The 69,477-nt window shown below is 38.0% G+C and overlaps 2 protein-coding genes across 2 annotated transcripts in view; one reads left to right on the plus strand and one right to left on the minus strand.

Annotated features, from left to right (window-relative positions):
* The first annotated feature begins 12,669 nt into the window (after nucleotides 1–12,669).
* CSRNP3 (cysteine-serine-rich nuclear protein 3) lies at nucleotides 12,670–38,852 on the plus strand. The gene is made up of 4 exons (XM_010136675.1): nucleotides 12,670–12,817; nucleotides 28,849–29,108; nucleotides 36,035–36,331; nucleotides 37,818–38,852. Exons 1-4 carry the CDS (start codon nucleotides 12,670–12,672, stop codon nucleotides 38,850–38,852), a joined length of 1,740 nt encoding a protein of 579 aa, XP_010134977.1.
* Nucleotides 38,853–58,332: 19,480 nt separating this feature from the next.
* Nucleotides 58,333–69,477, minus strand: part of GALNT3 (polypeptide N-acetylgalactosaminyltransferase 3) — a 12,322-nt gene continuing 1,177 nt past the window's right edge. Inside the window, exons 2-10 of the mRNA XM_010136676.1 lie at nucleotides 68,284–68,456; nucleotides 66,941–67,090; nucleotides 66,470–66,704; nucleotides 65,600–65,717; nucleotides 64,535–64,735; nucleotides 63,305–63,436; nucleotides 61,726–61,827; nucleotides 59,159–59,311; nucleotides 58,333–58,672 (exon numbers count right to left, since the gene is read on the minus strand). Of these exons, the coding sequence (XP_010134978.1) occupies nucleotides 58,550–58,672; nucleotides 59,159–59,311; nucleotides 61,726–61,827; nucleotides 63,305–63,436; nucleotides 64,535–64,735; nucleotides 65,600–65,717; nucleotides 66,470–66,704; nucleotides 66,941–67,090; nucleotides 68,284–68,456 (1,387 nt within the window). The 3' untranslated portion in view covers nucleotides 58,333–58,549. The remainder of the gene's footprint in view (nucleotides 58,673–59,158; nucleotides 59,312–61,725; nucleotides 61,828–63,304; nucleotides 63,437–64,534; nucleotides 64,736–65,599; nucleotides 65,718–66,469; nucleotides 66,705–66,940; nucleotides 67,091–68,283; nucleotides 68,457–69,477) is intronic.

Raw genomic sequence — 69,477 nt, forward strand, 5'->3', positions numbered from 1 at the left:
CTGTGGCAGGGGGCTGTTTGGCCCGCGGTCTTTTAGATTCAGAAATGTGGTATCTCTTTGGTGTGTCTAAATGCAAAATGTTCCAGTTATAAATACTACTGAAATGTAAGCAGGATGCTTTGCAATCCCTGTATTAGAGCACTTCTCTGATAACAATTATGTCCCTATAAAAACGAACCACAGCTTGGCATCTCTGGAAACAGGCTTGTTCGTGTTTTGGACAATGGATCTGAAAGGACGTGTTAAAGTGTTTGTTCCATCGTAATTCTTACATTCAACTAGCAGTTTGTTTAATGGAGAACGCTGGTAAAATTGTAGTAACACCTGCAATATTTACATGAGATAGGATGAGATACACTGGATGTGTCACTGTGCTGATTTAAATGGAGAAAATAAAGCAGCATGTAGTGATACAATTATCATACAATCACCGTGTTTGTCAAAAATGAGTACAGTGGATTTTAAGTTTAGATTTATGAGGCGGTTACTTACAGTAAGTAACAGATAAAATTAACAGTGTGCATTAAAATAATAAAGGAGCATCCCAACATGCAGTATTCCTACTGTTACAGCGGAATCACAACTTTGAAATACACCTGCCTTTTCCATATAGGCACACAGGATAAAAAAAAAAACATTTTCCCCTGTGGATCAGACGCTTCATGTTCTAAAGCGCTCTCAGTGTTAAGCTATTTAAAGAACTTGAAAGGAAAAGATCCAAAGAATTCCTGAAGCAAACAGGTGTTCTGTGTTGCTGCCACGTTATGGTAATTATGAAATACACTTCTTTCCCCCCCATCTATTGAAACCATTGTTAATACAAACATTTTGTGCTGGAGGTTGAATACTGGGTGTTGAGCTCCTTTAAGCAGAATAAATAGAAGCAAATCTCTCTGCATGCATCAGACATTTTGGAGACAGAGACATGATTCTGATCTCCTGTGTTACTGAAGTTCAGTGTTGATTCTACTAAGTCTTAATTTACTCCTAGATCTGAAAAGCTCCTAGATCTGAAAAGTGATGTTATGGTTTGAGCATGCACAATGTTTATTGTATATCTTAGATTTTTGGTCTCATTTGTTTATTGGAGAGAGGAGTTTGCTTTTATTGAGAAAGACATTGATTCTGATAGATGTCGTAGTTGAATACTAAAGTTTAAGTTTAATATTAATTGGAGACATGTAAGTCATGGTATAGAGCACATAATGGCAAATGTTTGGAAATTTATTCCAAAACTTAAATATTTTCCCTGAAATAAGAATAGAGGTTTATTCTATCTTAAACTTCTACTTGCTCTTAAAAGCTACTAACTGAACGTTGAAGTTCAGGGTTTTTTTTCCCCCTGAACAAGCAGAGGAAAGGTCACAGTGAAGCGAGGCAGGTATAATCTATTGCAAGATTGGTAAAGCTGTCTGAAAGATGAATTTACATGTAGACTGTCAGTATCTGTCTTTGTCCTTGCTCTGAACCAGTTACGATGCTGAGAAAAAATGGATTACAAATGTGCCGTTCCCTCAGTAAAACATAACCAAACACCATCACATCTTTAAAATGTCGATGATATTTGAAGTCCTACCAGTGAGTTTTGGTCATTGTTGCTTCATTGCTCTTTTGTAGTAATGTTTGATCCTGAAAAAGGGATTAAATGTGGGTAAAAGATATGACTCGTCTGCAAATGCACACAAGCCAAAAATACTCGCTAGGTTAAAAAAACCAACTCTGGTGTAAATAGCATGGGTTTAGTATCTCCATCTTTACACAAATGTAGACACAGTTTTCTAATGAAACATATTAAATGAGAGCTGTAAATAATTGCTAACGAAAGGAATCTGTAATACTGTGGGCTTTCTCCTCTTGCAGATTTACATATAATTCTCACCAACAACTCTCTTTCCACTAGTCTTATCCCCCACCCTCAAATAGTCTGCTTCAGTTCTCCATCACTGTATATCTTCCCATGAAATAGGGAAAATGGGAAAAGGAACATAAATGTGTATCAACATAAAAATTTGGTGGAAAATCTGCTTAATATGTAAGTTGTCTAAAAGTGGGGGCAAAATTAGGAGGAGCTGGATGAGTTTTTCAGGTTTTTTGTATGTTTAAATGCAAAAATGTAAGCAAGGTTACTTCTTAAAACCTAACAACTAAATACATTGGGCCACTTGCATTTAGGCTTTCTGATTCAGAGAGAGATAGCTTTTGGTTGCTATTTCATAAATCATTTCATTAAATATTTAATTCAATGTCCTGATTCAGTTTGGGGCTGATTAGTATCCTCTTTCATAAGCATTAGCAATTTTCATATTTATTCCATTGTCTAGTGTGAAGTAGGAAATATGGGCTACATGATATGGAGCCTGACCCTCATCAGTCTTTCTGGGGGATGTGGGCAGGAACTAGAACATCATCTACCGATTGTAGCTTCACCATCCTATGTAGTCCTTGTATTTTGATGAGGAAATGCAATCGAGATACTGCTATGTAGAGTGAGGCTGCAGGCTGAGTTGGTGGTAATTGTAGCTTTCATTAGCATGCTGCCCCTTCGAGAGTAGTGAGAGGAATTTGGGGTCGTGTTACGTTTAGTTATTTCATACTGATAAATAATTTCTGTGCATGCCTATTAATAAGTCATGTTTTTCATCTGTGCTGCAAATCAGGCTAAACTGGTCTGTGTTCTGGTGTCCGTACCTCAGCTAGCTGGTCCAAGGCTGGCCTGAGGACTTGTAGCACCCTGCAATAAAAGTGTTGTCTGCTTAGAGTGGCAGGAACTGCTGTGGTGCCTCTGCAACTGCTGTCAGCCGACCACGCAGACTGTGGAAGGAGAGGCTAGCACCCTGGCTTACGTATCCCTGCTGGGGAACAGGGTTGCTTTTTCAAAATGGTCTTCCTGGGCTGCCTGTGAATGGGGGCCAGGGCTCCTCCCACGCCCGTGGGCATCTCCCATCAGAGGAGCTGCTGGCTGGTAGTCCTGGGAGGATGAGATAGTCTGACATGGCAGTGGCTTCCGGAGGAGGTTGGGGTTTTTTGATTAGGGATCTGAATTTGATAATAAAGTTCTCAATGATTTAAAAATCTGTTCTTTATTATGAAAGTAAAAGTCTCCTTTTAGTGTAGCTTCAATATGTTAAAAAAGTAAGCTGAATTGAGATATTTTCAGTTCCTTCCTAAGCGATAGCCATCTCTAGTAAATGCCCTTTGTGTGGAGGTGAAAGGGTAAACAACAAAAATGGTGAAAGCCACAAAATGTGTTTATTAATTGTTTTTGGTGTGAACAACAAATGCTTACTTCCAACCTGTATTGTGTCTGCTGAGCAGGCTCTTTCTCAAGGCAAAAATTTTTTTCTTCAAGTATTTTGTTATGGGGCTGCAGGGAAGGAAACCCCATGATTCTAGGGCGACTTGGAGTGCTTGCAGAGCTGCCATTGTTTTGCTCTCTTGTAATGCCAGGGTCCTTATTGAACTGTTCACTTTCAGAGTAGCTCAAGATTTAATGTGGTAGTTTTCAATTAAGGTGCTTGGTTTACCATTATGCCCTCCTCACCCACTCTTATTTCTAAACAAACATCTTGTAAAATGGAAAAGTTGCAGAGTGTTAACCTTCTCATCTTAGCTCCCCTGGAAAAGACAGAATAATTTGATGAAACCGCATATAAAATATATCAAATGATAAAAAAAAGTACCTTGGGTTGAAAGTGTAAGCCACATACCTTCATAGGAGTGCTTTTCAGGAGAGCGTAGGGCAGATAATTAATTTTGTCCCAGCAGAGTGTTCTGGATGAGGTATCGTTGAATGGTCATAAGGTGCTTACAAGTCAGGCAATGCTATGGGAGTGGGCTGGCAGCTTAATTTCTATTCATCACTGTCAGGAGTGCGGTGGGAATTGCATGGGTACATACTGCTAGACCTGCAGCTCTTCTGTCAGCCTTCTGGAAAAGTTTTCAGCTTTGAATTATAAAGTGAACTGAAAGGGATTTTTAGACACATTTATTATGATGCCAAATCACTACAGCCATGAACTCCAGATTTACTTTAGTATTATGTAGAATTGAAGAGAGTGAACATACAACTTTACACAATTTTAGATCGGTCTTGCTGTGGTCTATAGCTTTACACATTCATGTTGTGATAACACCATACACCCTTTCTTCATGTAGAGTATAGAGAGGTAAGGACCTATGTGTAATTTTTGCTGGCCAAAACTATGAAGTTACTATCGAAAAGATCGGCTGTGACTGAATATGCATTTTAAAAATTGTACCTTTTTGAAGTTGTCAGCTGTTGAAATTACTGAGAAGACTGACCGACAGAGAAATATTTTAGGTTTTATGATGGCTTATGTTTTGTCTCTCTGTAAAAATCAATGATCTCATTCTATAATACCTAGATTCTATGATTCTATTATGTGGTCACTAAATTTGTGAATTTGAAATCTTAAGTATAGCTGATCTTTTTGACTAATTTCTTAAGGAAATTAGGCTTATACAGTTATGCTTTCTCTCTACCTATCACATTCTTTGATAGTTCTATTATATTTCCGCGCATGCTGTGCCTCACCTAAAAAATCCACCACGCGGGCCTGAAGGGTGCACTCATCGCTTGCAGTGAGCATGGGAAAAACCCTTCCCAAATTTTCGTTCGCAAAGCCATGCCATGATGATGATGATGATGATGATTTTCCCTACTAGTTGTTTTTAACCCATTACCTCATTTCAGTTGAACTTGAAGTGGAAGTAATGGATCTTCTTCAAGTATTGTGCAAGTGAGTGGTTTGAGGGAAATGAGAGAGGCTGTTAGACCACACCAGTGAAAAATAATTTGCACTATAACTGTATCCCTGATTATCAAAGTAGTCACATAGAGGAATGCTTAAACACCGCAAACCTGGGAAAGAACACCAGTGAACCAAACCCTCTACTGTGCCTCGGGTAATCCATCCAGAAGAGGCAAATCCATAATGAATCAAGTTGCATTGGTTACTCAGAATATTTTTTTCTCACAATCTTGAAGTTAAATTCTGCTTGTATTTTGTAGCTGATAACTGAGCAGCTTATTTTTACCTTGTGCTCTTCTTAGAAAGTGAATTGTCAACACTCTACATATATGTCAGTGGCTGGAGGAATCTTATCAATTGTTGCATAAATGCACTATTTCTTGCATTCAGTGATTTGTTGTGCATGTTACAGGGTTTTGGGGTTTTTTTTTTTGTGAATTTCTCCCATCAGTGTGTGGGGTTTTTTTTTTAAATAATATTACTAAAAATCTCCAGGGTTTTTAAATTAACGTGTTGATTTTCCTGGTTGAATAGATACATCATGTATGGTGAAAAGTCAAGAAGCAAATAATAGAAACAAATATTAAGTTTTTGTTTTTGAAGCGTCGGGGGTTTTTTTGGCGTCTGAATGCCTACTTAGGACTGTCATGGGTTTGTGTTAAACCTGCAGATTGTAACGTTATATCCTAGTTGTGCGCTGTCCTTGATTTAGATAGAAAGCTTGAATTATTATAGCCATAAAGCTATTTTTGAAGGCAGTAGTTTCCATACATCACAGCCTTCCAGTAGATATTAATAATTTATGTTTTCCAGTACGAATAGTTTTATTGACTCTGTTCTCCAGGGAGAAAAATACACTTAAACATCTTTTTACTAATTTTGGCTTCACTTGAGGCCAAGCTTTGAATGAAGTAATCATTTTACTCTCATGTCATGGACCTGTATTCATTTTATTGGTGTCTGTTGAAAGTTGGCTCCTGCTGACCAAAATTCTTCAGTTTGTAGGGGCCTGTTTCATACTCTTCTCCTGAAATATTTCTGCTAAACAAAATAATAGATTTTCTGGTATTTTTGCAGTTTAGTTTCTACCATTTTTTCAGCTTCCCAGTAGAAAAAAGCCACAGGGTATCTTCTTCAAGAAGTGTTTTGGGCTACCGGAGGTGCCAGTCTATGACCAAGTTGGTACTAATAGCTGTGCCTAGTATTTATTTGGTGTCTTTAAAATGAGCACAGCCCTGTGAGGATATTAGAAAATTTGGTTAATGATGTTATTTCTAATTTTAACATTTATTACAAAGACAAAACCAAGCTGTTATGGGAGTTTTTTATGCTTTTGTTGTTAAAAAAAAAAAGGAAAAAGGAAAAAAAAAAGCCCATCAACCCAAAATGTTTTTATTAGTGGCTTCTAAGTTGTCAGATGCAAAGAACCAAGCTCATACCATAAGTTTTAAATGAACTGTTTTTGAAGTTGAAGGAACGTGATCTGACTATTGTAGTATTGTGGCGTCTACATCAACTTCTGTGTTCTCCCTTACTGAAACCTGGAGGCTCCTGACCTCCCAGGTCTGCGTCAGCACTTGCACAGGCATAGGAGAAGGTATTCCTTTCGCTGTGCCTTTTGTTGGATGGATGTGAGAAGACAAAGGCATTGGATTGGACAAAAGCGTCTGCCAAGCTGGAATTTGAATGCTGAATTAGGGAGAAAGTTGAAACAGTCTCCATTAGGAACGTGCTGAGCATGCCTATTGTATAACGCTGCAGCAGTACTAAAACGCAAATGGCTGCTGGCTGTGCACAGTCAGGATTTGGTGCATAATAAGCTAAGACCATTTTTCATGCTACCTGTGTGATGAATTCTTATTAAAAATAATTGTTTAAGGTGTATAAAACATCTACATTGAATGTGTATACATAATTAAATTTTACCAGTCTATGACAAAGGAAAAGCTATGTTAGAAGAGCAACAAAATTTGCAGAGCTAAGCCCTGCATAATTGGCAAATAACTTAATTTTGCCATCATATGACCCTTTACTGTGTATTTATTTTGATATTCAAAGCAATGTACATTTACACTTCAGAGATGCCTGTTGAAGCTAACCATATATTTCACAAGGGTACTGCAAATGGTCTAACCCTATTACAGCAGCGTTCTGCTTCACAAATTAGTTCTGCTGAGAAGCTGGGTGTGTTAGTACAACCGATCTGCTTCTGCTGATTGTGCTGGCTTGGTCAAAGCGAGCTGAGCTCATGCAAATCCTTAGCTATGCGTTCAGATAGATACATAGCAGAGGCGAATACCTGCTGCATGCTAACACTCAAATTCGAGGACATCTGTATTTTTTCATCTCTGCTTTGTTTACCTTCTCCTTTATAACTGCACTCCAGTGATCATGACAGTGCATGGCTTTGCTGTTTTATTTATATTCCTCCTAAAGTGAAGGAAACTTGAAACTCAGTGGTTTTGGCTCAGAGTCCAGCTTCTGTTGGAAAAATATGTTTTTGTAATCTTTTACTTCGGTCCATTCTCATCTTTTTTTTCTCTCTCCAGTTTTACGTCTTCCATTGTGCTGTTATTCAGTCTGTATTGTCATTCTGAAAAACTGACTGATTTAGGCAAATTTTTATGTATAGGCACTTCTTTGATATTTGAGAGATGTCTCCACTAAAAATTTCAAGCCTTTCCCTTAAAGTTCTTGGGAGTGAGAGTGTATTTCAACCACTGTAGTTGTAAGATTTTATTTTTGATTACTGTTTTTTGACACAGATAAAAGTTTGCCTCTTTTCACTTTTTAAATATTTTTGCCAATTTTAAACATATGTGAAGATATGTATGAAACTTGCAAAGGAAACAAGAGAAAATGGGCAAACAGTGAGAGAATAAGAGCAAGCACTTCATGTTCCCCTTTCTGGAAGAATATATTTAGAGGTCAGGATACCCAGCGTAATTGATTCCTGCCAGAGGCGGTATGAATTTGTATCTTTACTCTTGACTTGACTTTTAGCCTGTATTTATTTACCCATTTAATTTGTTGTAGCTATTTCTTTTGACCATCCCCTTGGCAGTATCACTGTTGACACTTTCACTTCACTTCCTCCACATTTGAAGTCATAATGGCTGGAAATATTTTTGAAAGAAAGTGTGTCACTCTAATTCCAAATGTTGCTGCATTCCCAGTTAAAGCAAGCATTGTGTAGTGTATTTCCTCATAGGGAAGTTGTGACCAAATATTTAAATTGTAATCGTGATATTATGTTAGCTGTGATATGCAAACTTAATGGTTTAAAGATGTAATTAAGGGAGATAAGAGAGCTGAGCTGATTTTAAGGTGGCCAGAAGATAAATTATCCAATTGCCTTTTATTGAAAAGATGAGGGATTAATGTTCAGAAGAATTTTGAAAACAAAGAGGCTGAGCTATCATTCACCCAGAGATCCTATTATTTAATATGTTGGCTTTGTTTCTCAAAAGTTTTCCTTTTAAAGTGTTTTAGAATTGATCAGAATCCCATTGTATTTGAAGTTAGGGCAAAATCACCGTGCTAGCACAGCTCATTTGCTGATGCAGAGGTCCAGCAGTATAGTGTAGGGAGGAGCATTTGTTTCCTAGTAGTGTTGAGATGGCTGTAAAATACCCTGTCTGTTCAGTGACTCTCTTTGAGCAGAAATACATTTTTTTTCTTATAGTAAGGATAGTGGTCATTGAGGACTACAGGTCTTTTGCTTCTGAGTAAAGTTTCAGGATTAGTCCCTAGTTGTGTCCCGTTAATGAAATAAGAGGAAATAAGGCAATTAGAGGTTAGATGCTTGGGAGTAACCACGAGCATCTGGGTGGTCACCCTTCAGCATGGACCCACAGCTCACCTGTTTTACCATCTAAGTTCCCTATGCTCCACATAGTGCTTGCTCCTGAAGGCGATCACATAACCTTCCCTTTCAAGAACAGAGCATAGGTCACTCTTCTTCCTTTTTTGTGAGGATCTACTGCTGAATGGGTTTCCTGTAGTTTACACACCAGTTAACAGCTAAGGAACTCACCAGACTGCTGGAGAGCTGAATCTGTTCAGCAGTTGCTGCTTCTAAGCTGTAGCTTAGCGGAGAGACCCTAGTCCTTTGCTTAAGTAGAGACCATTTCACTGTACAGAAAATAATGCCAAGATTCTTAGTCCAAAGAGAGTGAGCGCAGGTAGCATGCCAAGTGCTGTACTGTATTTACCAGTCTTCAGGTACATAAACTATCACTCATAGGTTTGGGCCTGGCCCAACCTTTCCATCCCTTTTTCTTCTCAACGTGCTCTGCACTCACACTTAATTTCCCTTTGTTCTGAGACACCTTTCTTGGAAAAACACCAAGTTTCAGCCTCCTAGGGAGACCTGGACATGAAGTCATTCAGGAATCTGAAACCTCTGTAACTTCTGGGTACATGCAGAAGTGACCTTTATGCTAGGGGAACTTCAAAGTGAAGTTTGAAGACAGTTTGGTGACAGATCGGCAGAGCCTTCTAGGAAAGGGTCTTTGATCTGAAGACTGGTCAAAGACAAGGGCATTGGATCATTTAGAAGTTAGTGGTTTGTCACTTTAAAGCAGCTGTTTCTCAGTCACAGGCAGTAATCAACCATTTGTATGTCCCGGTGCCCTTGCAGGGGGTAAACTGAGCAGGTGTAACTGTGATATGGCAATGTGCACCTTGTCAAGATTGCACAGCACTCCCCTTGCTTTTGTTTTGTGACCCTAGGGAATCTGGCACCAGTTCCCAGAGGAGACTCAGGATGGCTGTATCAGGGACCAGTGGTCCCCGTATGTTCCTCTCAAGAGTTTGATACCTTCTGATGTCGTCTTCTAAGAATTATTAACTCAGAATTGGGAACAATCTGAATAGTAACTGAGTACACAGGTGGTTTCAGACCTGCTGTTTTTTGCTTACCTTCTCTGCCTTGTTCTGTCTGATGAACACTTTAGTTACCATATTAACGGTGGGATAGTGTCGGCAAGAGGCTATGCCACCTTGCAGAGCTTCCCAGAGACAGGCAGTTGAAGGTTGCACAGCTGTGAGGTTGAGAGCATAGATAGTAGCATGCTGCCAAATGCTTTCTGGCAATCAGCAATCAGAGATTCAACTTCGGGATGAGTAACTTGATGCTGCAGTTCCATTTGCGTCTCCATCGCTATCCCCTCTATGCACAACCCTCTAACTATAAAGGCATTTCCTAATTCTGTACAGGATCAGCGGACGCACTGCACCTCCCTTGTAATATCAAGGCTATTGGTGATTGAAACAGAAATATAACTATAAAACAGCAAGAAGACTTTTCTTCAGCTATTTCCACTTTGTGGAGAGTACCTGTATGTGTGGAGTTCTGTCTAGTATAGAATGCTGCTAGACACTGGCATGTTTCTTCTGCTGTTTACTGTCCAGAATATTGTAAAGACTGAAACTGCTGCGATTTCAAAGGGTCTGTGGCTACAGTTCCGGGAGATGTGTTTTGTTGTGGGTTTTTTCCCCCCAATAAACTTAATATGAAACTTGTTGCCTCAGGAGAGCAAGTCAAATGAATTTATGAGAGGCTGTGCACTGTCATACAGCAACATTTCAGCCTTATGCTTAGGGGAAATTGACTGCAAGGATGAGGAAGCAGAGCCATGTATCTGCAGTGGTTGTGGCTGTATTTCTCATCCTGTTGCTTTCCACTGAAGCGTTAAATACTGACTGCTGCTGGAGACAGGATATTAAACTTGGTGCAGTCATGTATGTGCTTCTCAGAGTTTTTTTGATTCCTAAGAGGTGAATGATCTCCTTTTAAAACGTCTGTTCTAGTCTTTGTAATTAAATAGTATCATTAAAATGCTGTATAATGTATCTGCAATTCCTAGATTTGCCTTATGAAGGCAAGTTTAAGCCTGCCCGTAACTCTCTACTGCTGTGCGTAGGAGCTGGCAGACAATGCAAAATGCTTTGTCAACAAAGCAAAACAAGTATTTAGAACTAACTTTCTGTTGCACTGGGATGGAACTGTGATATTCTTGCCATCTCAGTCCCAAGATTTCCAGACTTCAGTGTTTGCTGCATTTTGATTTTGAATTATGCCTACGGACTCTCTAACCTGGTGAGCCTATCAGTGTTTAAATTTTTTTTTTCTATAGCTCTCAGCTTCGTATACCCACTCTTATCCTGTTCTAGCTTCATATCAGGCCAAAAGTTGGTTGCAAACCTCTTCACATTGTCACTTTGTTTTTTCTGGTAAGGAAGCTGGTGTTAGGGATTGAAGGGAGCTATAGATAGGATGCATAGGAGACATTGAAACTACTCAGTACTAGACCAAGTGTGAGCAAAGATACCAGAGGATCTACTGAAGAAGTGCTGTGCTTACAGGGTCAGAACATAGCAGCTACAACAGTATAGCTGTAATACCTCTGTATTAATTAAAAGCATAAAGAAGATGCAGGCTAAGGACAGTGTTCTCTGGCTTCTGCTGCCAAGTGGCAGGGTATGGTTCTTGTCCACAGCGACTAAGCTGTAGTCCTCTGCCAAAACCCAGGAGCCCTCATCCAGCCTGCCTGCTGGGAATGGTTCTGACACCTGCTTCATCCTGCATTGTCCAGGAGAGTGTGAGTTGGCCTGGGCCAAAACTCTGAAATGTGCTAATTGTTAAACAGTATGGCCAGTACTGGAGTCTCTGCCCTAACCTTGTTTTCCTTACTAGTAGTCATTTAGCCCAGCATATGTTAGCTTCCTGACAGATTTATTGGATTTTTAAACACGTAACCGTAGAAATGTTGGTCAGAAGGGGGCTCTGGAGGTTATCTAGGTGTTTCCTGGATGGAGCAGGATAGCTCAGAATTAATGAGTCTGAAGGTAGTTGCATGGATTAGAAAAGTTCTGTTTCATTGACGAATGTACATTTCTGGGTTTCTTTCCTGTTTTCAGTGGGATTTGGCAGAACCCTGTAGTAGGTCTGTAGCGCTAGGCTGTGGTTCCGCTTCAGCAAGTCTGGCTTGTCATTGGTCCTAAACAAACCTTTTGCCTGGATCAGCACTGCTTGCCTCTGCAGTGCTACAGGCAGCACGATGGCAGCTGCGTGTCCTGTGAGCAAGCTGCAGCTGTTTTTGACCTCTCCTCAGTTAAGGGTACACTTTCTTCTTAATTACATGGAATTCATGTTATATTTCTACCTCTGCTGCTAAATTTCTGCTTGAATACTCTAGCTTTATAATCTTCTTTTTCAACCTCAGGAATATATTAAGCATCTCCTTTCTTGATGTGGGAAGGAGAGAGTTTGGGAGGCAGGTGGTGTCTCTGACTGAATTTCTGGATACCAGGCATTTATTGAGCACTGAATTGGAATATAGTCTTTGTGACTTTGCTGTCTTTTTATCTGTCCATACTATTGGAACTATGAGACAGATTTCTAGTAGGGGTGATGTGAACAGTGATTAGATTGCATGTATTTGGCAATGGGAACTTCGTATTTAATTTCATCCCCGTTCATGAACATTCTTTCCTCCTGTGGCAGTCAAGGGAAGAACCAATTGAGGGTGTTTGACGAGAAATTCCCAGTTTCTCCTTGTTTCATAATACAGATATCAGGGATGCTATTTACAACAAAATGGGAAAAATACTCTCTGAAAGCAGTCTGTTACACATTATTCTAGCAACATAATTGCCTTCATACATGTCAAGCTAGAGTATTTTTTTTCCTTTCCTGAAAATGTCTTCACCATTTTCTAATTAATTATATCTAATTTCATACTAAATGGTTATTCAAGACTAGAACTGGCAACTTACTGTATTTCTCCATAAAAGTTACTTTGGAGGTTATGACTGCGTATTCCACAGTCACAATCTTCAGTGCCTCATTGCCCCTGTTTCTGTTACAGGTGCATGTGACAGCATTGCAGCAATGAGTGGAATTTTAAAGAGGAAGTTTGAAGAAGTTGATGGCTCGTCACCTTGTTCCTCTGTGAGGGAATCAGATGATGACATTTCTAGCAGTGAAAGTGCTGACAGTGGTGATAGCGTCAATCCATCTACTTCTAATCATTTTACTCGTAAGTACTAAAGTGGTGTATCTTCCTGTTGCTCAAAATAAAATAAATTTTATGGTTAGATAAACAAGATGATTTTAAATTGAACAGATGACTTTCTGTGGAGGTCAGTTTGTGACTTGCTCTGAATGACTTGGCAAACTTGCACCCTTTTGCCTTCTTCTTAACTGTGTAAAACTATTTGTCATTGTAGAAGTTTGAAGTCACTTGAATGCCTCTGCCTGTTTGCTGTTTTATTTATGTAGGTGTTTGTAGTTAATGTTGGTAGTTGTGCATAAAGTATTTCAAATGGGTACTGTAGTGATGGTGCTGTAGGTAATCTGTTATTTTCCTTATATAACTGTAGTGCAGCTGTCAGCCTCTGTTAGAGTTCCTCTCCAAATAAAATAATAAGCTTTCTTTTATTTGGAATTGAGGAACATTGTGTATGGGACACATTTTTGCAGTAGTTTCTATTCTTCATGTGTGGAGAGTACTAGGCAATGGTTTTGCATACAGATAAGGATTTGGTTTTAAGTTAGCAGAGCCAAGTGTGCAGCATACGTATGTAGGAATAATGAATTTACACTTTCCATTTGTAGTTTATGATATATGTTTTAGGGGGTTATACTGCTATACTAGTGAACGGCTTGTCTTAAGAAGCAAAGGTTTGCCTCCCTCAACTCTGTTGCCTATAGATCTCCCCATTGAAGCTAGCAGCTATAAAGCTGGTTTTTTAGACTGTGGGCCAAGGAGTAGGTGAGGCTTCTCATCACTGCCCACACACAGTGTGATCCTTTTAACTGCGTGGTTTCCATTGTGCCTAAAATCGTGTCTGTGCCATGTGATATGAATGTTCTTATAACTGATTGGTCTACCAAATGCTGCTGTGCAGTTTGAGCTAGGGTTTAGATGTGAGGGTCCAAATTTTCTTTGCTCTTGTATGGAACGCTCCTGTGTTAAGGGTTGCACAGGGTTATACAGGCAAAACTTTTAAAATGTGTTTACATGCCACAGTCTTGATGTGGTATGTTATATTTAAGATGCAGTACTAGGAGGGGGACCTGTCATTCTCAAATGCCACGAAGGAGTAAGTGATCCAGTAAATCTCTTTGGTAGTATTAATAAATATCTGGTGACAATATTATCTGCATGCTGATCTTTTAATTTTTGCATCTGTTTAAGGTCTTACATGATTATTCATCATAGACTGAAAGCAGTCCTTTTTACATCAAACTTTGTGGGTGGCAAAGTCATTGCCACCCATTTAGGATACAGCAATTTTCTTGTTAATACACAGATAATACAGAGAAGACTCATACTTCAGGGAAGAAAATTGGAAGTTGTAATGCATGCATGTAACAGTAAGCTTTGATTGTAGTTGATAAAATAAATAATTTAGGTTTTGAATAAAATCTGCAAGGGAAACTAGCACTTCACTGTTGTGATTAATGATCCATATAACTGAGACATTTGCAGCCAGAGTGATAAATATTTATTACCACACATATATATAGAAATTGTGCATACTACATTTTTAAAATACATATAGATATATCAGTTGGCAATACCGAAATATAAAGAGTCAATTGTTTGCTTGTGCATTGATGCTACTTTTTAAAAAGTGTTGTCTTTAATATGGATGCAGCAGCCTAAATTGCAAGAAATTAATACAGAATAATCCCAGTGTTATGCAAGGCTGGTCTGGGAAAAGAAGAATGAAACAGGTGGCCTTGGTGCTGCATTGGAGTAGGCAAATCTCAGAGTCCTCAAGGAAAAGACTTTTGGAGACTGGTTTCTGTGCCACTGGAAGGAGGCGTCCTTCAGTGTCTAACATTCTACTTTGCTCTTACTGTAGTGCAGGGTCCTTGCACGAGCTTGATAAAAGTGATAATTTCTTATTGGTAAGAAAATACGAGATGTTACTGCTCAGATGAAGTATAGAATGGAAAGGTGGCTTTATCCTGACCTAATTACTTGCATCTTGCATCTAGACACTCTTCTAGTGTGCATCACTATTTTGTAACTTTACCAAGGACTCCATGTTGCATCTGACGGGGACATCGGATTTTGTTAATTTATTGTTAAAATGCTGCAAGTGAGATTTTGCACCTTCTTTCTTAATATTAAAGCGTCTCAGTTACTTACATGTTTACACAACCAACATCTACCAATTGAGCAGTGTTAGAAAATTCACTTAGCTGGTCTTAGGCACACCTGCTGCTCTGTGTAAGAGCAACTCCACACTAAAAAGGTGAGTCTTAGTGATGATGTGTGATAGTGACAGTTAATACGTGTTTGCAATAAAAATTAATCTTCTTTATATTTTTTAAAAAAGGAGTAAAAATACTTCACAAATGCTGAAAGATGTTTTTAACTTGATAACTGACTACCTCTAGAAAAAAAAAGGGTTTTAACTGAGATTGGATTTCTATTTTGTTTTATTCCTCTCACATTTTCTTGAGTCTTCATGTGCTTTGATTCTGGAAAAAATGTTTTAATAGGACTATTGCTGAAGTTTCTATGTGCGGGATTTGTTTTCATTTTGGTGTGTATCCGTTGGTTGACATCAGTTGTGTGTGGGGGGTTGGATGCTCTTACGGACTTAAAGGGCTTTTTTTTTAACTTTCAGATTTTTTCAAACAGTATTATTTGAAAAAGCACATTTTGAGTTCTAGGAAGTAATAAATAATGAACTGATTCTACTGAAGTATTTGGCCTTGTCTTGTCTATGTGGAAATTGTCAATATCTCAGGTGTCTTTCGGAGCTACTAAGTTCGCTTGAAAACTACATGCGGATGAGTTGTACAGTAACAAAACTGTTAACAGTGTACATTGGAAGATGTTTTGGTCATTCTTTAAACACGTTAATCTTCCAAATTACAAGATAAAGAGCTTTCCTGTGTTGAATATTTGAAACTGTACTTTTAAGGGCTTATGGAAAGGAAGAGTTCTGTGAGACTTTTTCAGTAAACAAAGTGAAAAGAGCCAGTGCAGAAGAATGGCTGGCCAGACTCCTTGCCTATGATACATGCCCAAGTACCTCATTGATGGATGTTATCTTTCTGAGCCACTTCCTGACACATTGTACAATTTTCTTTTCTCTTATGTGAGACGATGCCGGATCCTGTGTAGTGTCTCCCTTCTGATTCATTTTCATATAAGTAAATACGAATTTCAGTATGTAAACTGTCTTTTACTGGCTGGAAATGTGGGGGTCGTGTGTGACCTGTAGTCAATACCAAGACCTATATGTTAATTCTTTAACCGAGCTTTTAAAAAAAAGCCAAATGTGGCCCTCTAAATCTTGTTTTTCCTTTCAAATTCACCTGACAAAGAGATTTTTTAATCACTTGTACCTACAGCTCTTTCGGCGCTTCAGCAAGCATGCAGTTTGTGTATAAATCAATCAAGAATAGCTGATGCATCTCAATATTTACACAACCCTTGAAACAATATGTACTGGGGCAGGTAAAGAAGAATGTTTCAGCTATCCTGCTCCATTAGCCTTAAGGTCAGTTTAACCTGCCAGCTGAGCAAGGCTGTGGATCATTCAGGTGGGGCAGAACTGCCAGAAGATCCCTTTGATCTCAGCAGTTAACCCTATAGTGTAATGGCAAAAAATACATGACTGAGATGTCCCTGAGTGCTCTTCAATGTGACTACTACACAGGGGTAAATACAGAGTTTCTTTAACAACAGATCCATTTAAACAAATCAAGACAGCAGCAACATAAATAAATAAGTCCCTAGCCTAAGTTACAGGCGTCTTTTTCTTACTTGGGAAATGAAATTACAGTCCATAAGGCATAGACAACTGTTTCATAACCAAAACCTGATTAGTGTAGTATTTTCTTGGTCAGGTAGGTGTATATACATTTGCATATTTTTATCTCACTTATCAAATGGTGTTGGAGTGCCTTCATTACTAGTGGGAGATATAATCCCTGCTGTCTTCTTTACTTACTTTTCTCAGACTCTTGAGGTCATTGCAATTTGGTTCAGAAGGCCATTAGTGACACCACAGACTTGATGTAGTGGATGCCAAAACATATTACTCACCAGTCCACATACCTGTCCCATTTCATGGACCCTCTTCCATATCCAGGGGGATGTTCATCTTCAAGTAGTAGTCTAAACATGCATGTACAGTATTAGTCAGGACTGAGAGTATGTGTTCCCTTTTTCCTTAGAGATACATGGAACAGAGAGTGGAAGCACACCCAATTCCATTTCAGCTCCTTCAAATTGCCCTGTTGAGCTAGGGCACCCCACTGCTGTGTTTCATCAGCTCCTCAGCAGGTTGTCTTTGGAATTGCTGTCCAGGATGTCAATACGGTGCCCTCACAGTTCCTGCACTTGTGTGTCCTTACAAGTGCTGTGTTCTGTGTGCCAACTTTGGTATGGGGAATTCATCACATCTTGCGAAAGTACTGGCTTCTAAATGCTTGATCTGTTTTTGCGCTAATCCAAATTTAAGTTGCAGAATGGCATGCAATTGAAAGACCTGGGAAGACCTCATCAAGTCCTGTCTTTTGCACTTTTATGCTGGTAAACACTCCCCGTGCAACATTACTCACAGATGCATCTTTTAGGAAACTTCCTTTGAGGAGCTGCTTCTTTCCTCTGCCATTTCAACTTCAGTGTGGCTGAAACTTTCAGAGTAATGCAGAGGCTTCTCTTCTCCACCTGCAGAGGCAAGTGAAATCTGCAGCATGAGCTCATCTGATAAGGTCATCTTCACCAACAAGCAGTAGAACCCTTCCACAGTCCAACTGATATCCTCCATCAGTTAAATGTACCTTGCCATTAGCATTAGCAAGATTATTCTGCAGCCGGCAACAATCATAGATCTTGTCATTCTGCTACTTAGGGTACTGTCTTTAAGAGTGTGGTATGCGTTAGGTTTGTTATGAATGTGGCTGGTCAGTAGGGATTCTGAGAAAACCCTTCAATTCTCTAAATGCTCTCGCCATCTTTTGATTTTATCATCAAAGATGAGGAATTTGAAAATATAAATAGATCCCCATTGCACTTCTTTCAGTGTGCCCTTAAAAGTACTGTTTGAGTATTCTAGAGTTGCTAACATATTGAGATAGCCTCGTATATGTGTGGTCATGCAGAACTTGGAAGAAGGTATTAAGTCCTTTGAAATCCTCAGGAAGGTCTGGTGTAGCTTCTCTTAAATTATCTTTATATGAAGGCTAAAGTTTTATTTGGTGTGAGGTCAATAACACGAGGCACTACCTGAGCTTTGAGCTCAAGCTGTGTGTTTAATTGGTGGTTAATGATAGAAATCTAAATGAGGTAGAAGTGGTGATGCTGGTTTAAAATGGGAAAACACTCAGAAGGTGTCGCTAAATGCAGGCATTCTTTTTTCATGCCATCTTGAAATTATTTATATTGCCTGAAACCAAGTTCACAATTTCCATGTTAATGAGGAATATATTCCTGTCATTATTTTTTAACTTGCATTATGAGATGCAAACAGAGATTCTTGCTTTTGATTTTAAAATAAGTTAGTTCATCTGGGCAGTGAGAACCAAGAAATGCAAAGAAATTCAGTAAAATGTAGTGCAGTGTCTTCTCTCAAATACTCATACAGAATGACAGGGCAGAGAATGCCATGACAGGATCTTGCCTGCTGTCTTTCATCTGGAATAACAACTGTTGTAGAGGGAGTATTTGAAAAATGTGCAGAGGGGTTAGGAGGCAGGCTCCCCCTGTTTTTTAGAAGGACTTGTGCAACTAATTCTATCTATATATTTTTGAAAAGTTCTTTCCTGTAAGTTAGTGCATTTCATATACTATACAAATAGAGGGGCTGTTCCTTGCCTTACACGATGTTTTTGTTTGCTCTAGATAGCATAAAACCAAAACTTATTGTTGAAGATGTTCATGGCAGATAGGCAAAATGTTTGCAAATGCTGTGTTAGATAGCTGAATGGGAAGTTGTATCTGTATCAAATGGCTCTTCACAGAAGTCACTCATAAGATGGGACAATGGATTGCCTCTAGTGAATTAGGAGAGTTCCGCAAATACCGTTACTATGGCTACAGTTACATGGGTGTTCCTGCAAGGATCCGTGGTAGCGACTTGCCTCCTCACACTGTTTGAAGCTGGGGCCAGGGTCAGAAATCATCATCATCGTGGCTTGGCTTCGCGGACGAAGATTTGGGAAGGGCTTTGCCCACGCTTACTGCAAGCGTGCTGATGGCTGAAGAGGCCAATGCGGGATAGGCAAGGCCGGTTGCAAAGAGCACAGCGGAAGGTCTCCTTGGGTGGTATAGTCGAGGCACGGTTCTTTCTGCGCTGTCTTTTCTCCTCGAGACTGATTCTACGCGTGCTCTCAAAGGAGGCAGCAGCGTTATGTATGGTGTATCTCCAAATCTCCCAATTGGAGGCCAGGGTGGACCACTGATGGTGGTCAGTATGGCCAAGGCTGAGGTATTGTTTCAGGGAGTCCTTCCTTCTCCTCTTTGGAGCTCTTCTCTTGTGGCAGCCGGTGGTGAGTTCACCGTAGAACACAATCTTAGGGAGGCGGTGATCCTCCATCCTCGAGACATGCCCTGCCCAGCGCAGCTGCGTTTTCAGCAACATGGCCTCGATACTGGTGACCTCGGTCTGTTCAAGGACAGCAACATTAGTCACGTAGTCAGTCCAGTGGATGTTGAGGAGTGTATGAAGGCAGCGCTGATGGAAGCGTTCGAGGAGTCGCAGGTGGTGGCGGTAGATGACCCGTGATTCACTATTTGAAGCTGGGACCAGGGTCAGAAATAATCGTCTATGAAACAGCAGCTGGCATTTAGAGTAGACAGTGAGGCAGAGAGCAGTTAACTGTCTCCGCTTCTCCCCACAGGCTGATTATATATATTTGCAGAATGGAGAAACTGGGCTAGTATGATGAATGTCACGGAAAAGCATTCTGGGACTAGAGGGTGCTGAGGAAGTAATTCTAAAGCTCACTGAAATTTTAACAGTAAAATTCCAGCATGCATCCCAGTATTTTAACATTTCTGTGAGATTTGAGACAAAACCGATGGTGAGGTAAAATTTTTAACTAAAGTACAAATAAAAAAACCGTCTAGTGTTCATGCCAAACATGTCTGTGAGCTAGTGTTTTTCAAAAACCTTTTCAAACCTGGTATAAATAAATCCTAGGATTAGGCACGCATTCCCACTGAGACCCTCCCGTGAGGTGAATCTAGCTTTGGCTTTACCCAGGAGGAAGGTCCCAGAAGGATGGAGCAGTGAACTACTGCATTCCAGAGCGTTGTCCCTGACCTGTCCTGTCCAATTTCCACTACGCAATTTGCGCCTTTCTGAGTATGCAGTTCCCTTCAAGTTCCCTTTCAGTTGAAATTTATTTTAGAAAATACCTCCCTGCTTTCAAGCCCGTGTTTCTTTGGGAGAGTATATTGTATGTCACAGCACTACTTCTTAATGTGGATCTAGTATGCAGGAAAAGTGTTTCATCATTAAGGGTTTAAAATTTATAATTTTTGTGTATGGAGACTCCTAGAAAAATATCTTTTGAGATAGGCAGAAGGAGAGGTAGGAGACAGAGGTAGAAGCAATTTCTGGAATATGGCCTTTTCCTAAGTTTTTGTTTTCTATGAAGATTGCAAAATGAGCTGGCTTTCGTAAGTGATGTTCTATCCTGGATTACTGCGATGAGTTAAGCCTTGCTGTTCTGTGGTGTTAGACATGATGAAACACTGCATGGCAAAGTCATGGAGCAGGTGGAGAACGGTGTTAATCCTTCTTGCCGTAGTGGTTTATATGGTGCTAGAGTTTGTAAGAAGCAGACAAATGGGTAGTAGGGTATAAGAACAGCAGCATTTCCTCTGGTCTAAGATAGAGCTGTAAACCAAAAGGCTGCTTCATACATGTTTTTTCCAACCTTTTGAAATTTTCATGGGCTTGTGATATTTCTATACTGGTGACAGTGAATTGCTTTGCCCTCATTGATGCAAGAGTGCTGGTAATCTGCCGAGAAGCCATATGGTTCATATTTATTTTAATGTGTCTTTGACATCAGGAGAATAGCTGAGACAGCAGAAGAAAGTGCTTATGTCTTGGAGTTCAGCCAGAACCGAGATCATTTTTGTTTTGTAATCAAAGAACTACCAGTTTTCTCAGTAAAAAATGTTTGAAAAACATTATGGGCTTAAAATACCATTCCAGTCAGAACTTTGTAAAATTAGGAAGCAGGCATTGCAGGTCATAGATGAATACAGCGCAACAGGATTTCTTCCCCGGTGGGGTGGGGAGTTGGATTCTGTTTTGGCTGCTAAATGTGCAGATGGAAACACTCTGTCTTACACAGGTTTCACACTGCTGTAGCTCAACTGCCCGGAGAGCAAAATGAGAACGTTAAAAGGTGAATGGAAAGTGCAGCTGTGTAGTGCATTATAAGTATGTGGGTGCCATTCAAGAAAACTGTACTTCACTCTGTCAACACATTATTGCTCTTGCTTACCTATTTCATCAGTTATAATTCATACACAGATGAGACTTGGATGATTCTCATAAGGATATACTGGACTCCTAGTGTAAATATTGATTTTTCCCCTTTGGAAAATTGCTTTTCTTGTGATTTGGGCATTGGAGGGGCCCATGATGACTTCTGTTACCAAGATACAAGAAGAATACTATGAATAAATATGATAAAACCTGAAATTGGAAAGGCTCTGAGGGGCTTGTGTCTTTTGTTTTTCACAAATTCGCAAATAGATAAATAATGGTCATTCTCAGGAGATAGAGCAGAAAGTACAGCTTGAGGCGGAGGAGGAAGGGGCTCCAGGAGCAGATTTAGAACTTGATACCAGCTGTGGGAGGAGGCAGTGGCTGGGGATGTTGGATGCAGGTGACATCTACCACTGTCTTCCCCCTTTGCCTCTGTGGGCTGGGGACTTCCTAGCTTGCTTGGTTCCCATGGGTGGGAAGGACTGGCAGATCAACCACCTACCCCCACATGCAGAGCTGCAGTAGCTTCTTGAATTCTATGCCATGCTTTGAAAATAAGTTGGGGTGGGGTAGGGAGAGGAAAGAAGGGTGCACAGTTTCAGAAGTCAGAGAGCTGCTGATGCATAGCTTTGAATAACCCGTGGAAAATGAGCTAGTAATAAAATTCTTCACTCTCCAAATAATATATCATATGAAAAATAAATTTTATTTGTAATACAGAAAGGAAGTGCAAAGAATCTTATAATTATGAGCCTTAGGTAGGAATAAGGAGATGGCAACCGTTATTTGAAACTAACTTAGCAGCAGGACTTGGTGGTTTCTTCCATATAACTACGACACTACAGAGACAGTCTCTAACCATAGTATTCTAGTTACATTAAAATACATTATGAAAATATTGACACTGATTTCTTGCATATCTGTGTATTGCTACATCTTTCTTCACCCTTGTCTATTTGCACGTTCCTCTAGACACATGTATAAACTTATCTGCCATGTAAATTGCTTCATTCTCTTTTATTAACTGTTGATGAACAAAGGTCCTTCTTTATTCTCTAACCTCACAGGACTTGAATGCCTCTGGTTTTTCTCACCACCTTCGTTGAGGAGTCTTCTTCCAAAACCAGGGAGTATTTCCTCACTTGCTATGCTTCTTTGGTGACAGAACAAATCAATGCTTTGTACAACATACTTTAGCCAGGATGAATCTGTCAGGGAAGTTTTATTGTCAAACTGCTGTTCATGTATTTGCCCTTCTCCCATTAATTGTCACCGTGATGGAGATTTATACAACAGAGCAGCACAAGTGAGAAGGAACAGCAGCCATGGAAGCCATTTTACAAAACAGTTTTATTTTTTAAGGCTCTTTTTATTTTCATGATACCTGTTTCTTTTCTTTTTTTTTTTTTTTTGTTTTACATTGATACTTTCTTCAGTTTTGACTTCAAAGTTTTATTTCTAGAGTGCCTTTGAAAAATGTTTTAGTGAGGCCTCCTGTTTGATGCAGACACATGGGACACACTATGTCTGGAAAAATTGATTTAATGCCCTTGATCAAGTACCTATAATCTTAAAAAACATCTGAGGAACGCTTAGTCTTTCTGATAAACCATCTTATATGCCGTTATTGTTAGCCACTGGGTGATAAAAATCATGCATTTTGTTCTGATAGATGAAATGTTACCATTTTCAAATGCAACCATTTTAATAAAAATGGTGGTAATGAAAGCTATGACTAGTGTCCCAATTTAGGAGGTGGTCCTCAACTATGTGTGTAATTTACTACCTAGGGAACAATCATAATTGTACGTTTGTGTGTTTGTTCTATTTTAAATCTTTTGACAGTTGATCTTCCTGTGTCTAGTAAACCACAGGTTGTGTAAGACAGCCTTAGAGTCAAGACTTCATCGCTGTAATGCAGAGGGGTGGTAGTGTGGAGAGGTGGTAAACTGTAGAAAAAAGTTGTCTTGAATTAGACAAATCTTATTTTGTGTCACTTTGCAGCCTTATGAATAAATCACTGAAATCTCGCTATCTTGAATGACTGCTGAACAATTATCTCTGTTCTGTACTACAGTCAAGGACTGAAAAAGAACCTTACTGAAATACTAAAAACTGAAGGGCTATAATAAAAATAACTTGATATGTAGCATTTAGTCTTTGAGCCATTCGGCAGGTCTCTGGCTTGCCATACAGGTGATCTTAAATTTTGGAGATGTTAGCAATTGCTTGGCTGTTCAATAGCCACAGAAGTGCCAGGAATTGTGCATAAAGAGAAGTAGCAGAAATATCATATGTAGTCATGAAATAAATTATAATTGATGTAGCTAAATAGAATTGTTATGAGGGAGAGAGGTTAATAACTGAGAAGAAGGTGAATAAACTACTGTCTGTTGTGTATATGTGCAGGCATGTCATGAACAACGATAGCGAAAGGGTAAGCACAAAGAGCAGGTTGTGTTTCCAGGATGGGTTAACCAAGCTTGGGTTAAACAATTGTTTGGTATTAAAAGTTTTCCTTTAATTCTTTTGGCCTCACCTTTAGGAGTTATGTTTACAGATTGTTACAGATGTTTACAGGTTGCTAGTTTTGTCATAAATGGCCCGTGGCGTAGATGACGTGCAGCAGCTGTTAGCTTGTGTTGAGTGCTGTGTGGATGGGTCTGTGCTGTGTCCAGACACAGCCCTGAATCTGCAGCAGCCAGAAGCTGATAAGCCTGCAGGACCTGACTGGACTGCATGCGTCGCGAGCAGGTTATGAACTTGGACTCTGCTCTGCTAAACCCAGAAACTGAGCCACTCAAATGTCAAATGCCAAAAATCAAAATTTCAGCGGATGATGTTATGTCAGATGTGGAATTCTAAGAGTCCAGTTTGAAAATACCTATCTGAAGATCCTGCTCAGATACACTGACATTTTCTGGGACATAGTTCTGTAGCAGTAATTATGTTCTTAACAGTATCATCCTTCCCTCTGGTAATCGATATATTTTATGCATTACAGTACTTATGTATCTGTCAAATATATTTGATTCCATGTAGTCTTGAAACTAACTAAAAGTTATATTACTTGTTTAAATACATGAGAATGGAGTATATTTTTCTTCCATGGAATATATGAGACTTGTGGTATATAAATCTGTTAGAGATCATGTGTGATCCATGGGACAGTTTTAGGTGATGGTTGATATTCGTATTCCCTCTGGCATCCTCACTCACCATGAACTGCTGGACCCAGGATGGTGGCATTCATTTTCAAAAATGACCTTCTAGTTCCTGTTGAGTGCATGCCCAAGCAGCTGCTAAAAACCCACATCTCTGCCTGGCAGACGCTGCTTGGAGTCAGTACCACCCTTTGTGTGCAGAACCCATTATAGTGGTGTCCACTGGTAACGCTTATTACACAGGCAGGTGGCATGTAAAATACTTTTTGAGTCTGGCCAAGCAAGGAAGCGTTACTTCATCTCTTCTGGAGGAGTGTGGTGGTTTACACTCTCTTTGGATAAATTTTTAGCTTACAAGCTTTTGCTTCCCTGCAAAACCTTTCAAACTGACTCCAAAGAAGCGTGCAAACCTTGCACAATCAGCATCTCTCACTCTGAAAGGAGCTTACCAGTTGGTTAATGTCAGTAAATTTTGTCTGGGTGTATGTTCATGCTTTATGATATATCAGCAGATTTGTATTTTATATGTCCTTCTTAGTCTTGAGTTAAGCAGTGTCCTCTAGCAGTAATTACAACTGATTCGAACGTACTATTTAAGTGCATGCAAAATAACATGTGCACCTGACCCTTGATAAATGATCTGAGAAGCTGAGTTGTGCTTGGCTTGGAGCAAAAGGACTGAATGAGTCATACAGCACTTTGTCTCTGATTTTGGAAAATGTTCAACATTTCCATTCAATATCTAATAATAATTTTTTGAGGTCACGTTAAGGCAACGTTTTTAGGTAGTAGAGCAAGAACATAGTGCCTTTGCAGTGCTGAGTGTGCTTCCTTTCGTGTCTTTGGTTACTGAAGTGGTCTCAATTCTCCAGTCCCCTCACTGGCGTCTCTTAATCTATGCTTTTGGGTAATCAAATAAAATTCTTTAATCTTTTGCAGTTCCTGCTTCATCTGTTCTTGTAAACAGCATTCTCATAAATATGAATATACTCTGACTACTTCCTAGCAGTAACATAGAAGACTCTAGAGTCTATATACTCAACTATAGAGTTATTCACAGACCCTTAGCTCTTCCCTTTAATGAGCTCTTGGGTGGGACAGAAGCAAACCCAAAAGTCAGATATGTTTCAGAAAAAAATAATTGCATGTAATCTGAGGGCTCTGAATGTTTATGTGCTTTTTTACTTAGATTATCATATAATTTGTCTGACAGAACTGTAACATTAATAAATAAACCCATGAATTGTAATGACGTTTACCACAGATGTGTGTCAGCTCTCACGCTCTCTTCAATACAGTTGTATAGTACTGGATTTCTAGTGCTGGAAGTGTTTCAGTTACAGTATGCCAGCACTTTCTTGAAGTTCAGCTTAATTACATTTTGACACAGTTTTTGTCAGTGATATATTAGAAAAAAAACCCAAACAACTGTGATAATTTAATAACAACATTGATAATTTAATTACTAAAAGTGATAAGAAGTATAAAAATGTTGAAGAAATGCATTAATGAGTTCTTTAAGACAGCTCAAGACAACTGCAGTCTTACTGAGAGAGACTGCTGACCAAACTTAGGAATAAATGTTCAGCAATGTATGAAATTCATGTTCTAAAAATCCACATAGAGGAAAAGCTCATTCCTGTAATCTGTTTTTTATCATAGATGACTTTCTTTTTTTTCAGCTGGAAGTAATTAGATCACAGAATCTTCTGCCCAGCTTCATTTCACTATTAATACTCATGTGTAGCATGTTGATAAAACTGAAGGTTGATTTCTCCATGTTTAGAAAGTAGAGTGAAAGTAGTAGCTCACTATAAAGACATTGACAGACTTTAAAAAATGGAAGCACTTCCATTGCAGCATTTCATATTCCTGCCAGTGAGCAGCTGTGGCAGGAGTTCCACAGCTAAGGTCTAAACCGAATTACTGTAATTGTCGACCTGATGTGGTAGATACTGAAATTTACAGATGAAGATTCAAAGGCATGCGCTGCCTTGTGTGATTTACGGGCACAATTACCTTCTGTTTCCTCATGAAGCATATAAAGCATACATATTTAAGATTAACCTCCTATCTTTTATTTCCTTTAATAATTTACTATAGTTTTATTTCTCGTTCCATTTGTAGCTGATAAAAAAGCTGCTTGTTCTTCAGTAGCTGTCAATATTTCTTCTGAAATAGAGGCAAGATCCAGTTGAGATGCAAATAACATCAATATTGTTATATCAGAAATTGAATACACCCCAGAACAGTTTAGATACCTCCTTCAGCAGAAGCAGGATTTTTTTAATACGTGCTTTTCCTATGTGTAAGAGCGTATAGGCAGCAAAGGATCTGACTCAAGAGTATTTGCTTTTATGCTGATTTGAAAGAGAATGTCACAATATTACCCCATCTTCCAAACTCTAAAAAAATTGTTTTATTAAAGATAGTTTTGCTTGGAATCTGTGGCATATGTGAAAAAAAGAACAGTACATTAAAACAATATTCAATATCATACAAAATTGACACATCCCTATCAACTAGTTAACAACCCTCTCCTATCAAAATCATCCTCTTCTCCCACTGAAAGCTTCCTGTAAGTATTTTGGACAGGCTCTGTTGATACGAGATTTGCCTGAACTTGGATGTAAGTTTTAACGTGCCTAATGTAACAGAATTTGTCTTTTGACTTCTCTGTGTACATCTTCCACTTGGAACACGCTCCACTGAGAAGCACGTAAGTAAATGTAGGACCTGAGCTAATTTACCTGTTTGATATTTATAATCTGACATAGATCTAGCATATCTGAAGAAATGCATCTTATTTATATAATAAACCCTGCTTTTAGCTGCTGATCAGTATTTAGGAAAAATAATACTATTTCAATGTTTTGCTGAGCCCCAAGTAGTTTTATGATTATGTTGGTGGGGTCTGCTCTCTGTAAGTTGGCTATAAGACTGTTTTCTAATATACTTGTTTCGTACGGTTAGCTGGATTATGCTGTATTTTTAACTGAATTACTTCATGTGAAAGTTTGGGGTTTCTACATGTGTGGTGATTAACATTCACTCCATAACAATATTGGAGAATGCACTGTGTTTTAACTGTGACTGTAAACCAGACCTGTTACGAAACCAAGGCTGAAGGCCAGGTCCTTCCAGTCTCTAGAGGTGGTGCAATTTTAGATAGGCAGCGAACATCATGTTGCTCTTACTGCCTTTATAGAATGGTTCCAAGTCTTTCAAGAGTGGTCAGGCTCCTTTCACATCGTATTACTAACTGAATTCTGGCAGTTAGGTCTAGATTCACACCTGCCTAATTGTTACCCGTAAACTGCAAAGCAGTGAGTTATTATCTACGTTATCGACATCCTGTTGCCTTTTTTCAATAAATTGAGTCAATCAGGCTGCCCATCTTAAAACTCCAGAAGTGTCTCTTATCTTTCTCTAATGTTCGTGTCTTCTTTTTTTTCTCTAAAGGCTCACCAGTGTTACCAGTGAGAAACAATAAATCAGTATAATTGGAAGCAGTTACTAAATGTCTGTAGAAATAAGAACAATTTTTAGCAGTTAGAATGTGGCATTTGTTTCTAAGCAAATCTATGACGTATGATGTTGCATATGTGAGTAAACAGCTGAGCACAAGCGCGAAGGGAATCAGAAAAGAATTAGAAAAGACGAGATTTAAATTTTTGTTAAAATTGTGTAACACTAGACCATACATACACACATACGTGTCTTCAGGGGATAGCAGCAGAAGGGATGAAAGTAAAGGAAGTGGATCTGAGTGTTAATCAGCTTTATACTTATATTATTCTGTGATGGCGATGAATTTCTGAAACAGTCAAACACTAAACATACTGCCTTTATAGTTAACACTAAGTTCTCACATAGGAAGTGATTTCTGACGTAGGAATGTTTTCTGTCAAGGCGATCCAGAGCTTTAAAGATGCAGTTACAGACCTCTACAGCTATTCTTGCTGACAGAATAATGACAGTGAGAGAACAGGCCCGCTGCTCTCCTCACGGCTATTATGTGCAACGTCATTTAGTTTGCAGGGGTTTAAAGAGGAGCAGGCCACGGGATCAATGTCTTTGAGGTGACACTGTGAAAGAAGTTTCTTTTCCTGGGATTTATTTGCTGTTTTGGTTAAAGGAAAAAACATGTTTGTAATGCTATGAGATAACACAACTGACCTGCCCGAGAATTTCAATTCTAAAGTAGGCAATAGTGTTCATGATTGTAGCAGTTTTTGATGGCTTCTATGTTTGCATACAGGGTAAATATTTCTAATGTCATCTCCTCATTCAGAGGGTGCACCTTGGAACTTCAGCGTGTACACGGTCAGATGTTGTTCAGGTAAACGGCACTACACAAGTGACGAGTTTGCTGTATGACTGCAAGTTATCATTCATACTGTAATCTGCATCTGTTCTAGCTTCTTCAATCTTGAAGAGAGAGAAGCGGAAGAGAACAAAAAATGTTCATTTTAATTGTGTTACTGTGTATTACTTCACGAGAAGGCAAGGCTTCACCAGTGTTCCCAGCCAAGGAGGAAGCACGCTGGGAATGTCTACTCGCCACAACAGCGTGCGCCAGTACACGCTTGGAGAGTTTGCAATGGAACAGGAAAGGCTTCACCGAGAGATGTTAAGAGAGCATCTAAGGGAGGAAAAACTCAATTCTCTAAAATTAAAGGTAAAAATTGTTCAGGACTTGCCTCATTTATGTAATGAGCAGTGTAAGAGCAATATGGGCTCAGTTTGTGTGTGTGTGTGTGTGTGTGTTAAACAAACTTTTTCCTTTCTATAAACGCCATTTTCAGTCGAAACAATGGATTTTTTCTTTTTTTATATATTAATAAAGATTTATCTTACTAAAGATATTACCAAGTGCTGTTGTAGCTTTTATTGATGTGTGCTTTACAGGGAGGTTGTTGTTTACTCCCTGTTTTCTACAGAGAGGAAAACAAAGGCAGGGAATGGTGGAAGTTAGCCTTGAACATGGTGTCGAGTAGAAGTCTGGAAGTGCCAGGAAGAGAATGATTCTTTTGAGCCATTACGCAGTGCCCTCTTAGACAAGGGAAGGGCAACATCCTGAGTACAGGAAGTGGAACAGCTTATATTCTTGGCCAACTTGAGTGAATTTGGCAAGAAGTAAGAAACAGGAATACTAAAAATGGGGGTTTTTTCAGTGTACCAGTTTATACGATTGTGCATCTTTAATATTTCACCAAAGGATGTCTGTCTTAAGAAATGTGTCAGACAAATTAACCGTCTGTGTCAGTTTAGTTAGAATAAATCTTGGCTACAGGTTTGAAGCTGTCTCTTTAAATATAGCATAGGAGGGGAAAGAAACTCTGTGTTTGAGTAGAGAAGGGGGTTGTGTTCTTGGAAGTATCCCTTCTGCCTCTAAAGCTGGTGGCAGACTTCCGGAGTTGCTTTGGTTTTGTAGTGACTGAAACGATTCCTGTGTAATGGCTTGTGTTATATGTACTTTGGGCTCTTTTTTGGATGAATCCTGTAATTAAAAGTGAACAACATTTAGAGTTCTAACCAAACTGCTGTGCTCCGTAGCCCATCCTTTTGTGATACTGTATCTTTTTTTGGGGTAATAATACAGTTGTCCAGAGCAAACTGTCATCCTCGAAGTTCAAGAAATGCCTTTCAGCACTTTTCCCACAGAATGAACTAGGATCACGAGTCCTATGTCTGAACTCCTGAAGAAGTCTGTTTGGCCCTTACTACTGCGATATTTTTCAGTCTCCTAGTTGTTTTTTATTTGAGTAGCTAAATACGTTCTTAAATATTTCATAAAATTTGAACTGTCATAATGAAAACAAACATACATAAATACGCTCAGGACATAGGCAAATTAAAGATGGTTATTTGGACAGGTTGGAAACCGAGGGCTAGAGTGTTGGTGACTTATCACTAGATAGAGATTATAACTCTAAAGATCTTGAGTCACGGGATGTTCAGACCATCAAGTGTGATTTGAGCTGTATCAGTGTAACCAGTGATTCTGTGTAGATCCCTTGGCTGACTTCCCAGAATCAGCTCAGGGAGGGGAATCCCTGGTGAAGTGAGTAAAGAGTAGTAAGACCTGCAGATAGTTCACTTGCTTTTTATAGCTAGTAAAAAAGTAAATCAAGAAAAATCACAAATCCTATTTACCTTTAAAGATTGGATGAGATCTTGTAGCCTTCATCTGTATGAAGCAGAGCTCAGCTCTTGGTGCTTTCATAATTCTCCTTTTGGGCGGGTTATGTCTCCTTTCTTCATTAACTTCCTTCCCTCCAGCCCTTCCTCTTTTGGTACATAGACTCTGCTTTCTGCTCCGCTTCCAAATACAACGTGTTCTTCTGCCTCCCCAGTCACTTGTTTGAGTGGATGACAATCTTTACTATGACTGTTAAGTTCCTGCAAAATCTCTTCCTAAGTATTCAGTGAATACGGAAAACCTCATTTGCATTCTTTCCTCTGTCCTAATTTTGTTTCCTTTTACCAAATAGAAAAATCCTTTCCCCTACACTTAATCCAGTAATGGTGGGATTCTTCCTTCATTGGTCCTCAGCAGTTACAAATAAATGGAAATAGTTCACTAGCATGTTCTGAGACTGGTAAGCCTTCTCCAAAGTTTCAATTCAGCTGTTAAGGAATTCTGGTTAGGTCTTCAGAATCTTGAGAGTAGCTTAAAAATGGTATCATCTTACTAGTGTTAAATCTTTTACTACAGTAAAATATTTCTCTTCACTCTAGAGCATGTAAAAAAACCATAGGGAACAGAAAACTTCCTTTTGAACTAATCCATAAAACTCATCTTAGTTGCATCCCTGACTAAACACTTGGGCTAAAGAAATAAAATAAACCCCACCTTCCCTCCCAAAAGCAAATCCAGGACTCACTGAACTAGGGAGGAGGCACTGTAAAGCACTGAGCGTGTTTTATTTGCTTAAGGCAGCTGGGCCGTGCTGATTTCCCATTACAGAAATGGAAGAGCTGCTTGGTCATTCCCATGGTTTCTAAGCGAGCACGAAGAGGAAACCTTGTAGCATTCTGAGGTGACAATACCAGCAATTATGATCTTTAATAAGAATGTACCAATCAGGATTTGCATCAAAATTACTGTACATCTGCCCAGAAAAATGAAGAAAATGAGAAAGTGAACTAGGGCCATGTTTGCCTAAAAAGATTTTTCTGTTTGAAAACCACCAAGTAACATTTTCAGTGTGGTTTTAATTTGTTTCCCTGTTTGGTTTGGTTTTTTGCTTTTTTTTTTTTTCTATTGGATTAAACTAAGTCTGTGGGTAGACTGAGTTCTCTCTTGCAGAAATTGTTTAAAAAAAAAAAGTAGAAATACAAGAATGTATTGAAATGGATTCTCCATAACATTAGGTACTGTTTATTATTTTAATTGCTAAAAGTGAAGAACCAAATAAGTAACTTATCTTAATTAGAAGCAAATAAAAACTTCAAAATCATGTTCAAATCATTTTATCATTTAGCTTCAGCACTTTGGTGCAAGCACTGCTGAGTAGTGCAAACACTAGTTAGCAGCAGAGTGTGAAAATTCTAGTGGCAATCTGGACAAAACGGAAGGTGCAGCGTAGGCTTTACTTTAATTGTCATTTGAGAAAACAAGCGAGTATGAGTAAGGACAGTAAACTAGCTGGAATAGTCCTTTATTGCTGACTCATGTTGTCTCCTCAGATTAAGATGTATTAAAATGATTAGCGACACTAGTGATGTCAAGGCTCCCAGGTCTGTGGATGCAATTGATTTCCTTTGTGGGAAATTTTAAGGAATAATTTCCGGCTAGGGTAGGCAAAGGTGTCTAACCTAAATTTTTCACATTTTACAGAGCTGAAGTGAATTTCACCCAAAGGCTTCACATATTCATTGGCCTTTGGCTTGTTCTGTTGCTGTGATGTTAACCTTTAGCTTTATGAGAGAAATTTTACCCAACTACGTATCAAGTTTAATTCAGATGAGCAATATTATGACAGTCAAGAGAATGTTGTGTTCCCCTGAAGTTCGTTCTGTATTGGAAAATGTGTTTGATAGTTCTTGATAATCTTCCTCCCTCTGTCCTTATCCAGTTACTTGTTTGAGAAATTTTTGAACCTTTCATTCATGAATTCATTTGTTCTTTGTGTGACAAAACTGAGGGGATATAAAAGAGCAGAGGAGACACAAGGAAGTCATCCAGCAGCAGAGTCAGGAGCTAAGGTGCTTTGCCATGGCAGACTGCTGTCTAATCCCACATGATGCCCACGTGAAGGCTTTTGACTTCATAGCCTGCTGGATGCATCCAGTGTTCAGCACGTGGCTGGAGCTCATTCCTTAATGCTTTATTTCTGTGTAGCAAAGTGGTTAAGATTTGCGGGAGGAGGAGGAGAAATACATGACAGGTTTTGCATGGTTCTATAGGTGCCTGTGTAAGCTGAGCACTTAGAGCATTTGCCTCATGGGCAAGAGCTCTGAAACTTACTTTTAAATAGTAATTGAATAAAATACCCCAGTAACCACAGAAGAAGGCGTTAGAATTCTTCCCATTTTCCAGTTTCAAACCTGAATTCTGATAGGCAATTAAGTAACAGTCATCTGCCTAAGGAGTGGTTTAAGCCTTGTGTATAAAACTGAAGAAACAAAGAAAGCAAAGAAACATAAATACACTGTACTTAGTTGTACCTGGCTAACAAAAATGAAAAACAGAAAAAAAAAAATCAAGGAAGCCATTCTGGATTTGAGGATTTTCAGGCTGAATTGCATGGACAGTGGAGTATTCTCTCCCACTGGTTCAGGCAGGTAATTCAGGGTGCATTTAATTAGTCTGTGGATTTACCTGTCTCTCACTGTAAATTATACAGGAAAAGGATGGCTTCTAATGTCGTCTCTCCTACCTTACTGAACTAATGTGTTGAAATACCTGGTGTCGATAATCTCTCTGTTGTCGCAGGGCCAGGCAGAACTTATTAGGAAGCTACTACCCCCTCTTTTTCCTAGGCACTGTAAAGTGAAATGAATAATAGCAAATAGAGTATGAAAACAATCTGAAGGGAGTTTGAGAGGACATTTTGAAAACGCCTGCATATAAGATGAAGAAAGAGCTAGAAGTATGTGCACATAAAGGAATTTGAGTGTTATAGGGATAACAGGCGTGGTAAATAAACTGAAACATGAGATAAAATGAAGTCATGCAGTTACAGAGGAACACTGAGAATTCGTTGAAAAGAGGAGAAAACAATAATGTCTGTAAAGCAGAGTTGTGGAAGTGGCAGAACAGCTCTGCATGAACTAAATATGGCGCTGAATTGCTAAGGCGGGGTGAGTACTGATCTCAGAATTTTCCTTTGTGCAGTGCAGCGTGTATACGTACGCGGTATGTAAAGACTGGTAGTCATGACACTGAGACTCTTCTTCAAAGGGAAGAGTATTGCCTCTAACCCGACTTACAAGTCCAGAACAATTAGGAGTTTTTTCTGTGATGGTGTCGCATGGTTGTTATAAACACAAAACGGCAATGACAGAGAGTAAGCGGTCAGGAGTTCACTGGGAGTAATTCAGTAATGTCATATACGACAGATACAATCCAAAGGATTGTGGAAAGGACAAACTGTTAATATACATGGGAAAGTGAAAATGTTGGAAATACAATAAAAGCAGAAGTAGAGGAATGGGTGAGATTCAGGACTGCTTTCTTGGACATAAGCAAAGTAGCTAGATGGAGATGACAGGGTTTAGTAGCAGAAAAATGAGGAGCTGCCTTTACAGTGATAATTGTTAAATGTCTAAAACCTGAAATGCACAAGAAATGAGGAACAGTAGTTATGACTTAAGTATTTTATCTGTATTTAAAACTGGTGTCTAAAAATTTATTTGAGATAACAAGCCAAGCTGAAATTTTCTCTATTTAAATAAGGCAAAACAGAGAAAGAATTTGAATGGCTGTTATTCAGTAGGTAGGAAACATTCAAATGAATGTCACTGGGGGCCGTTTTTCTGATGTCATGGTGATGCCTTTGATGAAATTGTTAGTGCAAATGAGACTTGAGATTTCACCAGTGTGTAATTATCACATAGTGGCACCATTTTTTTTTTTTAAACCACAGAAGTATGAGAGTAGGTGCTCAGCTAGAGTAGATCAGCAACCTCGTCAGTTGAGATTACACAGAGCAGGGTGAACGTTGGCAGTCTGGATTTCTGTTTGTTCATTTTTCCATTTTAAGCAAAATTATTTCATAGAGCAATAATAAAAAGGATTTGTTATATGACAAAGTAAATCATATATCTGCACTTGCTTCACTTTTGCTATGTAGTACGATGCTCATTCTGAGTAACTTAAGACTGAGAAAATACATTTTTTGTAGGGAATGTCATAATCTTTCTCAACTTTAATATTTGATATTCTTTTGATTCTCAAGCAGCTTTCTCTGTAGAACTTTCGTAAACCCTGTAGTTGTGTTATTCAGCAGATACAGTGAGTGAGCTCTGCCATGGGAGGGAACATTAACCTTCCTTCAGTGCAGTAATTTTTTTCTTTTCTCCTTGAATATATGAGATGAGTTACGGGAGTACGGTACAGAAGTGTGCTATCTTATGAAAGTGGCAGTGGGTGTTTGTAGTTGGATGCTCATGGCCATTTAGCTTGGAAACAATTTTTGAAAGGTGTGAGAGCTAGAATATACATAGATGATAATACAGTGCCAGAATACTCGTAACTACAGAGGCTAAGAATTTGTACCCTTAGGATAGGAGCACTAATCGTCTAAAAACTTTACTCAAGATCCTCCACAAAAGGTTGACAACTTATTTCCTTTATTCTAAGTTTATTCATTCATTAACCACCTAAGAGTAATCTGGACTGGTTAGTGAAGTGTTAAAAGGTATGTCAACACAAAGCTAAATGGGTTACTTTCAGGACCAAAGAGGACTAGAAGGAACTGCAGAAGAGCTACAAGCATCAGTGCTATGAAATACATTGCAAATGAACATGAAGTAGTTCAGGTAGAAAGGGGTAAAATTAAGTGACTTCCAGGCTTTAAATCATCAATAGTCAATACTCAGCTGTACAAACATCAAACAACTTGTCAGGCTAAAGAGGAACAGGGCAGCGAACAGTACATAGAATACACACATTTTACAAATCCATGATGCAACGTAATCTGAAGCAGTGCTGGTAGTATAGTTACTGTTTCAGAAGGGATGTTGAAGAATTTCAGAGAGCCCAGACATAGGAACTAGAGTCAATTAAGGACTCCAAGATTATCTTACGAAACAATACAGAAAAGACTAGAATTTTTTCAAGGAATGGTATCTGGCAAACAACAGCAAATGGTAAAAGACATAAAGAACAAACAAGAAATTAGAAACTTAAAAAACCCAGAAATTAACTTCATGACAAGAATGAAACTAAAAATGTTTATTTAATTCACGTGTTAAATGTGAAAGAACTTCCTTTTCACCCATCTGTAATCATATTGTGGAACTTACTGGCGGTCATGCAGCATTTTTAGATACAGCTTTTAACATCCGTAATGCATTACACGTGTTTACATCTGTGACACGCATATATGCGTGTGAGGAGTGTTTAAGGACTTTGTTAATTGTTCTGTGTAACAGATGACAAAGAATGGTACGGTGGAATCTGAAGAAGCTAATACGCTGACGCTGGATGACATTTCTGATGACGATATTGATCTGGACAACACTGAAGTAGATGAGTACTTCTTTCTACAACCCCTGCCAACAAAAAAGCGAAGGGCGTTGCTGCGAGCTTCTGGAGTGAAGAAGATTGATGTGGAAGAAAAACACGAGCTGCGGGCCATCCGCCTGTCCAGAGAGGATTGCGGCTGTGACTGCCGTGTGTTCTGTGACCCAGAAACTTGCACTTGCAGTCTTGCAGGCATAAAATGTCAGGTAAATGTCTATATTGTTGTTATTTAACAATGAAGAGGAGGGGGGGTGGGGGTGTGTGCATGCACGCACATGTACTTTCTGTGGTTAAAGTTAAAACTACTGGGAATTGATGAAGTTGTTTATTAGATGACAACACTTGCGGATCTCAAACCATTTTTTAAGGCCCAGATGTAACAATATATAGTGTGCAATATAAACAATCTCCTTAAACATCTATCTTTATTTTGTGATTGGTTTAGGCACATACGGTTTTTAGGATTTTTCTTTGTTCTTATACAAGTGCTCTGCTTCTCATATTCCCCTTTGCCCTCTATCTAATACACAGATGCAGATGTCAGAAGTATCAGTAGCCTGCAGAGTTCAAAAGGAATATTACCTTTTATTTTAGAGACAATTCACATTCTGTCCAAATGTGTCCAGTCAGTCAGAAACAATAAATGAAAGTCTGTGGTACCATCCTTTATTTAACATGCATGGTACTTCAAATGCATGCACGATAATTTTGTATGTAGGCAATAAAAAAAAAATCTGCTAATACAGCAGGTAGTTTTTCCTCTGCAGACTGGAAAGGTATTTCGCATTGTGCATTTACATAGTGTCCAATGTGATGTCCCAAAATGTTCCCTAAAAGATGTTTCCACTGATTCTCCTGAGTCATTGTTATGCAGCTGAATTGATTTCTTCCTGAATGCATTTTTCATAATTTCTTAACCCAAGCTAAACTTTCTCTGCTATTTTAAATAATGCATTCTCTTTGCTCTTCCTGTTTTCATCTTCACGTGTGGGGAAGATGTGCTAGATTGTGTTACATGATTCTCCTCTGCATCATAGTTGATGTTTAGGTATTACAGCGTAGATGAAAATCATATTCCTTAAGCAATCTAATTGAACTGTCCAACATGAGGATTCAGTCACATTTTTAGAAATCTAAGAGAGCTATTCTTAGATGCGTAAGAAGTTCTGCCCACTGCATCTACAATTGACCAGAGTATCTTTTAAAATGCACTTGAGTTTTAATTCCTGCTTTCTGTGGTCAGGTGTCCCCATTGGCAACTTTATAAAGGTTTTTATATATAATTCTTTTGTTTCAGTAGGTTTCTAGTTTCCATGATGTTTACCAAATTTTAAGACTCTTTCTGGGAATGCTTTTGCCTGGATTTGAGCACACCATGAAGTAAAGCTGTAGCAGATCCATAAATAGAAAAACTGCCTCATTTTTGTTCCACTGTGTAGCATTTTCACCTGTGGAACAGAAACGTATTTGTCCTTCTCCGCAGCACTTGTGGATGTGTGGGCCCCTTAGTGTGCCTATCAGTAGTGCTAAATTCCACGGCTAACTCTGAATTATTGTTAGCTTCCACTATTCTTACAAGTACTTCTCAAGGGGAATCCCCCTTCGCTATTGTATTTCTTTAGGCTGTCTAGATTCTGTCCTGTCACCAGGCTTGTGCTACCTATTGTTAATCTGTATTCTTTCCTCCAAAAGGTGGATCGTATGTCTTTTCCATGCGGTTGCACTAAAGAAGGGTGTAGCAATACAGCAGGTAGAATTGAATTTAACCCTATCCGTGTACGGACTCACTTTTTGCACACGATAATGAAACTTGAATTGGAGAAAAATAGAGAGCAGCAAGTTCCGGCACTAAACGGATGCCACAGTGAGATAAGCGCACACACTAGTTCTATGAGTCCAGGAGCCCATCCAGTCGAATACTCAGTTGCAGAAAATTTTGAGATTGAAACTGAACCTCCGGCTGCAGTTATGCATTCTCAGTCAGCCGAGGACTTGGACTGCCCGGAGGAAGAGGAAGATGGGAGTAGCTTTTGTAGTGGAGTTACAGATTCTAGCACACAGAGTTTAGCCCCTAGTGAATCAGATGATGATGAAGAGGAAGAGGAAGATGAGGAGGAAGATGAGGAGGAAGAAAAAGCAGATGATTTTGTAGAAAGCCTGGGCTCCCATGCCGATATGGTGCCTCTTCCTTCTGTCCTTTGCTACTCTGATGGAACTGCTGTGCATGAAAACCACTCTAAAAATGCCTCATACTATACTAACTCTTCAAATCTGTATTACCAAATAGAGAACCACATTGCTGGCCCTGCTAACCAGATCGGTGAGACTTACTCAGAAAGGGATGCTGTCAAGAGTGGTAGTCTTTCTCTGGTGCCTTACAACATGACTTCAGAACAGTTTGTTGACTACACGCGGCAATCAGAGGAAACGTTTAGCAGCCCTCATTACCCTTCTGCCAACCCCTCCGTGATTGTTTGCTGCTCATCTTCCGAAGGTGATAGCAGTGCTCCATGTAACAGTTTATACACTGAGCACAGGCCCAGTCACCCTCAAGTGGAGTTTCACTCATACTTAAAAGGTCCTTCTCAAGATGGCTTTGTTTCAGCTTTGAATGGCGACAGTTGTGTACAGGAGCACCCTGCTGAGAATTCGCTAAACCTCCCAGAAAAGAGCAGACTGCACGAGGAGTGCATCAAATCACCAGTGGTAGAAACGGTACCTGTTTAATACTAAAATTATTCTAGGACTGCCTGCCTGTATTAAAATGCACTCACATTGGATTTCCTAGACTCTTGACTTTTTTAAGAGGTAGACAACACTTGGACTATAGTCAATGCTCCAGACACATTTTGTTTTGTCAAGCTACAATGGCGGTGGTATTGCACAAAACCAGTTCGTGTAAAGGTTTAAATAGAAGTAATGAAAATGTCTTTTGATAAAAATAACGTGTAATTAAAAAACACACCAAACATATTTCAGAATAGCCTACCTGTCAAAGTATGTGAAACCTGCCGAGCTAGTTGAATCAAAGCTTCGTGTTTTTGATTGTCGGGCCTGTGCAAGATTGTTTAAAATGATGCTTTGAAATAATCATGTTTAGAGTCCTAATTTTCAACATATCCGAGAAGGTGGTAAGTTTAATGTAAAAGTAAGGACTGTGCTAAAAAGTTTTAATTGTTCTGTACTGTATGTATTTTATTTATGGTAGTTTAGTACTCATGTTTGGATAAAACTGAACGGCGCGTTCATTTGAGCAGAAGATCCATAGCTAGTTACAAAGAGCATGTCTGCATTTCATCTGGAGTACCTCGTATTCTTCCTTTTTTTTCCTTCCCCTCTCAAATACCATTTCTGGTAAATTATCTTGAAATGTATTTTTAGAGTGTACTTATTTCTTTTTTACTGTTCTTGACAAACAGAAGAGTCAGAAAGGGGCATTCACATCTTCTAGAAAGGTGAAAGGTAGACAATCCTCCATTAAAATTAAAACCAGTGACATTCCAGAACTACTACCCGCTCCCCAAAGAAAAATGTTCCTGTATATAATGGAAAAGCAGTAGCTTAAGCTTGCACAGCACCTTTTAGCCCAACATTCAGATACTTATGCACTTTAGTGCCATTTTGCAGTACTGTATTAACTGCGGGACTGTGAACTCTTTGGGAGAAATGCCATAGCTCCAGACTCTGAGGTGTATGTAAGATCGTAACGTTCAGTCTGTCAAAACCTGGGTATTTTTCCCAAGCCAGTTTATGAATATGTCGGTAGATAATTCATAGAAGCACAGTCTTGCTGATCAAAGTTTAAAGCATGGAAAAAAATATGGAAGTGTCTAGATTTCCTAAATATTTAGCAGTTTTTATGAAATGGCAGACTGGCTTTTGTGGACTTCGATTGTATCTCAAGTTTACAGTGTCATTTGGTCTAATTAGGGACCAGCAGATTCAGTGAGGAAACAGCTTTCGAAATTTTATATCTGCTAAAGTTTGCAAGCAAATAGCAAGTGCATCATATGGATATTCATTGCCTTCTACTCCCTTTGTTTTTAAATGAAATGGGAATTAAAATACCCGCTGTATCTCAACCTTTAATTTATTAACCAACCTTGCTTTCTTCTAGAAAAGGAGGCATAGGAACCTGCTTTTCTCTACACTGATAATTCTGCACTGCCTTATTTTGATTTAAAAATCTATTTTAACATTTTTGTCTTTTAACATCTTCTAAAACTGAAATTTTATTTATTATTCTGGTTTGAAATGTAGACCTGTCTTGCTTGTCAAAATAAGGATCAGCATCTTCGTTTTTCAGCTGTCAAATCTAGATGGTTAACAGTATGCATGTCAACACAGTGTAAATCTTAGCTCCGTAACAGTGACTCTTCTGGTTCAAAGCTCTTTACAACACCTTGTACAGTACTCCAGGAGAAAAACTGCCAAGTTTAAAATATGCTTTTGTAAAAAATAAGCTGACTTAATTGTTTTTATATGAAATCTGGGCAAAGGGATTTCTCACTTTTAGGCTAAATAATGAGCAAAATATTTTTACTCCATGTAGTAGCTGGAAGGTTTTTTATTTACTTGTTTCCACAAGAGGTCCTACATGTTTTCTGTGAACTGCATTGTAAAGTCCTAGTTCTCTAGGGACCGGATTCCACACTTGCAACCGATTCCATCTCCTGGGAGAGTGCAGTCCTGTTGGTTGTCTGGCTCAGCAGTTCCTTAGCCTCTGTTCCTCTTAGTCACAGAATGCACGCTCTCTGGAAAGGCTGAGTAGCCAGGTAAGCTCCAATCCCATACGGCAAATACCCATCTTTATTTTTAAAGAGAAACATGTTAGTTCATAAAGTACTAATTCTAAGAATAATAATATTATTCTGTTCAGGATACTCTGTGGGCGAATCTTAACAAGTCTGTGTGTATACGGGCACCTTGCATTAACAGCAGGTGTAAATCTGGCACCGTCGCTCAACACCAGCACCAAAAGCACAAATCCATTCTACTTGAGATGGGATAGCAGCTGTGAATCAGTAGCAGCTTTTTAACCTCAGAGTGTGTTGGAGGATCATGCACACTTTACCAGGGTATTTCTCTCAGGGGAAAGTTAAATGAAATAATTTTGTTATTATTATTCACTCCCTTCCTGAGCAATAAGAAATTACTTTCTCGGCCCCTATGCTTTCACATGAAAAATATCCTCAGTAATATTAGCAAGCACAGCAAGTGATTAACTTTATAAAATAAGTTTCAGCTAGCTTTAAAATACTGAGATGGCCGTTCAATATTTCTACTGGCACAGGCTTCAGACCCCAGGCCCCCTTAATATTAGCATCTGCATAAACTTCTGACTACTTAGACGTGTATGTTCCATGCCCTTGGGGCCTCAGGGTTGAACCCTCTAAAGCTTGTAGCATAGCATAACAAGCAGTGGCTTGTACTGGATAGATAGGGTACAGAAGGCAGTGACTAAATAAGAACTCGTGCTACACTGTTTTCCCAATTTTGACCCAATCTGATGTTTTGTGATCAGGATATGATCTCAGGATGCAAAGTAAACAAATCTTGTTTAGTTCTTACAAAAATTTATAAAGTCAAGTCTGTTTATAATTCGTGGAGATTTCCTGGTAGCTATACTAATAATATCACCAAGCCTTCTAACAGAGATGCACTCGTACTGAGGAGTTAAAACCCAGATTTTTTTTTTTTTTTTTCTAGTACAGGCTAAACCTGTTCCCCAGACAATTCTGTACTAGCAAATGCTGTCCTCTTATAGCATGGATATGAGGTTGAATAGAGTATATAAAAAAATTAGTCACAGCTCTTACCAAAACCAATAGCCTAATTTAACTGTGAAATCTAGAGCAGGCTGTAGAGATCAGGTGAGAGTCAAGATTCCCATCCCTTTATTAGCCTTTGATGTTTCATTTCGCAGAAAAGAGTACTCTACATGTAAGGAGGAATTAAATTATGGGCTGGAAAGTGATTTAATGTTATTTTCTGGGCTAGTATATAATAATATACGATGTGTCCCATATCCTAGTTGGTTCATGTTGATAACCAGTCCTTCATTTTGGGTAAGTGTAGTACTGCATGGTAACAGTGTTATGTTACTAAATGATACATAGCAGTATTGCTTCTGTGTCAACACTATAGCATTTCTGGAAACGTTTGCTTTACTACTGGTTGTACCTATCTGCTTTATTTCCCAGGACATCTGGCTACTGATAATCACTCCCAAGAAGCCTGGTAATAAATTGGTAGATAGTTTATGATCACAATATTTAGTGCAGAAAAAAAATGAGTCATAACAAAAGCATTTCCCTCTGTTAAAACAGAATTTTCACACATAAGATCACTGGAACAGCAGCTAAAACTGGATGTCTTTTTGCCTCTAATGTGGACTTACTTTACCTCTCTTGGAAAAAAAAGGTAGTGTTAAAGTTGTTTGTATATAAGGCTTTAACTGACAGTAGACATAAAATTAGAACTTCCCTGGGAAAAAAATTGCAGCAATAGCAATTACTCCCCAAGTGCTGCAAATCATGCCCACTGGACCAGCCTTTAAAAAACTAAAAGCAGGCCAGTAGAAGTGTCTAATATTTCTCTCCTTTTACTGGAGGAAAAAAAATTATTTATTTGATGAGCCGTATGCCATTATTTACATCAGAAAGTTCTAGGTGTGTAATTTTTTTTACTTTTTATTTATTTTAAGGCTATTGACTACACTGTCACTATCACTTGCTATAAACATGGCTCAGCCTGGTCACTGAGCTGTCACCGCGTCAGTTAATAGTGGATCCTGCCTTTTGTCTAAGTTCTGCAGAAACTGCACGTAGTCTTCATGGCGGTGTTAATTGCGGCACTGCCAGCTGAGACAGGTCCACTTTCTATTGGGTGTTCCTGTCTGGGTGTTGCATTCCAGTGAACGTGCTAACAAACCGATGATGGTGCAGCATTCCCTGCCTCACGCTCAGGAAGGTGTTGCCCTGAAACACAGCTAGTTTGTTAAAGGCTGTATACGTACATTTGTATGCAAAACGGAACATGTCTATTACCTCAGGCAGCGGAGACCTGGCTTCTCTGGCTTTGCCTTTGTCCTGCTGTGTCACTTCATTCTCTATGCTCTGGTTTCTTGGAGATAGATACTGTGATAAAAAAAATTCTATAGAACAGGCAAAATAGTGAGGGGTTTTTTTTTTCTTCCATCTGTTTTTGGCATCATCATTAAATTTGTACTGCAAACTAGGTCACTTTCCCCTTAAAAGCCCAATCCAGCTCAGAAGCAAATAGAAATTTTATCAGTAATGTGAAACACAGCAATAGCAAGCTCTCCTGTTTTTTGGACTGGACTACAACAGGAAAAAGTTTAATCATAAATTTCATGGGGAAATTTAGACTAAAAGCGTTGTTGAATATACAGTGTTTACCTGTTGTGTGCTTAACAAACAGCTAAGTAGCAAGTTTGTAGTTTGCTGGCAACACCATACTTGGTAGCAACAGGCAGTCTTATTCCGCTGCACGTTGTCAGCTTTTGCCAGCTGAATTCTCTCCGATGAATCGCCTTGCCTAGGCTGCTCCCGCAGGGAAGCGGGATCCTTCACTCAGAGCTAAAGCAAGACAGACCCATGATAACTGTATTTTTTTTAAAAGGCTTTTACTAAATAAGAAACTCCCATTTTACAGCTTATTTGTATAAACTCTTGTTCATTGTGCCACAGTTGTTTACTTTCACGAAGCAGTCAGGAACAGGGACAGAAGAGGGTGATATGGGAAGTCCTTAAGTGTTTGTCTGGAGGTGTTACGCTTTCCCGCAGTGGCTAAAGAAGAGTAATTCTATTGTCTACTTTAATATGGTTGAGGAACATTTGATGTAAAATACTTAGAAAAACTAGAATTAACTCAGAGAATATATTCTATAGAATTTATTTCTAAACTATTAAATCTGATATTACTATTTTTTTAAAATGGTAGAAAGCTACTGTTATTTTCAAAACAGAGTCTAGTTCATTAACATATTCCTTGGTATGGGAAATCTCAACATTTGCCTTTTTAATGTTTCCAAACTTTCAATAGTCCTTAATTTTGCTGTTCTCTGTAATCAGTCACTGTCCATGTAAAAATTATTAATTGTCCATTTTCTTCAAGAAGTGTGAAATCCAAAGCGTGACCGTTGTGAAGTGATGAACAAGTGTGATTTAGTTGCGGAGATGTCCGAGTGAACACATGCTTGAGGAGTTCTTCAGAAGTGTTTCCTGTTCACTATCTCTTACCCCTACTAAATCAGAGGCAGCTTTTAATTTTTTTCCTAATAAATGTGCCAGAGCATTGTTTTCACTTGAGGTGGAAAGTTAGAACATCCTTGAGAACTTTCTGCTACCCTGATGGCTGATAGCAAGAATTTTACTTTTTCTAAGAACATCCAATTCATGAAACGTATGTTTTGCAGCCTTAGTCTTTTTAATTCCTCCTTCCCTTCATCTTCATGTCTGCGAAAGGTCTGCTGTGCAGTAAGACTTTTCACTAAAATCAAGCACAAGGGCAACTCTCTAGTATCCTCTGTGGTATCTATCTATCTTGTATTTCACTAAAATGTTCATTTTATTTTTTGCTTAACGTTAGCGTGTAGATAGATCAGAACTGTGATGAAATGTAGTCACCATTGGCTCTAACTACGAGTCCTGAGGGAGGAATCCCAGAGGGAGGTCTGTGGACTCTCCATATGTACAAAGAAACAGGAAGAAAACCTACCCCCCAGGCTGCAGGGCTGTGGTAGCAGAGCCGCATTGTCTCCTGGGGAAAGAGAGACATGCTTGATACAGCACAGCCCTACATAGGATAAAAATCCAAGAAAACCATCGCTACTGTTATGATTTTTTAATTGTTTTTGTAAAATAAGTAATAAATAATAAAAGAGAACCAGCCTTTTATAAAATAGAAGTGAATTAGACCTTAAAAAGGGAAAGTTAAATGTGCATTGCTCCACTGCTGTATAGTCTTTACAGTTAGGCGGGTATCTGCTACCCAGAAGGTCGCACCGACTGGGAAACTGCAGTCACAATGCTCTGTACTGCTGCTCCTCCACTGAGACGATAGTCTTTCATCCAAGGCTGGGTGGAGGGGGGAAACCAAATGCAAGACCCTCATCAGAAGGCAAACAATTTATTTACTTAGTTCCCTTAATTCAGATCTTAGCAATGACACTTGTGTTTTACATAGGGATTTTATGAATGAATGTCAAATAGACCCAAGTCAAAAGAAGTTTGCCTCATGTGCATGTTCTCCTCTAACTGCATTTTTCCAGCAAGCTATGAACACTGGATTTACTTTTCTCAATGGACAGGAAAAAATAGTGGAAGATGCAAATGAACACCACTGATGTAACAAACACAAGGATCAAGATAATCCGTTGTCTTGAGGCATGGGTGGCTGCACCCTGGAGTGAGTTGAGGGGTGGACAGAAAGGGGAATTGGGAGGAAAAGGAGGAGGAAGGCAAGAGGTAGATTGGTGAGGACAATTTGTTCTTCTAAAAGGCAAAATATGTATTAAAAAAAAGGAAAGAAGGAAACTAAGATATTCCAAGAGCAAGGATGAAAAAAAAAAAAGTATATGCATGTTCACTACAAGCTTGGCCATGATAGATCATATATTAATTCAGTTATTTAAGATATTTTAAAACAAACAGGAAACGCCATTTTCCCATACCAGTTGTTTACAGGCAGGCATTAAATAAAAGACTTATCCAAAAACATGGGGTAAAAAAACCGACAAAGCGAAGCAGTGCTCTAGAAGCATTGCTACCATGTCTTTTCTTTGCCGATATGTCAACTGGAAAGTCATGTTCAGCATCACATTTTAGTTAACTCTGCTCCCAGGCACATGTTCTAATATAACCCGTTTCTCAGATAACAAGAGACACTAAAAGCAAAGAAGAAATAGGAGTTGTTCTTACTAGCATTTTAGCTTGAGATTTTCAAAGGAGACAGTACATCATAGCAGCTATTTTTTAGGGGTTTTCGTCTTAAATTTTTTAATAATGTTCTTTAAGAATGAAATTTTGGGTTGGATTATGGGTGAAGGTCAACCTTGCTGGGGTACTGGAGGATCACTGTAAAGACCTGGCCATCCATTTGTGAGTCTGAGCACGAGTCCTCAGCTTCTTGAGCAGAGTGCATCATTGTGTGCACTGGCAGCTGGCTCTCCTGAAACAAAACCAGCCAGGAGCAGGCGTGCTGTTTTTTCAAACCATTTTACACAAATAGCACCACTTCAGTTCTCACAGACCAATGCTGACGTAAACAATGCTTAACAACTGGGCCCTACTTTTAATTGACTGATTGTAGGCACTTCTATGGAAATATGTCTGAAGTGTAGTTTGTGAAACGTTGACAAAGTGTTTGATGTAAAATAAGCGCTAGACATTTAACAGTGCAAAACTAGTAAAAATCTGTAGATTACAAATCCATTCCTGAGCGCCTCGGCCTGTAATACTGTCTTAGTAAAGTTAAGGCAATCTTTTAAGTTCAGTTGCATTCTGGTGTAAGAACCTTTTACAAATAAAATTATTACTACAACCATACTGTTAACATAAAACATGATAACATACATAAAACATGGCACTTTTGGTTATTTTGATTTGTTCCCTTCTACAGCTGAGAGAGCAATTTTGTAAAAAAAACACAGAAACCCAACACTTACTACATTTTCTGTGCTCAAAGTGTTTTCATTGTTTTAACAGCTATAAACTATGTAACATTTACACTGCCTAGTCCAGCCCTGGTTTTTAGGAGGTTCATCTCTGTGTGTATATATATATATATATATTTCCCCATGAGAATATAAAATTGCTTTGCAATTTTTGTTAGCAAGTGGTAAATAGTACACCAGGGCTTGGATTCAAAAGCACTTAGGTAAGTTGGTGATCTTTCAGACTTGTAAACCATTCAAATGAGAATAGTAGAATTGTGGTGTAACTGAAGCCATTTCTTTAAAATTTGTACATTACTTCTAACTTTACTAATTTTTGAGAAAAATAATTATATTAAGTACATTACATAACATTTTCTGTTACTGATGATATGCATTCTAAAATTACGGAGATCGTAACGTATTTAATTGGACTGCTGCTTTTGAACTGCTTGAAGAAGCAAAGGGAAAGAAAGTTCATCTTAAAATCTGTACATGGAAATAATTTTAAGCTTCATGAACTACACGTTAATTTCCATTCTTTTTTTGTAAACAAGTTGTAACATCAAAGATGCCAAAGGGTAATATAAGCTACAATAATATTCAACAGAACTTAACCTAAAACTTATGTTGTAATAATTTATTCAAGTTAACTGTATTCTCTGTATTTATATTTTCGGTATTTATTATGAATGATATGGAATTTGATGTATTTATTGTGGCTTATTACTGCAGTGTATATATTACAAAACAAATGAGCATTTTTAAGTCTTAACATTAGAGTTTTTTGTTAATTAGTGGCACTTGTATTGGCTGTATTTTTATTATATATTGTACAATATATATTGTCCCTTTGTTTGCAATGAAGTAAAACAGGTTTCTACATTACGTCATGACTGCCAGTACATTGTGAATCTTATTTCCACTGCACAGTCGCTGGGCTTTCCTCTGTCACCTCACAGACAGAGCCAGAACTAGTACTGCACCTCCTCCCCCACACCTGCAGAGCCTCTAATGGCGCTGGGACATTTCAAGCATTTCTCCCACTCCTCGTAGTCTGATAGCGGAAGGAGAAACAGTTCTGGCTTTGTAGGGTTTTTTTTGTTTGTTTGGGTTTCTTTTCTTTTGGTGGGGCAGGGGGGAAGGGGGGAGGGGATTTCTTTTCATGTACTTAAGAAATGAACAAAAATGCCTTGTATATCCACTTGCCTGCTAATGGCAGTACTGCCTACATTTGTCTTTGGCCAGTGGCATAAACTACGTGATTCATCTGCACCTATTGTGGTGAATTCAGTAATTTTGGTTACAGTTTAATGAAAGAATCATTTTCAACAGCTGTTGGAAAAAATACTTTACAACAGCTCTCTCTGCTGGACAATTTGCAGTAATTTTATACAACAAATCATTTCAATGGATACACTAGCACGTAAAGCATACTGTTAAATTTCAGAACAGCTGGTTAATTATTTTCAAAACTGCTGATCAACATTGCTTCATTATGAAAGTAATTAACAATCGATCGCAGGTCTCTGCCATTTTTTATTCTGACATTTATTAAAATTGAGCTGTACATTTGTAAAAAAAAAAAAGGTAAGTTGTCCGTAAGTAAGTGTGCATTACTGACAAATTACATATGGCTAAATTGTTTGTATTTATAAAAAATGGATAAAGATTAGATGTTGTTCTCCAAATTATTAAAAAAAAAGTTATCAGAGGCTGTAAGGAAGCATTTTGACTTTTTAGGAGCTACATGGAATGGAATAGATTAACAGCTGCAATCAGATAGTAACCAGTGCTGCTCCAGGGCTTGCTGAGCTGTTCTGACACAAAAAAAAGAACAACTTTCATCACTAGTGTGCTAATTCAAGACTGCTTGCAGGATGCCAGTTCAGTAGTAAGAAGGCTTAACACTCTAGTTCTGTTTTAAGTTGATCTAGTAACAGTATTAATGTAATTCGATACTCACGCTAGTGTCAATCAGCAATCACTCCCAAGGGCGATGAAACAAAATCCTTAGGTATGCTGAGCTGGTGACGTCCCACTGCAGTTAGTTAATGGTGTCATAACCAGGCTGAGTCACGAACAACCACTGGGGCCTCTTGTTCATGCGCAGGATCTAGCCAGGGCCACAGGCCATGAAGTCCCAGAACATACAGGACCAACTTTGTCCTTCTGGGAGTAAGGCTGAGATGTCCTTGCCTGAAAATAAGCCTTCAGCATTTGTTCCTGGGTGTACGAGAGTGTGGTGAGATGATGGAGGTTAATATTGATGCTAGCTTTGCTAGCAACCTTCAGTACGTCACATACAGCCAGCTGATTGATGTACAGATTTTTACATGCTGTATATGTAATAGTGTTTCTTTTTTCCCTTCCATGGGGGAAGAAAAGAGCATAAAAGTATTGCTGAAATTTCTTTCTTTAAAGAGCCAGAGAACTCCCTGCAAAAAACTATTTTCAGCATAACACTTAAATGAATGGTGATGACATCCTGAAGAACTGTAGATAATGTGAGATACTTGAAGATGTTTTAGTTAGTTTTGACATGTAATCCAGCATATTAAAAAAAATTTTCAATTTGTTTTATTAGTGTAGAGGAGAGTCAAGGGTTATGAGTTACGTTTCAGTGTGTACTATGGCCATGAGGTCTGCAGGACAAATGAGGATATTTTTGCTGAAGGAACAAAGCTAAATATTTTCAATAGCCATTTCAGCAGAAGTTGCCTGCTAACAAGAGAGAAAGTAGTTCTGAAAGGAGGGTAACACAGAGTGGAAGTGTAGTCCAAGGGAAAAAATTGAAGTGATTTTTAAGCTGGTTGACGTATGCTGATATAGCACCTTAGACTAATTTCACTATAAATGAATTGTTTCTTTAGTACATCTAAGTAAAGAGTGTTCATTTGGGATTGTCCAACAAATGTTTCTTGGTTTCTGATCTAAAATGGGATTTAGTGTGCACGAGCTTTTGTCCATATGGATTAGTTTTATATGCACTCCCAAAATTCACTACGTAGGCAGACTGCAGAAACTGTTTTTATTTCCACATTTGCGTTTAACAGGGTTGAATGTTACAAGCTGTGGATAATTGCAAAGCAGCCTTTTGGGGAAGAGATCCTCTGCTTAGACTGGAAATCACCATGCAGAAAGCATTTTTAGTGCTAGTTCTTGTACCCTCTCCCTTGGGCTTTTGACTGCAGTCCCAGGCAAGTATATGAAATGCACACTGGAGCTGCACATTCCATTCCTGGGCCTCACCTCTGCCTCTTCTCCTTTCACATCAAAGGCAAGGCTGCCCCTCTCGCTTAGGCTTTGCATGGCCTCATTTTCCCCCAAACCCTATCTTTTTGCTCCAAGTTGCTGCAAACAATTAGGCTCTGTTCATGGCAGAGCTAAAGCAGAAGTCCAGCTTTTAGGCAGGTCCAGCCACTCTGCAGAAACCCAATGTTTGTTCCACAGCCAGCAAAAACACTGCAAGTCCCCACTTTGACCACAGGCCTTGCATAAATCAATAGGTGGCCTTCAGCTCTTAATTTTGATTTCCAGTTACCTAGTCAGGGAGGTGGCAGCCATGTTCTGCTCTGAGCTTACCAGTTTGCCTTCCCTTACTCCTTTTTCCTTTCTTGTTACACAGTCCAGTCCCTTTTGACAATCTTGGATTAGCAGGCAAGTATATTCAGTGAACGTCTCTTGGTCCTAGAGTAGAGTAGCACAAGTTGCTGTGTCATTGTGAACTGCTATTCAATTACAAATCTTATCTCATAGAAATCAGTCAATATCAAAGCAACAGTTAATACTAAAACAAAGATTGTATTTAGATGCAAGGTAATCTGTGTGGATGAATGTTATTTTACCGAGCAGCCTTTAGAAGCAATATTATACCAAGTGACAAAAATGTAGATAATGGTCTTCCTCGGCCACAGACCCAGTTGCTAGCTAGCAGCCTGTCAACTGACCAGTTATCAGTCTCAAGGCACGTGATGGTTTCTCTGACAGCATACCCATTGTCAACATTTACCTTTTTCCCTGACAGCACAGCATGTTTGAAGTATAGGGGGTTTAACAAAGTGGAGAAGAAAGCATCTACACTTCTCAGACCTATATAATGTAAGAGGCACCAAGGCACTCCAGTCACTAACTTGAACTTTCCACAGGTCATCAAGAAACCTCAGCAGCACTTTAAGAAAGCTCCAAGGTTAGAATAGTAAAGTCCCCACATGTACCTCCTGTGTGAATGCCATTTCTGACAATATTCTTCCCACCACAGATCCTGGCTACTTCACTTTTCTATGTTTTTCCTCCAACTCTCACTGCCCCTCACTTGCACTGCTGTTCCACGCTCACTCCCAGAGGAACCTGTCCCCTGCTTTCCCTTCCACAGCTCTTCTTTCTCCCTAGCGTGTCTCACTTTTCCAAGTCTGCTCAGTCCTTGACTGGACCCAAGCATCAAATGATCCTTCGTGGAAGTTCAGCACCTACTAACTTTATCCACAGGTATTTAAAGACATTACTGGCCAAACAGGATTTGCCTTTGACTGTCTCTGAAGTCCAGTAATATTAGGTACAAAATTGTAACTTAGTCAATAAGGTATTCCATTCTGTAGGCTTGTAAAAAATACAATAAGCATGATTGATTAAGAAGCTGTGAAAAGCCTTATCATGATGATCTAGAGTTAGTCAAGACCAACAAGAGAGGAAGAATAACAATTTCTTAAAACCAAAGCATTTTTACTTAAAACATTTTATATTCAAACCAAAGCATTGTACTGGCCTCAGAGAATATTCAGTGAAACATCAGTAGAAAAAACCCCACTGTTTCTTGCTAATTCATCCTGTTTGTTAAGAGAGCTGAGATTTTTAGGATCTGCAGAACAATCCCATTAACTGTGTTAACCAGGGATAGAGGTCTTGGTGCCTTTCACATCTTCAGTGGGTGGTCTTAAAGGATCCAGACCCCCTACAACTGCAAAAATTGGGTGAAGGAATCCTGGAGGGCCAGACACAGAGCAGATGCCTGACTGACTCCAGCTAAGCACAAAAATTGTTTCAAAAACAAAAATGGGCATTTTCAGCAGAATTTTAATGAAAGACATTCAGAAAAGCAATGTCATGAGAAAGTAAATTCTAACAAGCCAAAAATCGTCAGTTGAGTCCCCCTAACCCTGTCTGGCCAGCTTACCTTCTATAGGCTGCTATTTTTGCCAAAAAGTGCACTTAAGCCTTTGAAATTATGCTATTGCTTGTGTCTGGTGGCACCAACCTTCTGGCTGACTTCCTAAACAGAGTTAAGGAGGAAAAAAAAAACCAGGAGAAAAAAAATCGGTAATCTAGAATTGCATTTAAACTGACAGGAGCAAGCATGGAGACCATCCTGGTTATAGCAGTGCCTGCCTTTTGCCCTGAAATAGGTGGATGATTAAGATTGCTCATGGTAGAGAGAAGGCAACAGAGAGTTCCATCCACACAAAAGTTGGGAGGTTAAAGGGACTGTCAAGAGGGAGGAAGAGAAAGCTAGTGGAATAGTCACATTTAAAAGAGGAACTTCTTGAATCTTATCCCTCTACACACTTTGGAGCAGCCTCACAGTAACAACATACTACTAGCAGCAGTTTGTACTGCTGCTTTTGAGTTGTGCTGAGCCAACTTATTACTGTCCAGAATTCAGCCATTTAATGGAGAGAGTTCTCTAGTCACCCTGTTACTTTGATCTGATAACTATTTCTACCTGAAACACTGAGCGGATCCTTTCGAAACCCACCAAATCACAATGGAATTCATATTCCCAAGATGATGCCTAACCTGCTTTCAAGTCAGGCAGGCCCCAGCTGTTAGTTCGTAGCTTCCACAATTAGTCAGACTTATCTCAGGACAAGTCAGTCCTATTGAACTGAGAATAAAATTTAACATAATCTCTGGGAACATAGTATTTTAGGGTAGCATATTTGTTTTGAGGTCATCATCCCTAGGAAATTCTACACTTGGCAAAAAAATATTTGTGCATTCTAGCACAATGCAGCATGAGAAACACAACGGGGAGAAAGCACAGGATTTAAAAAAAAAAAAAACAAACCGGTAGCAGTTAGCCATTTTATTGTGCATCATTTAAGTATGATAATGAAGTATTATCTAATAATTATTAAATGAAGTGTTTGAAAAGTAGATCAAATATGTATCTAAAAAGGGAAGCCAGGCCATATTGTTTTAGAAATAAGGTGCAAAGTTTTTTCACATCATCTATCTTCTAGCTCAGCTGCAAACAGAAACAATACCAACTGAGAATAAAGGTGTTAAATTAGGAACAAGAAAAAAAACCCCTACAAACATTAAAATATTAAGTGATCCAAGGGTTCTATTTGAAATGTTTACATGAGATTAATTTTTGTAGGATTGCTGACTTTTTAGTAAATGCCACTTCAGCAACATAAACATTATTCGTTAACCAATTCTTATTCCTTACCCATACGCTTTTTTTATTCCTGAAACTCCTCTATCCTATGAAATAGGTGTAGTACCTGTCATAAAATACAGCATTTCTATTATCTTACTTTGCACAAAGAGCTGAATTTTAATGTCTTAATTTTTCAGTGTGTTAATATAATGCTGATCTGACTCTAAACATCTCTTAAATCTGATTTCCCATCATAAAAGTGATCAACCAGCATCTCTATCACATAAAACTATTTCAGGAGAAAGAGGGTTGGGCATAAATATGACATTGCTTTTTAGGGGATTTTCCTTTTGTTTGCTGAGCCTGGGAACACCACCAGCTAATTTTAGTCTCTGGGGCATCCATCATCTAAGAGAAGGACACTCTAACCAAACCTATGACCCGAGGACTTTGCTGTCACCGTCCAAGCTCGCTAGGCCCTGCCAGATGAACCTCAGGTGTAAAGGGTGGAGCCAGTTCCACGCACACTGCACCTCACCTAAAAAATCCACTGTGCAGGCCGGAAGGATGCACTCATCGCCTGCAGTGAGCGTGGGAAAAGCCCTTCCCAGATCTTCGTTCGCGAAGCCAAGCCATGATGATGATAACAAAGCAGTACAGTTTTAAATCGTTATATCCATTCCCACCAAAAAATGCAGGGCACCCAGCCTAGACAGTCATGTTCCCAGTGCAGCTCCTTCCCCATCCATCTAGCTCCTTCCAATTACCATCATCTTTTTCTCCTCTGCTTTCCAGTACTTTGATAGCGCTTTACTTCTGAAAGGTTTTTTCTTCCTTTAAAAAATTGGCAATCTTGTATCAATTTTGCCCTCAGACTAGGGAGAAACTGAACAAGACATGCTGAAGTTACTACTTATAAAAAATAAAGTCAAGCTAAAATTTACATTATAAAGGACAGAATCAGATATATTAGATTTAACTTTAGAAAAAACCTACTTTTCAAAACTTTTAAAGAGGGCAACCTAAAGTGAAGGGTTAATGTTTAAAATGCAGCAAAGCTTCTTAATAAAAATCCATTTTTAACATCATAATATTGAACTACTACTTGAAATATTATTGTGCTATTGACAAAAAGCGTAGTTTTGGACAGAATTTTTTAGCAATGAAATCCTTACTTGAAGAATTCAGGAGATACATTAAAAGGCAGTAAAGATTACATGTCCCTTCTTTGGAAGGTTTGATAGAAAATACAGCCCTAAAGGAGATTTGTGCACAAGAATTTCAAAGCCACTGAAATCAAGTCCCCTACATCTCAAACTAATATTATTACATTATTCAGGTGTATAAGAGTATAAAAAACTAATTCCCAAAATATGGGATATTATTCTTTAAAAGTATTATTATAAGTTATTTCAGTTTCATGTATTTCTCAGACTAATTCAACATATTAAAGACGTGTACAGCAAAACATCTAGCACAGGGAAGTTAGTACTGCATTGTAGGAGGTGCTGTAATTACTCAAGAGAATCATGCTGAAGGAGTAAGTTATGCCAAAGAGAACATCTGCTTCTGCCCTCTGAAAAAACCCTAAGAAACAGTTTATTTTTCAGGAAAAATTGAAGACTAATGCTATAAAAGAAAGGCAGAAGATGCACAATAACTATTACTTGAAGTGCTTGCAATTTTTCTTACTCTTGCTTTGTTACTATTTTGAAAAATTAATTTAAAAAAATGTAATTAACTTTAAAAATATTTTCTAAACCTCCAATCATATTTACAAATCTATAGATATCACACTATTTTAGACAAGCGATATATACACACACACATATATATGCATATTTGGAAGTGCAATAGTGTAGACACAGAAGTTAATTTTAGATCTTCAAGCAGAATAGAACAAAAAAAGTCACTTAATGTCTTCCTCTGTCAAATATCCACTTCCCTCTTTTCTGGCAGGTGGTAGGGAGTCCAAGTAAGTCTGAATTGCTGTTGTATTAAGTACTGCAAAAATAAAGACTAAACTGTCACCCATAGTTTAAAGAACAGATAGTAAACATTTTTAAAAAAGATTGGAATGTTTATAATGGTAGCAATGGTTAAAAAAACCCTATGTATGATGTGGTTTACAAATTTTGAACTACTGACCTATGTTAGACCAGAAATGAAGTCTCAAAAAAAGGAAAACCTTAGAGAAAATTTTAAGTCACAGAATAATTTTCCCCTGTCCAGATCTATAACTGAACGAAAAGAGTATAATAACTACATGACCTGCTACCCCTAATCTTAGTAGGAAACAGTACATAGATGAGAAGTGTATACACTGCTGTATCTGCTGTGACATGGTCTTAGATTACCAATTGGAAAAACACAGTAGATCACCTCTAGCACTGCTCATGAAAGGAATCTTAACTCCACGTGCAACAGAACACTTGTTTCCTTGCCATTTAATTTCTATCCTGGTTTGGAATGTTACCTCTAAAAAGAAAAAACCGGTAATGACTAGATAAACCACATTTCATAAAAGCAAATTTGAATCTGAAAAGTTCATTAAAAAACCAGGTTGCATGAAGAAATTATTTTTAGTGGTATTAAAAATAATATAATGACCTATGCTGTATAAACACAAATTAGGAAATAAAAGAACTTAAGTCCTCTTAACCAGTTATGCTAAATACCTTGTCTTCTAGAACAGGTTCTTCATACACACAGTTTCCCTTTCATTCTTGGGGGCCACCACAGTATAGCTGATGTTTATGCAATAACCCATCCTCTATTCTGATTTGTCCTCTTCTTGTCTCATTGACCTGCATCCTATTCTTCCTCAACTCCTTCAGTTGGTCAAGAGCATTTGTTGCCCTTTGATCTGCAAAAGTAGTAAGAATGCTTTATATTCCATTACTAAATTATGGAAATACTTACCAGAGGGCACAGGCAGACCTTGGTGCAATGCCATTTGATAAATTATTCTAGTAGAATTTTCAATTATAATTTTCAACAATTTACATCCACAGTGTAGCACATTGTTTTAAGTCACACAGCTTCAACTTCATAGGATATTCTCACAGGTGTTACAAAAGCCTTACACAGAAGCCAACATGACTCAAAAGCATGATTAGCAACCCAGAAAAAGAAATTGCTATTGCTTCTGACAAATTCTTGCTGTTCCTTTCTTTTTCACTTATCTTTTAGATGACTTAGAATTACTGAAAGAATTTATTCTTGCTTTTCTTCAGAAGCTGAACTCACTAGTTGAATACTGTGAAATTAACCACAGACAGGCTCCCTACCCCCATTAGAAATAAAAAGCCCTCACATCATCCCTCCACCAGACTCTTCAGACAAATTAGCATAAATTAGCATTTATTTGTAATGATATTATTTATCAGGATAAAAGGACAAATCTAATATTAGCGTACTTTGTCCCATACAATCTTTAATACCCACCCCTTCAAATTTATTCTTAGCTTTATATTTGATCACACAGCTAAATATCTATCTAGCTGTGACTTTTTCTTTACTCTCTCTCCTCTTACAGGTACTTAAGGGAAATACTAAGCATTTCCTTAAATACTGTTACTAGCTGCATCTACAAGGCCTGATCTCATTGTTCAACTTTCCACTGTTACATGCACCTTTCTCGACATTCAGATCATTAAAGAGTTCATTATTAAACTGGCTGCTATTACATCTCCTATTTTCTTCCATATGAATACTATATGAATAGTACCTTCTTACCATTGATGTTTCCCTTTAATAACACACTGACACTTACTAGACAATGTAAGTCGTCGTCTTATTTTTATTCTGCCTCTTCCTTCACTTCCTAGAAGTTTATTATTTTAATTTCATACCCATTTTCCTCCCATATCATAACACATGCAAATCAGGGGCTATTTTTTAACCTCCATAATTTGCATGAACCAATTATATCTTCAAATCAGAATATAAGATTTTAATAAGGTAAACTTTATTTCATAATAAAGTGCAATTTTATGTAACTTTAGATGCTTTAAGGATGGGCTGGTCATTAATCTCCCATTCATACCCCAAAGGAGACATTTTCAATTGAGTGTACACCTCTGTTCCTAAAGAGCACATTTCTTGTGCAGAAATTACCTATATTAAAGAAGGGCTGAGGTAATCACAGTCAGAAAGTTGGCATAATTGGTGATCGGTGATAATTGGCGGAAGACTAACTGGAGGGTGTTTAACAACTAGGCATCAAGTGAAATAACTGAAGAAATACATTTTTTAAATACTTAAAGGCTATTTATGAAGTCATAGCTCTACATGATCGATTGAAGTATACTTGTGGATGCTTACAAGAATACAATATTGCATGAAAAGACCTAGCAGAATAGTTAGGAAGGCCAAGGTCTCACTTAGACTGATAAAACTGAGGTCCGTTCTTTGTAAAAGGCGAAACAGCAACAAAACCAAAAAACAACATGCAAGTGTCCTCACAAGAAATTATGTACAGATAACATTAGAAACCTGTAAGGTAAACATTACAGAAATCACTAAAAGGTAGGGGATAAGTGGATTTAGTAGATAACATGTAATTTAAAAGCAATAATGAACAAAAGGCTGGGAAAAAATGTATTAACGCAGCTCAGAAATCTATTACAATTTAACTTTGTCATAAATGTTAAAGTTCATGAAATATAAAAATCCTATACAAAAAGTTTTGGCTAAATAAAAGGAGGTTAGTATCAGACTAAGCAGATTTTCCATTAAAATAACCGTACATACATATTTCAGTGAGAATGACTTTTTTTCTTCTACAAAACAAGAATTGAATTGCTAGAAGCTGAGCACAGTATGGTAGCCTATTTGGCTTAGCCCTGAAGGTCAGATATTTAATTTTTCAAGTGAAGGAACTTAAAAAACACTGAGAAATGTTCATTGAGCAAATGGCTAAAAAGAAAAATTAAAATCAACCAATTCAGCATAAAAATATACATATAAAGTGTCTTGGTTTTTAAACAGTACACAATAATCTCCTGTAACTCTACAGAGAAAACTAGTCTTCAGAAGTACTTAAAATATATGGAAAAACAATATACGTATGTTCCTCAAAGTGAACAAGGTCTGTAGGATTCATGAACCAGTGGTCAATATACGAAGTCTTATCACAGAAATATTGTAAACAGCTTTTTTAAATTTCAATCCTCTTTGGTATAACAGACTCCTAGGGAATCTCTGATGACATATTTTATATCCAATTTAATATAAGAGGGAAAAGAAACTGTTTAAACATTTTGTATTTAAAGTATGCATCACTTTAAAATGCAGCATACATATATAATCACATGGATCTTTTCTTTTAATAAAATGCTCCTGGCCTATAAACAGCAAATCTTAATTGTTCTGGCCCAAGATCCACTTCTGGAAGGGGTCTGATGGATTACAGGGTGCCAAACTCGGATGCTGTCCATTTCCTGTAAGGCACATATCTAGTGCAGCATTGTAGAGAGTTTGATCCTAAAGTGAAACAAACAAACAAACAAACAAAAAAACAAAACAGGAGGAAAAAAAAGAAAGTGAACAAACAACGAGCATGTAGTTTCCCCCCATTTTTAATTTTTTCTCAAGTTCACTGTTGATGAAGAGTAAGGCTATACAGATAGAGCAAAGGGGGGCTGGCAAACGAATATGAGCAATATGCAGATACCAATTTGATTTTTATTTATGATACAAAACATTTGGATTGACTTCCAGATGGATACCCAGACACACACACTAAATGATACCAACTATTTTTGTAAGTGGTATTTCTATTTTACATTTAAAATAGTGAAATAATCAAGCTTTGATCTCGTAACTGAAAAGCTGAAATGATCTACATTCTCCTCCCAAAATTAAACTTACTCTTTTTTGGCTTCAGTTTTCTTTCTTTTATTGGAAATAAAAAGTTAACTCATATAAAAGATCACCGATAAAAATGCTGATTCACAGCAGTCTAAATACCTTTTGATGCAGCCATTGCTCTTCTCCAACAGCAAAGGTTTTCTGGCCTTTGTAGTTACATTCGCGAAGCTGCACTGGTCCTTTAGAAGCATGCAGGCAAAGCTCCTTCTGAATGTTATGCCGAATTTCATGGTGTGCAGAGTATTCAAAGTACTATTTAAATAATTTTTTTAAAATTTCAGTAAATAAACACAAACAACATTATTAAACAAAACCTTTGAAATTCTAGTACACATAGTAATAGATTTGTTATTCAACAGTTTGAGACTGCTTTTTAGCATACATACTTAAAGTCTTTAGGAAAACTAAAAGCATTTTTAAATACTAATGTAATGGAATATATATAGAAGTACTTAAACGTATAAATTGCAAATGACACTTGGTGCATATGCACTGTGATGCAAAATCTCATTGCTTGCTCCCCCAGAAATTATATATAATTCAAGGAGACAAACTGAAAAGAGGAGATAGTTGCATGAATAACTTCAAAATTGGCATTTTTTAACTTTAAAAATCTTTACTGAATTTTTGTTGCTGGATTTTGTTTTTTCTTACAGCAACCAAAGAAAAAAAAAATGTCACACAGAACAATACTGATTGTTGTATGTCAACTTTTGCTGCTCGATCTAAAGAATAAATGCTGACGATAGGATGCTGTTATTTTCTCTTGTGAGCTACCCTACAATGCTGGTCTCTTCCTTTTCTCCCTCATTAAACAGCAGAGTTCCTATCATTGCATCCCACTACCAGTGTTTGTTGGCTCCATATGTCAGCCTTCTTCACCATATCTTTCCTTTGACTATTAAGACCAGGCTCAGCGAGCTCCCTGTGGCTTTCAGCTATCTGTCCAGTTGGTCAGCTTCCAGCTTCTCACTGCCTTGGCATCAACGGGTATAGCACTGAGGGACAAACATGCATCTCACTCTTCAGTCTCTGCTTCCAACATTAGTCCCCAGTTCGGGTACTGATAGGAGTGACTTGCTTAGTCACTTAAGTCTCAGATATAATAATTTACTCTAAATCTGTTAATATGGCTTAATCAATTCTGATTTATCTTTTGAACTCCAAAATCTCTGCAAGCCCTGAAAATGACTTGAAAGCTAGGCTTAAGATTTCATTAGTTTTGTATATTGAGATGCTATTGAGATGAACATGTTCCCAGCCCCAGAATATTCTAAAAAGGAAGAACAATAAACAACTGATGTACAGCTCTGAAAAGCAGGTTTGTTCTCTATTTGACTCCCTTCTCCTGTCTCAAATATATGGATGAAGACAAGAGGTAGCGTGGAAAATTTCAGCCTACACTGCTAAAGTCTTAGGTAGGGGTAGGCAAGAAAATAATGCACATCTCTTGAGCATTACCAGCAAAACCTGTATTAAAACTCTGAAGGTTGACATTTAAAGGGACACTTATTTTATGACAGGAGGAAAAACAAAAAACAGAACTCAAAAGCATAGAGTTTTAGTGCAGTCCAAGTACTTAGAGAGAGATGACAATTGAAGCATACAGCAGATCTCTTAATACAATGTCTTAGTAGAGTGTTCCTAAATTAATGATTGTGACAATGTGAAAAGGCTAATATAGTACTACTGCACAACAGAACAAAAAAAAATTCTATACTGTAAGAAGCTAACACAAAAGGGTAATTGTTAATCTAGACAGTAGTCCATCTCCCACAAAAATTGATCAGGAAAACATCAACTAACTAGGATCACGTCTGACTTTTCACAGTGCTGTCAATGGATGGCTGTTAAGATTGAAGATTTTATTTAAAGAAAGAAAAATTACAAATATATTCTACCAAAAACTTTTAAACCTTTGATAACCTTTAGTTATTAAATTTCTACAGTTAATAAATTTTATTCACCAAATAACTCTTTAAGGCAACAGGGAAGTGTTCGTTTTGGGGCAGGGAAGGAGATGTTGCTTTCATTAGTATTACTGCAGTGCCTGAAGTATTCAGTATCTGACATCTATAGGAAGTAATGCTGTAGAAGAAACAGAGCACCACTGCTGCCTCCAAGAGCTACGCATCAAAGAGAGATCTTCTGGGACAAATTCAATCACATTATTCACTTGCATTAGCCAGTATGGGATAGACCACTTTGACCTCACACTGTGAGGCTGCAGTCATGATAGGGCTCAGACCTGGCCACTTGGTCTCCCATTGGTTGGATTCCCACCAACATCTTCCTTGACAGTGCGAGTCCTAGTGGCAGAGAAAGAAGCAATAGGAGGAAGCATAAGGAAAGGAAGAATTAAAAAGACAACAAGTAAGTAGTAAGGGTAGGTTGAAAAGGCTTTGCACAGAAAGGAGAGATGAAGCAGTGCAATTGTTTAAAAATCTGAATCTGTATGCTGAACGTAAAATGTTAGAAGCAGGACAAAATATGAAGAGCAGTATGAAATTTTCCTTGGACAATTTTTATAGGAATGATTAAAAAAAAGGAGAGAGAGAGGAATTGCTTATTAGAAATTAGTCCATTTCTCTAAAATAAATTAAAAGCTTTAATATGGTAAAGTTACAGTTGAATAGATCATAAAAATCAGGTATCCAATATTTTACCTGATTTCCTCCAAGTCCATGACAAGAATACATAATCAATGGTTTGCCACCATGGTTATTTTCACCAACATCCAGACACATGTGGTTACCTATATTTTTTAACTAAATAAAAGGGTGTTATCAGGAAACAAAGAAAGAAGCTTAGTGGGGATCACAAAAAATTAAACTCTCTCACTTATATACAAAACTAATGTCTGGTTTAACAACAATTACAGCTGTTAATTCATTTTTACTTTCTGCTATGCTTAAATCTAAAAATCTCGGCCTCTCAGTTAATCTTTTCTAACCAAAAGCCTAGTAACTACATTATGGTTGTCTACAGCCACACACTGAATTATTAGGCTACGAGTGTACAAGGTTACTGCTATTCAAATTAGAATTTGAATGGACACACGTGAAATATTCAAATCTGGAGGAAGGGGACATTCTTACAGAATCACAGAACCATTTTGGTTGGAAGAGGCATTTAAGATGAAGTCCAACTGCTAATCCAGCACTATCAGGACACCACTAAACTGTGTCCCTAAGCATCACTTCTATATGACTTTAAAATACCTCAGGGATTGCAACTCCACCAGCTCCATGGGCAGCCTGTCCCAACGCTTCACATCCCTTTCTGTGAAGAAATTTTTCCCCAGTATCCAGCCTAAACCTCCCCCGGTGCAACTTGAAGCCATTTCCTCCTGTCCTATTGCTTGTTACTTGGGAGAACAGACTCGCTACACCTCACTACAACTTTTATCCTCCAGAATAAACAACCCCAGTTCCCTCAGCCTTTCCTCGTAAGACTTGTGCTCTAGACCCTTCACCAGGTGCATTGTCCTTCTCTGGACATGCTCCATCACCTCTATGTCACTCTTGTAGTGAGGGGCACAAAACTGTATCCAAGGTGCAGCGTCACCTGTGCTGAGTACAGGGAAACAATCACTTTTCTACTCGTCCTGGTCACATTATTTCTGATACAAGCCATATAAACACATTTTATTTGTAAATACAGCTAAACATTCACCTCAAACTAAGAATTATTAGTTGTTTAATTTTTTTTTCTTTAGCAATACAATGTCTAAGAAGTTATTTGGTAGAGGAAATGCAATGGTCTTTAAAAAAAACATACGTATAACTATAAATACACCTTTTCATCATACACCTAATTCTGAGAAGCAAACAGCTGTCCAGTTTTCCTTATTAATAGGAACTAAAAATTCTTTCAGACTTCTTACTATATAAATCTAAATTTACCTTGGTAATTCAGGAAATCTCACACCATTGACTTAGTACTTTTCTGTCATTTTAACTGTTAGTGATAGGCAGAATATTGTTTATCTTAAGTTGTAAAATCCCATTAAACAAGGCTACTCTTTGGTATTAAGGAGCTTTTCTTAAATTTCATCTCATCATTGACAAAGATATAAAATATTCAAATAGTAAAGCATGTAGAAGAGATTCTTCGTCCAGAATACTGACAGAAAACCCAAGAGCTGTTAATGATAGCTAAAACATAAACGCTATGTCTAAAGTAGCACAAAAGGTTAGCAAACTTCCTGGATTATGGAAGATTATAGAAAATAATTAAACTTACATATCCAGAAAACAAAGGATTCAGGTCCGGCACATATGCTTCTGGATAAACATTATTGAGATACCAGGTAAAATTTTTACACTGCAGATGTTGCCTTAAATCAAGCCTTTTTGAGATGTCTCCAAATGTGTTCTGTTAGAGGAAGGGAAGTAAGGAAGGATGGAAAAGGAGAAATAAACTAGTGTTACTAATATAAATTTTGTAGTGATAAATCTATTATATTCTTCTGCATTGTAGCATAAAACAAGTTTTAAGCCTCATTTGCTGATTTTCTTTTTTTAAATACTGTAGTATGATGGCTACTGCTGTTTGTTTTTCAGTGTCATAACACCACTGAAATCCTGCCTGCAGCATTTCGAAGCACGTGCAAGTAAAATACGTTGCAACATGGAAACAATACAAGTATCCTTAGTCTCAAGAGAGTTTTAACACAGTTCTGAGTGGGAAAGTACAAACAAGACTATACTGATGACAACTATAAAGCTAACTTATCTCACTAAGAGTGCACTGAAATAATGAATTGGATTAATTAGCATAATAGTCAGTACAATGCAGAATCTTCCAGACAAAATTTAGTTGTCTAGGTATTAAACATGCTTAGGAAATCTAATGCTATTAGTGATACGATAATCACCAAAAATTACCATACAAATCTTCTAACTTTTCAACAAATCATACAATCTTCTTCATCTGGTGAAAGACTAAAATTTCAGAAAACTTCAAAAAATTAATAACTCAGCACCCAACCCCCCTGAATTTAAATTACATTTTTAAGCAGATAGATATCCATCCTGTCTCTATCATTGAATAAGCTTTATTCTGCAGCTAAAGAACAACAATACCCATTTTTTAAGTAAAAACACTAAGCAACTTAAGACTAATGGGGCATTACATTTCTCACTCCAAAAACAAGCTAGCTTGCATTTTCTATGCCAAGTAGCTTTTCCCACACTCTTCTGGTAGTTTCAGTAGCTGCTCAAACAACACAAGATTTTAGAGAATATATGAAAAAAACCCTACCAATCAAAAACAACCGCATGAAACAACACTGTCACTACACAAACACTTAAGCTTTTTCATGTTTGTTGGGGCTACAGCATTAAGCAAACTGAACTCTTTCTTTTCATTACAACATCTAGAATCCTTAGATACTTCGTCAATAAATAACTTTTGCTCACCAAAACTTTCAACGAAGCAAGTGTCATTTCTAATACCACCACCACCACCTACTTGTTTCACAATTTTTGCTGCCTCTGTGTTTCTTCGGTAGAATATTTCTTTATATTCATCCATCCACACTTCTGCAAGGCGAACTTGATTACGTGTGATCACTTGAGTACCTTTTGGAAAAGTATGGGGACTCTTGCTGCGAAAGACATGGCCAACAACAGAGCAAGGCATGATCTCCAACTGTCCACCACATTGCCATACCTAATAATAACATTTTTTGTGTAAGTGCACTGCAATTAGAATTAAGAGGTGGAAAAAATTTCAGCAATGTTACTGTTCACCAAAAAAATCCCCAAACCAATAGAAGAGTACATATATCAGGTATATCATAAGTGGATTTCCTAATCAGGTAAACCCTGGAATTGTCATCATCATCATCATGGCTTGGCTTCGCGAACAAAGATTTGGGAAGGGTTTTCCCCATGCTTACTGCAACTTGCAAACATGAGTACACCCTTCGGGCCTGCGTGGTGGATTTTTCGGTGAGGCGCAGCATGCGTGAGACTGGCCCCACCCTTTACACCTGAGGTTCATCTGCCAGGGCCTAGCGAGCTTGGACAGTGACAGCGAAGTCCTCGGGTCGTAGGTTTGGTTAGAGTATCCTTCTCTTAGATGGATGCCTTACAGGGCTAAATGAGCTCCATCTGCCTGGGTTTGGAGTCAGAGTTGTCCTTCTCCTAGGATGGCTGCCCGAAGGCTAGTGAGCCCATCCTGCCTGTGGACACACTTTGTCTGACCCTTCAGTTGAGACCTGTCTGGCTTGGGAGACCCCACCGGAGGCACATGCCACCACCAGCACAGCTCTCAACCTCACCAGGGCATGCGAGCTCTTTCCCAACGACAAGGGAGAATTGTACATTTCAGCTATAAAACCTAAACACATTAAAAAAAGAAAATCAGTTCAGTGAGCATGTTCATATTTTATTTCATAGGTCATTAGTGATTCTTTTTCCATGTTCAAGTTAGCAGATTCAGCAGAGAAGTCAAGACCTAATATTAATTTGTCCTCAAAAATCCTGTACACTGTCAGCATAGAGACCACTGCTAATTAAATACTAAACTTACTCTGAAAGACATTTCTATATTTTCACCTCCCCATATTTCCATTTCTTCATCATAGCTGCCAATGTGCTCGAAGTAATCTTTTGATATCGAAAAGAGACCTCCAGCAAAAGTAGGTGTTCTGCAAAAAGAAAAATTTACTGAGGAAAGCAGTATTCAAATATTTTTAAATATTTAAATATTCAAGTTTAAATATAGGTGTAAAAACATGGTATCGCTATTCTAGGATGCATTTGTCAGTGTTTCACTACATCGATACATTTTATAATACTTCAAGCAATTAAATCTGCCCACATTGAGTCTCATTTGACAGTTTTATTGTCATTTAGTAACAACTGACTTAGACTAATGACTGCTGGTATAAAAGACAGCATGAGGAAAAATAACGTATTTTTCCTGTATGGAGGAAATTAAGCTCCTCTAGACCAGAAACATGTCTGTGGCCAAAGCATGTAAAATTATGAACAAATGTACCACTGTAAACAGTATTTTGGGGCTCTGAACCTTTGTTGTCATCCTTTCAAGGATAATGAATGAGGAGGCAGAATCTGTGGTACTGTCTCTAAAAAGAACTGTTTTTAATGCTCCTCTCCTCCCTGTTGACCGAAAAAATATAGAGAAATTGCTTATTCTGTTCCTAGCGTATGTAGAAAAAAGGTAATGTAGAGTAATTACTGTCTTAAGGAGGCTATATTTTTATGAAATTTAAAATTTAAAATTTACAACGTGGTTCTTGAAGTATTACAAAAGCTAAGATGCTAAGACTTCTGATCATACTCATCTGAAGAACTGCTTTGTCTGAAGAACTACTGCTGTTCATAACGAAAAACATGAAATCTGAAGGATTTAAAATAATATTCAAGTAATGTTTACCTAATTGGATAGGTTTCATCTTTTCTTCTTTCATTTTCATGTTTAGGCAGAGTCTCCCATCCAAATGACAAACTCCAATCAAAATTTCCTCTGTTGTGGCTATGCACGTAAGGAGATGGTTTACTGAATTCAAAAGTATTGAGATCTATAGAAGCAATATCTGGGCTTACAACAGCGACAGGATTCTCAGCTATTCTTGCCAATAATGGCTGTAACCAGCCATAAAAGCATTCACCTATGGAGAAAATAGGACCAAGCACTGGATTTTTACTTGGCTATATTTTAACATACCCACAGCAAGCCAACATGCACTGCTTTTAAATAGTATTGCTAATTATACTTTCAATAACATAAAATAGCAAAAGGAAAAATGATACATTGCTAATGTTCACAATTCAAAAAATCTGCAATGTGAAATCAACGATAACAGCATTATAAACCAGACCTGGCATAGTTTCAGGTTACACTTACAATGAGCATCCAGAAAGGTAAGGGTCTCTCCTGTTGCTACTGAAGCTCCCAACAACCGTGCAGTGATCAGACCTTTTCTCTCCTTTTGACGGACTACTTTAACTATTTGAAATTGTTTCACATATTCATCAAGTTCATCATGCAAGTATTCTAGAAAAATAAATCTGTTTCAGAATATTCCTTATATATACAGGCCACTGCCTAAAATTTTACATTGTTAAACTAACAGGATAAACAATGCCCACTAAACCCAGGAATGACCTCAATAGTAGAGCAGTAATCAATTCCTGACAGTTGAACATTATTTTTAGGGGCTTAGTTTTGCTGGGGGGTGGGGGCATAGGAAGAGGTGACTGGCAGAGAAAGGAGATGGAATGCTAAAAATGGTCTAAAAGAGAAAGGACAGGTGCTCATAAATCTCTTCTGCAGTATTAACAGTTTGAATATCAATTAAAAATCCCTTTTCAGAGCAAACTGATCATATATATACACTTGCTTATCTGCAGAACATTCCTTAATGACATCACAGTTTACACAGTTTTCAAAGGCTACAATATTTATAACAGCAACAGAAGCTATATAAAAAAAGCTCTTTAAATGTGCAAAATTTGAGAAATAACCCCACATCCCTCATTAAACATCCCACATCTTCCTTCCTCTGCTCATCCTTGGTATTAATCCTTACTACTGAACATACTTCACATCCAAGTGTGCCAGTACACTATACGGACTTGCAAAAAGTGCAAATACATTAATATAAGCATGGATGCATAGACACGTTCATCTAAAGTTAAGCATCTAAAGTTCTTTGAACTTGCACTTGTGATCATACTCCGTATACATTGTATTACTTTTGGCAGTCTGTTTGAGTATTAAAGATTATTTTTCCATTAAATAATTCAACTTTCTAGGACAGAGATTGCCCTTCATTCTAATGAAATATATTTGCATAAAGACAATCTCTATGATAAGATGCAAATGGCTACAAGCATTGGCCAATTTATCTTTTGATACTTTGACCTATAAATTGTAATTGGTTTGAAGCACAAATTAGAGAGCTACTTGTCATGCAACCATTTATGCAGTTTAAGCGGCACTAGACTTGGAATAATCAGAAATGGGGTTAAAAACCTTTTAGAGGACAAGAATTTAGTATTTTATGAAAAGAAGATGGTGGAGAACTATTTTATGTTTTATAGAAAAAGGAACAAAACAACATAGAATACCATTATACATGTGAATGGTGGCAAACAGATATGCTCTTTTAACCAATTTATCTGCAATCCTAACATGTTTTAAATAATAATAAAAAAAAATCCAGAGAAAATAGAATGATTTCTTACCATCCACACTGGCATCATCCACCAAAATAATCTCCTTTAGCAATATGGCAGGAGATGTGTACATCACACTGTGAACAGTTCTGAGCAGAGTGGACCATGCTTCATTATGAAAAACTATTATAATACTTGTGGTTGGCAGTGGTGGGCAACGCTTAAACTTTTGTTCAATGCATCTACAAATTAGAAAGTGTCAAATGTTACAAAATGGACAAAATGTTTTTACTCAAACCCTTAAATAAACTTTTTTTCTAGTACAAAGCTTTATACATATGAACATTAAATATTTTAGCTTCTCCACTTTCTGTCCCAGTTTTGGAGCACAAAGGCAGGTGCTCCAACTGGAGAAGCTGCATGAAATATTTTTAAAAATCTGAAGAATACAAATTCCACTTGAATAACTTGAACAGTTCTGCTTTTGTCTCACAAATATTTATGTTTCATATAGCACCCAGGTATTTTTAAGAAAAAATAAAAGTTATTCTGTTGAAAGCAGCAGACACTGAGCTGCAAAAATCAGACTTTAAATCACGAATACTTTTGAAACCCCAAAACAGAAAGAGGAATATTTATTAGAAGAATGCAGAGTTTGCAAGGAAAAATAGAACAGATTTAATTCAGAACTTCAAAATTCTGTAGAAATACCATATAATCCTTAAGACAGCATATCCCATTCAAGGAAAATAATTTTAAATCCACAGGTTTTTTTATGATTGATGTATTCTGAACATAACTTTAAATCCAATTGCAATTCAAGATGACAACACTTCTGTTTTCATAAGATGCACACTTACTGTTTATTGCCTGTCAACTTTAGAGACTGGAAGCCTCCCCAAAGTAATTATCACAGCCATTGCCTCATGAAATACACAGATGAACACTCACAAGCTATGCTCCAGTAAAGGTTATGGTGAGCTGCACCACTTGTAATGTACTATTCATGCTACCAGCAGCAACTCAGTAAGGTTAATCACTGACACAGATAGCTGAGAACATACGATCTGACACTGACAGAATCTGCTCATCAACAAAACCCACTCTACCCAAGTCCTATAGTCTTCATTAATAAATGTTTTTCAATACTACAAGGTTGCTGAGATGTTCCATTGCCTTGTTCAACAGTTTACAGTTCTTAATTTATTAAGTTATGCTGCTGGTTTTATTAACGCTGAATACTAAAAAAAAAAAAAGGGGGGG

The sequence above is a fragment of the Buceros rhinoceros genome, unplaced genomic scaffold (assembly GCF_000710305.1).
Source record: "Buceros rhinoceros silvestris isolate BGI_N320 unplaced genomic scaffold, ASM71030v1 scaffold5565, whole genome shotgun sequence".
In the NCBI taxonomy this organism is placed as follows: domain Eukaryota; kingdom Metazoa; phylum Chordata; class Aves; order Bucerotiformes; family Bucerotidae; genus Buceros; species Buceros rhinoceros.

Excerpts from the sequence above, each read along its gene's own strand:
- CSRNP3 (XM_010136675.1), top strand. The coding sequence starts at position 12,670 with ATGAGTGGAATTTTAAAGAGGAAGTTTGAAGAAGTTGATGGCTCGTCA. Across the intron at positions 12,818-28,848 it reads TACTTCTAATCATTTTACTC|CTTCTTCAATCTTGAAGAGA; the intron begins GTAAGTACTAAA and ends CATCTGTTCTAG. Across the intron at positions 36,332-37,817 it reads TTGCAGGCATAAAATGTCAG|GTGGATCGTATGTCTTTTCC; the intron begins GTAAATGTCTAT and ends TTCCTCCAAAAG.